The 72,089-nt window shown below is 41.8% G+C and overlaps 2 protein-coding genes and 2 non-coding genes across 5 annotated transcripts; 2 read left to right on the forward strand and 2 right to left on the reverse strand.

Annotated features, from left to right (window-relative positions):
* The first annotated feature begins 202 nt into the window (after nucleotides 1–202).
* On the forward strand, nucleotides 203–10,463 carry mblac2 (metallo-beta-lactamase domain containing 2). The gene is made up of 2 exons (XM_052020534.1): nucleotides 203–761; nucleotides 6,246–10,463. Exons 1-2 carry the CDS (start codon nucleotides 296–298, stop codon nucleotides 6,635–6,637), a joined length of 858 nt encoding a protein of 285 aa, XP_051876494.1. The 5' UTR covers nucleotides 203–295; the 3' UTR covers nucleotides 6,638–10,463.
* Nucleotides 10,464–14,246: 3,783 nt separating this feature from the next.
* On the forward strand, nucleotides 14,247–27,480 carry cetn3 (centrin 3). Of its 2 annotated transcripts, none has more exons than XM_052019729.1 (5): nucleotides 14,247–14,301; nucleotides 17,761–17,896; nucleotides 19,884–19,998; nucleotides 25,379–25,570; nucleotides 27,101–27,480. In XM_052019729.1, exons 1-5 carry the CDS (start codon nucleotides 14,285–14,287, stop codon nucleotides 27,142–27,144), a joined length of 504 nt encoding a protein of 167 aa, XP_051875689.1. In that variant the 5' UTR covers nucleotides 14,247–14,284; the 3' UTR covers nucleotides 27,145–27,480. The 2 variants fall into 2 exon arrangements, with proteins under 2 accessions (XP_051875689.1, XP_051875690.1); XM_052019730.1 differs by having other exon boundaries at nucleotides 14,250–14,301; nucleotides 17,761–17,830.
* Nucleotides 27,481–50,694: 23,214 nt separating this feature from the next.
* Nucleotides 50,695–50,776, reverse strand: trnan-guu (transfer RNA asparagine (anticodon GUU)). The gene has a single exon. It is a non-coding gene; the product is annotated as a tRNA-Asn (tRNA).
* A 16,070-nt stretch (nucleotides 50,777–66,846) lies between these two features.
* Nucleotides 66,847–66,919, reverse strand: trnav-cac (transfer RNA valine (anticodon CAC)). Its single transcript has one exon. It is a non-coding gene; the product is annotated as a tRNA-Val (tRNA).
* Between the last annotated feature and the right edge of the window lie 5,170 nt (nucleotides 66,920–72,089).

A 72,089-nucleotide genomic window follows, 5' to 3' on the forward strand; every position in this document is an offset into this window, starting at 1 on the left:
CGGAGCCGTGACGGGCAGAGAGCGTTGATTGGTGAAGCCGCGACAGCCAGGGAGAGCCGATTGGCGGAGCCACGACGGGAACCGAGCGCCGATTGGCGAAGCTGGCTGTCAGTCAGAGAGCCGTGGGTAGCGAGCGCCGATTGGCGGAGCCGCGAAGTGCAGAGAGCGCCGATTGGCGGAGCCGCGAAGTGCAGAGAGCGCCGATTGGCGGAGCCGCGACGGGCAGCGAGCGCCGATTGGCGGAGCCGGCTGTCGGTCAGCGGCCCGCGGTTGTCCGGGCGGCGGGAGGTGGACCATGTCGTGGGACTCGGCGGCTGTGGAGATGGACGGGGGCAGCGGCGGCGGGGACTGGTTCTGGCACCGTGAGGTGTCCGACGGCCTCTACCTGATCCGTGAGCGGTTTTTCGAGGCGGGCAAGCGGGCCAACATGTGGCTGGTGCAGGGCTCGCAGCGGGACCTGGTGGTGGACGGCGGCCTGGGCCTGAGCAGCCTGCCGGCCTTCCTGCGCGCCCGCGGCCTGGTCGGCGCCAAGCCGCTGCTGGCCGTCGCCACCCACGTCCACTTCGACCACTCGGGCGGCCTGCACCACTTCGAGCGGGTGGCCGTGCACCGGGCCGAGGCCGGCGCCCTGATGCGGGGCGACAACTACGAGGCCGTCACCTGGCTGTCGGACGCCGAGATTTCCAGGGCCCCTCGGGCGGGCTGGAAGGCAGACACGTACCGGGTGAAGGCGGTGCAGCCCTCCCGGGTCCTGGACGAGGGTAAATGTCTCCATCGCAATGTCTGCCCACCTTTGCTCTTCGTCTCCCATTTCAGTCCCTGCTTGGGCTCGTTCTACGCAAGATCATTGGGGGCTTTTAAAGAGAAGTTAGTTTTTAAAGAGATTTCCAACAGTTTTTGAACGTTGCTCAACTTGGGGGACACTTAGAAGCATTTGATGTCCTTGGGTGGCAGTGTAGCTAAGCTAATTGTCAAATGTTTTTTTTCTGCTGTTTTATGGGCAGAGTTTCCTCCAGGTTTAAGGCAATCTGCACAGTGCATACTTTCCAGCTAGGTCAGTGGCAAGTATGGGTTGGTTGTTGCCCGCAGAAACCTTTGATTTTTGTTGGTTCCCTATCACAAACTCAGTTCTGCCTCACCGCTGTCTTAAGGTAAACTTAACTTTGACGAAGGCATGTTAATTGACCTTGATTTGATTGCCTGACTTGTAACCTCTCCATCACAATGTTTGCCTATCTTTGCTCTTTATCTCCCATTTCAGTCCCTGCTTGGGCTCGTTCTACGCAAGATCATTGGGGGCTTTTAAAGAGAAGTTAGTTAAATTTTTGAAAGGGAATTGAGGGCTATGGGGAACTGGCACAGAAGAAGAGATGAAATGAAGCAGATCAGCTATAATCACGTTGAATGGTGGAGGCAGGCTTTGGGGTCTGGGTGACTGGCCTATTGCTGTTCTTGTGTTACCTCAACTTCTCTGATCCCTGGCATTCATCTCAATACTTCAATTTTAAAATGATCAGCCTTATTTCCAGTCATTTCCATGGCCTTTCCTCACCCTATCCTGTGATATCTTTGAGTTTTGGAACTGCACTCCTCTAATTCCCACTTCTTGTGTATCCCTGATTTTTCTTTTTCTCAATTTCAGCTGTGGCTTTAGCACAAGTTCAGGAATACCCTTCCCAAATGTATTCATCATCTGGTATGGAGCCCAGGAAGGAAACTAAAGGATTTAAGAGAGAAGGAGATTGGTTTAATAGACAAGATGAGTTTAGAGAACCCGAAGGAAGTCAATTTGAGAAGGATTCTTGTTCAGGTTTGGTGAAGAGGAAGATTCCTGGAGTGGTTTTTATTGGTGGAACATAAAAAGTTTGATCCTGATCTGCCAGTCATTAAGATAAAGTCATAGAGTTATACAGAAGAGTTATACAGTACAGAAACAGGCCCTTCAGCCCAACATGTCCATGTCTTCCTGAACTAGCCTGCATTTAGCCCATATCCACTCCTATCTGTGAACCTGTCCAAAAGTCTTTTAAACATAGTAATTGTGCCTGCCTCTACCACTTCTTCTGGCTGCTTGTTCCACATACCCACAACCCTCTATGTGGGAAAAACTTGCTCCTCAGGTCCCCTTTAAATTTTTCCCCCTCATCTGAAATCTATGCACTCTAGTTTTACATTCCCCTACCCTGGGGAAAGAGACTGTAATGATCCACAATTTTATATAAGGTCACTCCTCAGCCTCCTTTGTTCCAGTCTTGCCTAATAACTCAAGCTATCCAGTCCCGGCAATGTCCTTGTAAATTTTTTCTGCACCCTCCCTAGCTTACTCACATCCTTCCTATAGTATAGTGACAAGAACTGTACGCAATATTTCCAGGTGTGGTCTCACCAACGTCCTATACAGCTGTAACATGACGTCCCAACTCTTGTACTCAGTGCCCCGTCTGATGAAGGTTAGCATGCCATATGCCTTCTTCATCACTTTGTCTACATGTGTTGCTGCCTTGAGGGAACTAGCTACTTGTACCCCAAGGTCCCTCTATTTCTAACACACTCCCAAAGGCTCTGTAATTTACTGTGATCATTTGTGAAGATTATGGCTGATGTTCTACCTTTGCTGCATTTTTTCGAACTATCCCCATATCTCTTGATTTCATTAACATCCAGAAATCTATTGATCTGTGTTTTGAATGAAGTCAGTGACTGAGTCTCCAAAGCTGTTTGGGGCAGAAAATTCCAAAGATTTGCCTCCTTCTGGGTAAAGAAATTTCTCCTCATCTTCTCTTAAATGGCCTACCCCTTAGAGACTGTAAGCCTTGTTCTAGACTCCCCACCCAGAGGAAACAACTTTCCTGCATACAGCCTGTCACCCCTGTTACTTGCGAAAAAAAAAATTTTTGTTTCAAGTTTCATGAAGACTTTCACTCTTCTAAATTCTAGGAAATACTTGGTCTCTCATGGCAAACCTTTTGCTGGAGTCATTCGAGAGAATTTAGTGGTGGAAGAGAAAATTAAGAAATTTATTTAGTCCTTCATAATCTCAGAAAATCCCAAAGTGCTTTTTAGCAATTAAGTGTCATATCACGTAGGAAATGTTGGAGTTAGTTTATGTGCAAGACTCTGATAATGACATGGAAGTCAATTCTTAAGTATTGTTTGAGGGTTAAACAATATTTTAACATTGATTATCATGTCATTTTCACAATCCTCTTAGAATGAGTGCCATGGGATCTTTAAATGTAAATGTGGCTTGGGTATAAGGATTAACTACTCCATCTAGTTATTGACCTTGCTAAGGGACAACAAAGGTTTTGCTAAAGTAGAGAAAAGGTATTCCCATTTGTTGGCGAGGTGTTAACAAGATCATTGCCATAAAAATCAGAGAAAGGTTTGGAGTTTATTTATCTTTTGACATGACTAGCAGTGGCTGTAGAACCAGAATGGATTAAATTTTTAAGGTGGAAGTAGATACATCTTTGAAATGTTACTACCATTGGAAAGGGTATGGGGATAGCTGCCTATTTGGACCAGCTGATACAGGCAACAGGGACTGGATACCTGCCTTGGCTGCTGTAAAAAAAAGTATGCTCAATTCTGTGGGAGGAAATGAAAACTGTAATTGTAAAGCTACTCAGTTTTGATTGCAATTTGCAAACTTTTGATACTTTCAGATCTGTAGAATTTTATTTTAAAAGACTTAAGTTTCTTTGCAAGAAAGTGTATGATAAAGAAAGGGATATTTTCTTAGAAGGTAACAAGACAAGGTAAGAAGGATGTTAGAGCATATGAGATCTGTAGCTTTACAAATACAGAAATGAAATACTAATTATTTTGCATGGATTTATTTATATGGAAAGACTAATGAAGCTGCAGTCTTTTCGAGAAAGGCTTAAAGGAAGACTTACAGTGGCATGCAAAAGCTTGGGCACCCCGGTCAAAATTTCTGTTACTGTGAATAGTTAAGTGAGTAGAAGATGAACTGATCTCCAAAAGTCATAAAGTTAAAAATGAAACATTCTTTTCAACATTTTAAGCAAGATTAGTGTATTATTTTTGTTTTGTACATTTTTAGAGTGAAAAAAGGAAAGGAGGACCATGTAAAAGTTTGGGCACCCCAAGAGATTTGAGTTCTCAGATAACTTTTACCAAGGTCTCAGACCTTCATTAGCTTGTTAGGGCTATGGCTTGTTCACACTCATCGTTAGGAAAGGCTGGGTGATGCAAATTTCAAAGGTTTATAAATACCCCGACTCCTCAGACCTTGTCCCAACAATCAGCAGCCATGGGCTCCTCTAAGCAGCTGCCTAGAACTCTGAAAATTAAAATAAATGGTACTCACAAAGCAGGAGAAGGCTATAAGAAGATAGCAATGTGTTTTCAGGTAGCTGTTTCCTCAGTTCTTAATGTAATTAAGAAATGGCAGTTAACAGGAATGGTTGAGGTCTGGAAGACCAAGAAAACTTTCCGAGAGAACTGCTCGTAGGATTGCTAGAAAGGCAAATCAAAACCCCCATTTGACTGCAAAAGATCTTCAGGAAGATTTAGCAGACGCTGGGGTGGTGGTGTGCTAGAGACACCTGCACAAATATGACCTTCATGGAAGAGTCATCAGAAGAAAACCTTTCCTGCGTCCTCACCACAAAATTCAGCGTCAGAAGATTGCAAAGGAATATCTAAACAAACCTGATGCATTTTGGAAGCAAGTCCTGTGGACTGATGAAGTTAAAATAGAACTTTTTGGCTGCAATGAGCAAAGGTATGTTTGGAGAAAAAAGGGTGCAGAATTTCATGAAAAGAACACCTCTCCAACTGTTAAGCACGGGGGTGGATCGATCATGCTTTGGGCTTGTGTTGCAGCCAGTGGCATGGGGAACATTTCACTGGTAGAGGGGAGAATGAATTCAATTAAATACCAGCAAATTCTGGAAGCAAACATCACACCGTCGGGAAAAAAAAAGCTGAAGGTGAAAAGAGGATGGCTTCTACAACAGGATAACAATCCTAAACACACCTCAAAATCCATAATGGACTACCTCAAGAGGCACAAGCTGAAGGTTTTGCCATGGCCCTCACAGTCCCCCGACCTAAACATCATCGAAAATCTGTGGATAAACCTCAAAAGAGCAGTACATGCAAGATGGCCCAAGAATCTCTCAGAAGTAGAAGCCTTTTGCAAGAAAGAATGGGCGAAAATCCCCCAAACAAGAATTGAAAGACTCTTAGCTGGCTATAGAAAGCATTTACAAGCTGTGATACTTGCCAAACAGGGTGTTACTAGGTACTGACCATGTAGGGTGCCCAAACTTTTGCTTCAGGCCCTTTTCCTTTTTCGTTATTTTGAAACTCTAAAAGATGGAAATAAAAAAGTAATCTTGCTTAAAATAGTAAAGAAATGTGTCATCTTTAACTTTGTCTTTTGGAAATCAGGTCATCTTTTACTCAGCTATTCACATTAACAGAAATTTTGACCAGGGTTGCCCAAACTTTTGCATGCCACTGTATTAGCAATGTTAAAATTAATGAAGAACTTTCATTGTGTAAATAATTTGGAGCTGTTTCCTGTGAGAAAACACTTCACAAACAGAGAACATGGCTAGTCAAAAGAACTAGAGGTAAGATGAGGAGGTTCATGCATTGAGTAGTTATGATTTGGACTACATTAAAATATGATGAAAATAATTTCAATTATAATCTTCAAAAAGGAATGGATAAATATAGTGCAACGTTGATATAATGTGGATATCAGAGGACAATTTTAATACTGCATTATCAATTACCCGCATTATTAGTGAGACTAACATTTACCAGATTTCCATGTTGGGGGGTGGAGGGGTCATGTTAATACTGCTGTATATCCAAAACTGCAATAATGGCAAAGCATGTTATCTTGAAATTGCACTATACTTTAGTAAAATAACCTCCCTATTCTAGAATTTTATATGGTCTACTCCCAAGGCAAAACAAAATTCTACATTTTGCTACCAGGTTTCAACAATATTGTTATTTCACAAAAAATTATGCAAATAGTTATATAAAGCCAACAGAGTTAATGGGGCTTTTTTATGGGGATGATTGGATTACAGTTAATCTGTGTGTGTGTGTGGGTCTATCTCTCTCTCTCTCTATATTATATATATATATATATATGAAAAATATAATATAGCAATTCGAATACTTTCATTTTATATAAAACATGATTAGCAAGGATTACAGAGATTTTCCTGAGACCTTTATGCTTTTCATATTAGGTGATGTTATTAATCTTGGAAACCGTCAGCTCACTGTTCTGCACATGCCTGGTCACTCCAGAGGTTGCATCTGCCTTCATGACCAGGAGAACCACATTCTCTTTAGTGGCGATGTAGTATACAATGGGGCCATGATTGATTGGCTCCCTTACAGTAACGTCAGTGACTACATCCAAACCTGCAATCGCCTAATGACTCTAGTGAACAATAACCTTGTGAAAAAAGTGCTGCCGGGTCATTTTGAGTCCTTTGATGGTGAAAGACTTTACAACTTGGCCTCGAGTTATGTCGCAAATGCTGGGGTGTGCCATAAAATTTCATCATTCGCTGTTCGAGGCATTGCAAGCGTAGTCCTTTGGTTTAAGAATTCTCGTAGACAAGTGGTACGATAAGATCGGTGGCACAAAGCTTAGAAACACTTAAGCTTTCAGATTTAAATAAAATTGCTTTGTAAAGAAGGAGTGTCAAATAAGTGTAAAGAAGTAAGTCAAATAATACTCATTCTTAGGGAGTTAAGGTTAATACTTGCTAATTGGAGGAAGCAGTTTTACAAGCATCCATGTGGAAGAGTATGGTCATATAACAATTCGACAAGTAATTTGGTGAACACATTGTGATTATATAAAGTTACAAAAGAATAGAAATGGAAAATTATATTCAACAAATAGAAAATTCACATTGAGGACTTCGTATTTTATGAAAGACTGCCTTTAAAATTTGATTACTGTAATGACGATTTCAGTGATATCAGTCTTCAATCTGGCTCTTTAATTTTAGAACACTAGATTGATATAACATTTAGTTCCCCATTAAGCATACAATTTAAATTTTGCCTGAGTTTTGCTAGGAAGAGATTTCTGAAAATGGTTTGCTTAAATTAATGCACAATTCTCTCTCCCTCTCTCACCATCTAAACACATGGAATGGGGATGGAAAACCTTTTCATTAATGATGAGAAACAGTTAAAGATGATCTCTTGAAATCTGTGTATGGTGATGGATGAGGAAAATTGTGTTCCTATTTGAATAATCCACATCTTTGTGAATTTCCTAATTGGTCAGGTAACATTTAAAGAATGACCTTAAATGATGAAACACCAATATGGTGCAGCCATTGGAAGCTGGTTCACTTCCCCAACAAAAGTATTTGAGTAAATATTTTAGAAGTAACAATAAGACAAATATTAAAGAGGAAAGCCCACTCTGCTATTTATTCCTACTCCATTTATTGAGCAATTTATTTTCCTTAATATCTTTCTGAATTTGCACTTTTACCATCGTTCCTTTCATGTTTCTTGTCTTTTGATAATTTAGGTGTTTTTCTGTTTTAACCACTGCTTTTGATATGTGAGGCCCCTGTCACTTTTCTTCTTATAATTGAACCTGTATTATCAACTGACAAAAGTTTTCTCCTGTTGATATCTGTGAGCAAATGGACACTAGTAAATAGTGATAGCATGGTGTAACATGAAAATATCTCATAACAGGAATTTCTGTCACAAACCTAGATAGTGTTGAGGGCAAGTAGTGTGCAGATAATGGAATTGTGTTAACCTTATTTATACTTGGATTAGATCTTAGTGCTTTTTTACTTAATGTAAAAACTCATTCAGTAAAACTTACATACTTGCACACTTACAGATGTTTGCTAAGGTCTTCTGGGAGAGTTTATTATGCCCTATTAGTATTATTTAGTTTTGACATGCCTTTCTTTTGATGCAGGGGATATGGTTGAGCAAGGATTAGGGTTAGAGCAGATCATTTGGTATACTAGTCTAAAGGATGCCAAGACCCTGTCTCGCTGAAGGCCAGCCTGGAAAGGCTTGCTGTGGAATGTGACTAGAATATATATAGAGTTTTGAACTGGTCACACCTCTTTTGTGTGCTTCACTGTCCTTTTTCCTTTAGTGATGATCGATCTTACTCCCAAGAATCTCTCACTATTGTCAAATGATAGCATGGAGACTACCCAATAATGGATCTTCATTATAAAATGTCTAAATGGGCTAGTTTGCAGTATATTTTGCATAAGAATAAGTCTTGCAGCCGGTGTCAGAATTAAAGGGAATGGTAGTTTATATAATACAAGCACACCTCAAAAGGAGGGATACAAGGCCGCAATTAATAATTTTGTATCTGACAGAACTTCTTCGTACCACCTGAGTGAGTCTTGTTTTCTTTGTGGGAAGAATCCTTAGTATATGCAAACACATAAACAAAGAACTTAGCTTCTGGGGGATAAAATTTAAATGGAGCTGGGACATTACTTTGGTTGGGAACATTTAGACAAAGTCTAGTTCAGATTCTAAAGTGCCAGGAAATACAACAGGGCCTCCATGCACTTTTTAATTGATGAACATCCAGGTAAGACTCTTTGTAAAGTCTTGCTGAAATAGTATGAAACAGCCTCATCCTGTTTTCCCTGCTTGACTGTGTATACAATATTAGGGTCCAGGAAAGCAAAGCTACACTCACTTATTTATCATTGTAAAGGAGAAGTTTTATGTTGCTCTAGAATGGCACTATAACTAAGTTTGAAATAATGTGTTGCCAACATCTTCACATGCTTTCTAAATACTGTTTTGGTTATACCATGGGAGAGGAACATTGGGTGACGTGTGTTTTGAGATTCTAGTAAAGAATAAGATATGGGAAAGAATTAGATAATGACTTACTTTTGATATTGGGTATGAAAAATGAAACAAATTCCACAAGTTATAGATAGTTTATATCTCCCTTGATTAATTCAGTATTCATATTTACTACAGGTGTTATAATGAAAACAAATATATTGCAAATAAAACATGTTCTGCAGTTTGTATTTGAAATTCTTGCTGAAAGTTTCTTAAACTTAATTATAACCTATTTAAATTTTGAAACTGGAATAAATGGAACACAATTTAAGAGGTCACAGGGTAGTTTATCTATTTCCCAATCATGTGATTGTTTTAATTCAGTCTTTGCTCACTTTTGGGAATAAATCATTTCTCAGTCCATCATATATCCTGTTCATCCATGACATCAGTATTTTAAAGCTGCAACCAAAAGATTGACAGTATTCCTGTAATCAAAACTTGTTTTGATTTGACACACAGCCAGCAATTTAGCTGATGCATTTATGTTCCTTCAAGACAGAAAATAAAGTCCCTCAATTTAAACTAGTTATAACAAAACATGCCAGACATTTACAATAGTTCTGTTAATCAGACCATTAATGAGACATTTACAGGTGCCCAATTTCTAAATTTGTTTCATCTTTTACAACTTATTCTGTTAATTTTGCATCACTATAAATGGTACAGATACTTTCTGGAACTCCTGGTATTTTTACTCACTTTTCCCCCTCTGATTTAAAAAAAAATGTTGTAGTAGGTATATTCCTTGACTGGCATAAAAGAAAAACCTTGGTAAGTAGTTAATGCTGAGAAAATATAAAATGTACGTTAAAAATACATCTATATGTAAAGAAGTTTGGAGATGTTCCCTTTTTTTGTCAATGGATGTTTAGACTTGCTTCTACCAAGACATTAGCCAATTTTGATCTTTTACAAGCAGCAGCTATACGATTATATGTGAATCCCAATGATAAATTGTTGTAAAATCCAGTCAAATAATTATTTGTTGTAACTTGTTTAAATCTCCTTTTCATCTTGTATTTGTCTGCTCCATTGTGCTATCCTTTACTAAGTCAAATAGGCCTGTCATTTGGGATTTTGTTTTTCTGCAGTAAAGATTTGGGAAAAGATATTACTTAAATATTGGGGTTTTTTGAAGCAAAATGCATTTGCAAAATCATAAGGAAGGCACTGGCATAAGGGGCAATTTAAATGATACTGGGCTTCAAAATTTCTCCAGTGACTAAAATAATCAATTTGCTAATATCAATAATCTGTATTGATATTTCACACCCACCAAGGTTCATGGCAGTGGTTGTCTGACAGTGGACTCCCCTTTGCTTGAGAACAGAAGTAAAAGCAGGAACAAAATCACAGCCACTTTTAAACGGAAGGTTGTTAGGGAAAATTTTTTGGCAGGCTTAACAACTAATAGCAGGGGACATTGTTTAAGCTAAGCAAGACAATCCACTGATATGGGGAAATGGAAAATACTTTTGATTTTTGTCACTTTAACATACTGATCAATTCACTTGGGTCAATTGTAATTGTTGTTTTGTATGTTTTATTGTTGTGAAATAAATCATTTTAATGACCTTCCTCTTAATTTCTTGGTCTGCTTTAAAATTGGAGTGACTAGCAGCAATGTACTTGAGAGAATTTCTATGATCCAAAATACATGCACCCTGATTCAATACATTCCTTAGCATTGGTAACGTGAATCCCTCCATGATATCCCTTTCTTCATTCTTTTGTCCAATGCCAAGAGTTCCAGTTCTGACTCTGGTCTCTTATTTTCTTGTTCTGCAATTATTATAGTAGCTCTTCAGCACATTGTTCCAGTGAGAGTCAGAATTCCAGATATTGCTTCAGGTGAAGTCTAGTGAAAGGATAACATATCTTGGGGTTCATCCTATGGTTTACGTTACACTGCTTAACATACCATTTTCTTTTCACACTGGTCAAATAAATGACCTGCAGAATTTTACCTTTACTGACTCCAAGATCCATTTCCCTAATTTTGTCAGTAATTTTCCACTAATCCTATAACCGCTCTCCATAATATGGAACCTTAATATCATAAATTTTAACTTTATCCATCTTAAACTACAACTGCTGTTTCTTCACCAACTTTTCTAAATACTTACAATTCACAAATTTTGAGATTAAGCTACCAATTGCCTCTGTAAAGTGCTGAGTTTATATCATTCAGGGTGGCAGTGGTCCAAGACCACAATATATAAAATGTAGCATTGGTTTCTCCTGGTGGTACTGAGATTTCAGCATAATGAACCAAAAAGCAACTCCTGCTGTTCTACATGGTCAAGTAGTCAGCTGACAGCATCAAAGCTCATTGCTGTGACAATATCAGATGCAGCAGTATAAATTGACCATACAACATCAAAGATTTCTACTTGTGTACCTTTAATATTGTAAAATATTCTAAGGTGTTTCACACGAGTGCTACAATATTTTGATTTGAGCCATCTAAAGAGATTTTTAGGAAAGTTACCAAAAGCTTCCTGAGAGAAAGTCTCCGGGGAATTAAAAAAAAAGGAGACAAGATTTAGAAGGATCAAGATGTAACTCCCTATTAAGATGTAATATCAATCTGAATTGGAGCACAGGGTTGTAGAACTGAATGATGTTACAGAGATGGGGAAGGGCAAGGCCTTGTGAAAAGAGAAAGCAAAACTGGGAAGGACATTTAATCCCAAGTTACTGATGTTCAACTTTATAAAACAGCTAAGGGAAATGGACATGGGGAATTTTAAGATTTAAAAATAAATCAAATGTTGCTCCACTCATTCTGTTGATGAATCAAGTTTGTTTGTGTTAGGTCTACCTCATAGTTTTAAACTTAAACATAAAAGATAATTTTTATTTAATCTTTTTATTTTTATTTAATCTTTATTAGCCACATGTACATCGAAACACACAGTGAAATGCATCTTTGCATAGAATGTTCTGGGGGTAGCCTGTAAGTGTTGCCATGCTTTCGGTGCCAACAAAGCGATATAGCTAGCCAATGCATTGATTCCCCCCACCCCCTTTTTTTTAAGCGATAAAGTGCTATGGTAATTTTTCTGATAAATGTGAATAGTTTAACCCAAAAAGGGAAAACAGAACATGCATACTTCCACATGTAGATGGTTTGACTGTTGACTTTTTTTGCCTATGCATGCTAAGAACCTGATTCAAAGATATTAGAGATAAATAAATCAAGCTATTCCTTCTTACGTAAAACCCCACAAAATTAACATTTGAGACAAAACTACATTTTAGTAACTATAAAAACAGCAACTGTATATATAAAAAAACACTTACAGAAAGGTTACAGCATAGAAGGTGGCTCCAAGTTTTGAACAAAAGTTACTAGACAAGTAATGGAGTAATCCACCTCTTTTACTCTGTTGAAACATGGCAATAATGATACAACTAATTAGCTTGCTAAGCAACTTCAGAGCATCAACAACATGGGCTGGATCTCAAATCATATATTGAACAGAGCAGATAATGATGGCAGATTTACCCCTCTGAAGGAAATTAGTGAACCAGATGGATTTTTACAATAATCTGGTAGTTTTGTTGTCATTATCAAGGCTAGTTTTTCCTGAGTTCCCGTTTATTAACTGAATTTAAATTCCACCGCTGTTATGTTAGAATATGAACTGTGTTCTCTGTATTGTCAGCCCAAATCACTGGATTATTAATCTGGTAATTTAACTACTGCACCATCACAATAAATGCTGGTTTTATAGATCTCATAAAATAAATTAAAAAAAAACACTGCAGTGCATTACATTATTTTGAGACCCCTTTAACCTCTAAGGAGAGCAACCCTGATTTCACTAATTTATCAATGCAAGTGAAATCCCTCATCATGGAATCAGTCTCATAAATCTCTCCAGCACCTTTAAGGTCTAAACATCTTTTTGCAAATGTATACTTGGAACTGGACATAATATTCCTGTTGTGACCAAACAAGTGTCTTATAAAGGTTCATCATGACTTTATAACTAAAGCCAAGGTTTCTGTATTCTTCTAAATGCTTTCTCAAACTGACCTGTCACTTCCAGTGATTTATCCACATATATGCCCACTTCCCGTTGAGAGTGGTGACCTATATATTGACTGTCCTTATTCTTCAACACTGTAACTGCCTTGTGTAATGAATTGACCTGTATGAACGGTGTGCAAGACAAGTTTTTCACTGTACCTCAGTACAAGTGACAATAATAAACCAATACACACTGTCATACACACACTGCTTGGCAGCTCTGCCTCTGACCAAGCTGGCTGACTCCTGGAGAATGTGTCCGCTACACAGGACCTGCAGTAGGTAGTGAGGGAACCCATGTGAGGGATAAGCCTCTATAACTCACCCACGGGCGATACATCCGTCCATGACAGCTTTGGTGGGAGTGACCACGTCTGTGTAGCGCCATGCTCCTGTCTGGGCAGGCACAGTAGTGTAGCGGTTAGCGTAACACTTTACAGCGCCAGTGACCCGGGTTCCATTCCGGACACTGTCTGTAAGGAGTTTGTACGTTCTCCCCGCGTCCGCATGGGTTTCCTCCGGGGGCTCCGGTTTCCTCCCACATTCCAAAGACGTACAGGTTAGGAAGTTGTGGGCGTGTTATGTTGGCGCCGGAAGCGTGACGACACTTGCGGGCTGCCCCCAGAACACTCAATGCAAAAGATCATTTCACTGTGTGTTTCGATGTACATGTGACTAATAAAGAAATCTCTGTTACACCCCCCCATCTCCTCCCAATGTCTTGCCTGAAGATTCTATACTGTGGAATATTGAATTGCCAGCCCTGTCCATCTTTCAGCCACATCTGTATGGCACCAACAATATCATATCCCTTATAATCACTTCCCTCAGTTGCATTGAAGAAGATGCAATGCAGCCCTTGCAATCTTTCCATGTGATTGGGGGCTTAATTCTCCATTCGTCCCCTTCCCCCGAGCTCCATTCCCCTACCAGACCCTACCCGTCAGCTCCACCCCCTCTCTGCATTTCCCCACTGCCAAGGCCAAGAGGTGAGCACAACTGCCACAGGCGCCACCTGAATGCAGCCCGGCCGTTGCCCTGGAGACGGTCGCCCCGCCCTGACAGTTGGGTGAGAAACCGCCGCTCCTCGAACCTCTGCGGACGGCGGCGTTGTTTGATTGACAGCCCAAGCAGCCAATAGCAAACACCGCTCCGATCCGCCGCCGGATAAAAAGCGGCAGATCGGCCAATGGGAGTTGAGGAGGGCTGTATAGTCTGGGAGCGTTATTTGATTGACAGCCCACGCAGCCAATAGAAAGCACAGCTCCATTCCGCCGCCTGATAACAAGGGGCAGATCGGCCAATGGGGGTTGAGGAGGGTTGTGCTGTCTGACTGTTGTTTAGTCGCGGAGGAAGGCCGTCGCCATGAGCGTGTCCCTGAGGTAGGTGCCGTGGGCCATCGGCGCTGAGGTGGCGAGGGAGGGTCCCGTGAAACACCGGACCTTTATCAGGTCTATTCCCCCTCCCCACCCCGCGGTTAGTCTCCCGGCTCTTGAGGCGGCGGACTCCGTGAAGCCGAAGCGACGCACACACGATGCTGGGGGAAGGCGGGCAGCGGCTGTGGAGGGAGATAAACGGTCGGCGTTTCGGGCCGGGACCCGTCATCAGGGCCGGAGGGGGAGAGGGAGCAGCCGGAATAAGGGGGAGAGGGAGGAGTACGGGCTGGCAGGTGAGTCCAGGGCAGAGGGGATGGGGGGATTGGGGGCAGAGAGGGGATAGGGGGCATGGGGGCAGAGAGGGGATAGGGATATGGGGGGGGTATGGGGGCAGAGGTGGGATGGGGGTATGGGGGCAGAGGGGGTATGGGCAGAGGTGGGAAGGGGGGTATGGGGGCAGAGGGGGATGGGGGTATGGGGGCAGAGGAGGGATGGGGGCAGTGGGGGGTATGGGAGCAGAGGTGGGATGGGGGTATGGGGGCAGAGGGGGTATGGGGGCAGAGGTGGGAAGGGGGTATGGGGGCAGAGGGGTGAAAGGGGTATGGGGGCAGAGGTGGGAAGGGGGGTATGGGGGCAGAGGGGGTATGGGGGCAGAGGGGGGATGGGCGTATGGGAGCATGGGGGATGGGGGCAGAGGGGGGATGGGCGTATGGGAGCATGGGGGGATGGGGGCAGAGGGGGGGATGGGGGCTATGGGGAGAGGGGGCATGGGGAAGAATGGGGATGGGGCAGAGGGGGGATTGGAGGCAGGGGGGATAGGGGGCATGGGGGGATAGGGGGCATGGGGGCAGAGGGGGGATAGGGGGTTTGGGAGCAGAGGGAGTTTGGGGGTATGGGGGCAGAGGGGGATAGGGGGCGTGTGGGGGCAGAGGGGGGATGAGTATGATGGCAGAGGGGGGATGGGGGTGAGGGGGGTATGGGGGCAGAGGGCAGCAGGGGGGATGGCGGCAGAGGGGGGATAGGGGGCGTGTGGGGGCAGAGGGGGGATGGGTCTGATGGCAGAGGGGGAATGGGGGTGTATGAGGGCAGAGGGGGGATGGTTATGAGGGCAGAGGTGGATGGGGGTGAGAGGGAGGATGGGGGGTATGGGGGCAGAGGAGGAATGGGGGAGAGAGGGGTGTGCTGAGGGAGAGATGGCGGGACAGCCACCATCATTTGTGTTCATTCACAGAGCCTTGGCAGGGATGGGAGTAGGAACAGACTTCTCAACCCCCTTAACCCTCAACCAAGATCACCTAGTTGTACAGTTCCCATTCACCTTGCACCCCAAAGTGCTTTACGGCCTGCTATTGAGAAATGTGGCAGCTACTCTGCACCGCTTACAGAACGAGCAGATCAATTAAGGGGGAGATACCGACCAGGACCATTGGCTGGTCAAAAAAAAGTGCAAGCCTGTGGGTTTAAAGGAAGAGTGGCAAATTGGCTCAGTGGCAAAAAGTAATGTTTGATGGGTGTCTTTGTGGCTTAAATGGACTACACAGTGAGTGTCACAGTCAAACTGATCTTACTTGCCTATTACACTTTTGTAGTTTGACATTGAACCTTAAACTTTTAGGAAGCATGGTAATAATTGTTGATGCATCAGTATTGCATATTCTGTTTTGCCACAGCTGTTGATGTTAATTTTGGTCAAGGTGCATGCAATTTCAGTACTATACTTCAGCTACAGACATGGTACAGGAGGATTGGAAGACTGCTAATCTGGTACAGTAAAAATCTGATAATCTGGCACACTCAGGACTTTGGTGTTGGATGAGCAGGTTTTCCAGACTATGAGATATCATTCCTATCTATACCCCCAATGCATTTGTAATTCACTTTTTTCTTTTAGATATTACACTGTATTACAATAAATTTTCCAGTGAACCTGATGGTTTAAAGGATCACACCAAACATTGCCTGGTGTCAAACATTGCCTGGTGTGCCAGATGCCAAATCATTGGGATTTCTGAATAGTTAGGCAGCGGATTATCAGAGTTTTACAGTACTAGTTTAAAAGAAAAGTAAATGAACTGCTGACAAGTCAGGCCAAGTTATTGGGCAAATTGGCAGGACAGCAAAAATCAACATTGCAAAGATATCTTAATTAACATGAATATGTTAAGGAAAGATAGAATCTGACCAATTAATTTGAAATTTTCAGGCAGTAATAAGTCAGCAAGGGTAGCAAATTGGATCATAATTAAAATTAATGTACTTGAGATACTCTGGGTTTTATAAGGCATTTGCATGAATGGCAGATTGTTCAAGAATGTAAAATCTCATGGGATTTTGTGGGGGCTGTAATTTAAACACTGTATTTAAAAAAGAACTCAGCTGGTCAGGTAGCATCTGAGGAAAGAAAAAGTCATTTTAAAGTTGCAGTGAGTATGAATGGCTGGATCATTCTAAAGGAATAGTTTACAAGGATGAGGCTGGGGTTGCTGTAGGGATAACCTGTTGAAGAAGTTGTCAGGTTAATAAGGGGAGCAAAAGAGGGAGAAAACACAAATCCTTTGACTTTTCAGTTACTGGATGTGGCCCAGTGAAAGGATGGATCTCTTGTGAGAAATTTAACAACTAGATTAGTATATGTTCTGTTGTTTGGCTTGGGAAGGGGTTTTTAGAGGTGACCTACAATATTTAAGGATGTCAGATGTTTACCAAAAGGTATTGATGGGTTGCTTTCATGAACAGCTGCAGTTTTGTATAATGCTGCTTATGTCAGGAGTCTAGAATTTTTTGGCCCGCCAAAGAATGACAGTGAAGGCCTGTGATAACAATATGTAACTCAGAAGGGAAAAGGAATAGATGACAAATGTTCATGTTAGTTGGTCTTAATTGCTTCATTGATATCCCATTAATTTATTTTTACAGAGATGGTCGCTGTGAAGCTGAGTTCCCCTCCCCTGCACCCCTTTTTATTTGAGCCCAAAAGCTATCACTTTATATTGTTAATAACTCTGTAGCATCATAAATAACTAAAGGGTTGAAGGCAGTTGAGTAGATTAAACCTTTCATTCACCACTTTACTTGGTTCTAGATGTTGCATGTATCTGGGAGCTCTAAATTATTTGGACAAATCCAGCAAAGCACAAGCTAAATTAATAATCTTACTTTATTATTTTTAAATGAATTTGCCTACTCTGCTTAGCATCATCCAAAAATGATTCAAACTAAAATACCACCCATCAAATCTCTAAGTATTAATCTAAAAGAATTTAGAAGATACTGGGATATCAGCACCAATTGTACTTTTAACATAGTTTAAGCATTCTACATTGATTCAACCCATCTCCATGTCCTATGGTCATATAAACAGAAAATGCTGTTGACCCATGCAGAAGATCGGGTAGCATCTAAGGGGAGAGTTTTTAGTCGAGAACCTCTCATGGCAACAATTAATCTTTTATTACCCTGTTTCAGAACGGAGCTTAACTTGGATAAGTCAAAAAGGAAAAAGCGGCGAGAACTGACAGAAGAGCAGAAACGTGAGGTTAAGGAGGCATTTGACTTATTTGATACAGATAAGGATAAAGCAATAGATTATCATGAATTGAAGGTGCATTTTTTATTTGAATCCATTTTTATTGCTAGTTATAAAGTAATGTAGCTGTTTATTAACTCCATCTGTTTGTTTTTATCCATGGTGATAATCATGAGATGATTGACAATTGTGTAGTCTACTGATGTACATGGACACTGGATAAAATAAAAGTCCTGTGGATGCTGAAAATCTGAAATAGGAAATCTGGAAATACTTAGCTCGAGTGACAGAATATGTAGAATAAGAGAACAAAAATACTATTTCAGAATCAGATTTATTGTCACTGATACGTTTTGTGGCAGCAGTACAGTGCAATGACATCTTAAAAAAATAAATAGTGCAAAAAATAAAGGAATAACAAGGTAGTTCATGGACTTCAGAAATCTGATGGTGGAGGGGAAGAAGCTGTTCCTGAATTGTTGAGTTTGGATCTTCGGGCTCCTGTATCTCCTCCCTGATGGTAGTAACAAGAAGAGGGCATGTCCCGGATGGTGAGGGTCCTTGATGATGGATGCTGCCTTGAAGCACAGCCTCTTGAAGATGTCCCTTTTTTTGCATCAGCATTAGATTTCTATTTGCTAACAAGACATTAAAGGGAACCAAACATGGGAAAGGAAGAAAAAACAAAAGGTTGGCTGGAGAAGGCAAAATTTGTATGATAAAAGGGGTTTACAAAGGGGGATGGTAAGTGAAGAAACATGATTGGTCTTGAAGTATACCTGAGTATTGCAGGTTTTGTAATAAGTTTGCTATTCCTTTGTAAACTTGAGGGTATCACTGGCATGACTAGCATTTATTGCCAAGTCCTGGTTGCTCTTGAGGACTTCACCACTTACTGATTTTTAAACTGCTACAGTCAAAGTGGTGAAGGGACTTGCACAGTGCTGTTGAGTACAAAGTTTAATGTACTTCTTGTCCCTGCAAGGATGAAGAAAGATGTATATCTGAAACATGAAGATGTATGAGATGGTGGTGTTCCAATGTGCCTTCTGCACTCGTAATGAATAGAAACTCGGCATATGACATGCTATAAAAGAAGCCTTGTTTAGTTGCTGCTGTTCATCTTGTATGACTGGTTCCAAATCCTATGTTGACTTCATACTTAACAAATGACAAGCGTAAGTTGGGGGGAAAGCCTGACTTATTTAAGAATTGAACGCAAAAGATTTATTAGCACTGACTTGTGCCCTCTTAACAGAATTGAAAGCTTTTTGTTTCAACTCTAGGAAACATTATAACTCTTGATGTTTCTCTGTTAAATGCTGCAGAGCAAATACCTGTTTTGCAACTGGCCTGTTTTCTGAAGGTAGCATTTGTGCCCGGGGTTCCTACATCAATTGCTGCAGGCTGTTTTGGATCCCTTGCATTGCTCGTGGAATAAGAATGGTTTCATCAGTCCAAGATAGATTGCTTTGCTTTTGTTCTGGAGTGATGCCACAGATTCAATTTGGTTGCGACTTCTTTTAATGTCAACAGTTGGAAGGCTTTTGCGTTATCAATTCTCAGTACTATACAAGTGGATATAAGCAGTTTCTTCAATGAATTTCTCTATCGCTCATTTAGGCCATCATAACTATAATGGTACCACATCTCCATTGCCACCTTATCATTCATATTTTTCACTGCTTGTATGTGGATATTCTCTGGTCTACGATGGGACAAATCACACTGCTGTCATTTCTTTCTTTGTCCAATGGTGTTGGCCAAGTTTATTGTTTGTTATTTTATTGCTGGCAATAAAGCAATAATATTTCCCATGTGAAGAGCTGGTTCCATTAAGTGCTTGGAGAAATGTGTGACAATGTTGCCTTTTGACTGAGTACTTTTGAATCTTTTGGTAATCCATAGTAAGCTGTACTTCTGAGATGATATTATTCATCGTGCCTGTTTTGTGCTTTTTGAATAATGGAGAAAATTTAAAAATGAATGTTAGAAATGCAATGCCATGTTTTAGAGTTGTAATATTGGATTGTTTATGAATATTTTTTAACTGCACTATTAGGTTGCAATGAGAGCTCTGGGATTTGATGTAAAGAAGGCCGATGTCTTGAAGATCCTGAAAGATTATGATCGGGATAGCACTGGCAAAATTTCTTTTGAAGACTTCAGTGAAGTTGGTAATTATGCTCCAGTCTGCGCATACAGACATGTTTTAAATTTGTAATCTGTAGAGTTCCCATTTAAACATCGGCAAAGTTACCTTTTTTCCCCCTGAATATGGAACCCAACTTCGTTTTTTTTTCATGTTGTTGCATAGAATTTGAAGCACAGAGAAGTACTATTCAGTTCTACTGATCTATGGTGTTGTTTATCCTCCATTCAAACTTCTTTCACGTGTCTGTCTAACCATACTGACACTTCAGCAACATGTTACCCATACTCATTAGTATTAATCTGGCTTCCCCTCCATCTTTAAATTCATTGGATATGTACTGATGATGGAAACCACTGTTGGTTGGAGTTTAAGATTAAAGTTCTGTGCCTGGAAATTGGGCCAGTTTTGTTTTTATTTGCATATGTTCCTGTATTGAAGCATTTGCACATTCTTTTCTGTTGAAGTACTGCCCATTGGGAAGTTGGACCAGGCATTTTCTGACAAGATTTGCCTTAATGCAGGTTTTATTCTCCTGTCAATTTTTACATGTAATGACATCATTGTGCAATTCAATGATTTAACAAAAGAAATCTAATCAAAAGGCTATCCCTGTACCTGTCCAACTGTCTTTTAAGTCTTTGAAAATTTGTGATGGCAGGCTTCCAAAAAGATTGAGGGGTCTCTAATCTGATAACTGCAACTTCTGGATTCCTTGATCTATGGACTTTATGCTGTTGTTGATATTTGTGGCTTGGGACCACTCAAGCCGCAAGGCTTGATCAGATCACAGCACAGTCAGATCTCCCTGGGAGATTCGTGTGCTGTTATCTCCTCGCACACCAATTTTCTGCCTGAGGTTGCCATATCAAGATCTCTTTAATTGCACAGATCCACTTCCCACAGAGACATTGTTTGAATGATGCAGCAGCTACTGGTTGTGGATTTTAACACCAGAGATGAAATGAGAGCTACTGTCTTGACACCAAGGCAACACTTGACTGTGTGGCATTGAGGTGCCCTGGAAAAATTGAATTCAATGGACATTAAATGGAAAATACTCCGGTAGTTGAAGTCTTACCTTGCACACAGGAAGATGGTGATGGTTGTCAGAGGTCAGTCATCTTGGCCTTGGGACATTACTGCAGGAATTCTGTGGGGCATTGTCCTACGTCCAACTATCCTGAGCTGCTTGGTGATCTTTCTTCCATCAAGAAATAAGAAGGGGTGATCACTTTGATAGCATTATGCTACAGACCTCCCAATAGTCAGTGGGAATTAGAAAACCAGATTTGTATGTAAACTGAAGTAGGGCAAGAAACCAATAGTATTAGTGAGGTATTTTAACTTTCCCAATATTGACTAAGATTGTCTTAGTGTAAGGAGATTAGATAGGGTGGAATTTGTAAAATGCGATCAAAAGGTTTTTTTTTAAAGCAGTTTGTAGAGAGTCCTACTAGGGAAGGGGCTGTACTTGACCTCATCTTCAGGAATGAGGATGGGCAAGTGATAAAAGTGTGTGTGGAGGAATCCTTTGGGGACAGTGACCGTAATCTGGTAAGGTTCAAGGTAGTCATAGAAAAAGAGAAAGTCAGTCCTGGAGTTGGGGTCCTAAAATGAGGGAAGGCAGATTTCAATTGTGTTAGGCAGGACGTGGCAGCTGCAGGAGGTGGAGTACAGCATCAGGTAAGTAGGAGATATTTAAAGGTGAGATACTAAGAGTTCAGAGTCAGAATGTCCCTATAGAGGTAAAAAGCCAAGATGGTAAGATTAGGAAACTTTGGTTAACAAAGTAAACTGAAGGTTTGATCAGGAAAAATAAGGAAGCATATGTTGGGTATAGGCAATTGGTATCAAATGAGCCCTTTGAAGTTTATAGGAATATAGGAGAGAACTTGAGAAAGAAATTAGGAGAGCAAAAAGGGTACATGAAGTAGCTTTAGCAAGCAGGATTAAGGAGAATCCCAAAATTAGCAAGATGGTAGTTGGGGAAAGAGTAGATCCCCTTGGGGACCAACAGGGAAATCTATGTGTGGAGACAGGGGATATGAGTGGGATCCTAAATGAATACTCACCAGGAGAAGGATGTTGAGGAGGTGGATAAGTAGGGGAGGGGTACCCTGATATTATGGAACATGTTTATATCAGGAAGGAGGAAGTGTTAAAGACATTGGCTCTCATTAAAGAAGATAAATTCCCAGGGCCTGACAGGATTCCAGGATGCTATGGGAAATAAAGGAGGAAATTGCTGGGGTTCTGACATTTCTACATCTTCATTAGCCCTGGGTGACATACCAGAAGACTGGATAGCAAATATTCCCATTTTCTAAAAGGGCAGTAAGGATAAGCCAGGAACCAACAGACTGGTGAGCCTGTAGGGAAATTATTGGAAAAAAATTCTAAGCAGCAGGATTTATGTTCATTTGAAAAGGCCGGAATTGATTACGGAGAGTCGGCATGTTTTTGTGCAGGGCAAATTCTGTCTCAAATTTTTTGAGGAGATAACTAAGAAAATTGATGAAGGCAGGCAAGTGGAACTGGTAGATGTGGATTTTAGCAAGGCTTTTAATGAGGTCTCGCACAGTAGGCTGGTCCAGAAGGTTAATGTACGAGACATCCAAGGTGTGTTGGCAAACTGGATCCAAAATTGGAGGCAGAAGGTAGTGGTGGATGGGTGTTTTTCTGACTGGTAGTCTGTAACCAACAGTGTACATGAGGGATTGGTGCTAGGACCTTTGTTGTTTGTCGTGCTTTGAGAATGTAAATAGTCTGATTAGTAAATTTGCTGACAACACAAAAATGGTAGAGTTGTGGACAGCAAAGAAGATTGTCTAAGGATACAGGAAGACGTGGATCAGCTGGAAAGTTGGTTAGCGTGGTGGTAGATGGAATTTATTTCTAACAAATGTGAAGTTATGCTTTTTCAAAAGTTGAATTCTGGCCAGACATAGAGTAAATGGCATGGACCTTGGGAGTGTTGATGGACAGAGAAACATTGGAGTGTAACTTCATAGTTCCCTGAGAATAGGGACATGGATGGATGGGGTAGATGGAGGGATAGGGTAGTGAAGAAGGCATTTGGCATGCTTGCCTTCAAAGGCTGGAGTACAAGTGTTTGGACATCATATTGCAGCTGAATTGGTTAGACCACAATTGAAGCATTGTGTACAGTTCTGGTCGTCACACTACAGGAAGGATATGATAGCGATAGAAAGAGTGCAGAAGAGATTTGCCAGGATGTTGGCTGGAATGAAGGGTTTTAATTACAGGGAGAGGTTGGACAGGTGAGGTTTGCTCTTGCTAGAGTGTAGGTGGCTGAGGGTGAACTTAAGGTTTGTACGGTTATGAGGTGCATAGATAGGGTAGATAGTCACAATCTTTTTCCACAGAGTAGGTGAGTCCAAACTAGAGGGCATGGGTTTAAGGTGAAATGGGAGAAGTTTAAAGGAGATCTGAGGAACATGTTCTTCACCACAGGGTGGTGGCTATCTGGCTAAAGCTGCCAGAGGAAGTGATAGAGGTAGATACAATTATAATGTTTAAAGGGCATTTGGACAAGTTGGGCTCAAGGGCTTGGTTTTCATGCTGCACAGCTCATTGTCCAAGTAGAAATGGAGAAATTTGCTGATGATTACATTTCCGTGCACCGCTCCTCAGCAAATGAAGCAGTCTGTGCTTGTATGCAGCAAGAACCTAGACAATATTTGTGCATGGGCTGATAAATGACATTTAACAGTTCTACTGCAAATGGCAGGCAGTGACCATTCCCAGAAGAGTTTGGCCATCTATCCTTGACTTCCAGTGGCATTACCATCACAGACTCCTTCAACATCAACATCCTGGGGGGAAACAGAGCAGAAACTGAACTGGACCAGACACCTAACACAATGGCTGCAAGAGCAGGCCAGAGGCTGGGTATCTTGTAGTCAGTGACCCACCACCTGAAACTCCCAAGGACTTTCAAGTCAGGAATGTGATGGAGTGCCATCCATATGCAATTTCATTTGCTCTTGAGCAAAGCAGCTTGCTTGATAAGCATCCCATCCACCATTGGCACACATTTGCTCTTGTGTGTACAACATACAAAGTGCACTGCAGCAGTTTGCTCAGGCTACTTTGATTGTACCTCCCTACCTGTGACTTCTACCATCATGACTTCTGCACCATAGGCTCAATGGAACTTCACATGCAGGTTTCCCTTTAGATTTGCGCACTATCCCAGTTTGGGAGAAATATCGCTGATCCTTCATTGTCACTGGATCCTGGAACTCCTTGCCCAGTAGCACCATGAGAATACATCTAAAAAAAGGACTGCAGCGGTTCAAGAAGGTGCCTCATTGCAACCCTTCAAGGACAGTTGAGGATGGGCAATGAATACTGGCCTTGCTAGTGAAGAGCAGATACCAAATGTGAATGAATGAAAAATAAAGGGAGGTAGACTACAATAATGATTTTTGAAAGCACAAATGTCTCAATTTTGCTTGTTTTTGTGACTTTTGATGTGGTGTTAGCTCCAAATAAAAAAAACACTCTCAGCACACTAGAAATGTTAATGTCCTATTTCTAGGTACTGATTAGCAATGGAATGTTCTTTTTTATTCCCTCCAGAGTTGAAGGATATGTAGTGATCTCTAAACTGGGCTGGATGGCACTGAATGTTGATCATGATTAAAAGTAGAATGTGGAGCAGCTGTATTATACAGCATCGAGAACTTGCATTTGTGAAGGATTTTAATGATGTGGGGTGGAGAGAAGCAAAAACATTTTAATTTCACCTAAAGCGAAACTTAAATGGAAAGAGTCATTTGCTACAGGATTTCCAGGCTCTCATGTTCTTTATTCATGGTATTTCTGTGGCTAGTTCAGTTGCGTTTCTGGTTAATTTGGAACCACTGGACATTGGTGTTGGAGAACATGGTGATGGTGATGTCATTAAATATCAAAATTTTCATCATCAGCTCATGCCTCAATGTTTGGGTCTTTCTGTACACAGGCATGGTGTTTCATTTATTGAAGAGTTGTGAAAAGAGTTGAATATTGCATAATCATCAGTGAACATTCCCACTTCTGAACTTACGGAAGGAAGGTTATTGATGAAGCAGAGGTCTGCAGCTGAGTGGTCCTGATGACACCCATAGCAATGTCAATGAACAGGTTATTAGGAATAAGTGCCACTTGATAGCACTATTGACGGCACATTCTGTTATTTTTTTTTCAGCTGTTTACAGTTTACTAAAGCTTGAACTGTAGGTCATGGAACTAATACTGATTAAGTATTTAAACTTTGCAAGTTCACAGCTGCAACTTCTGAAGCTAATTTCATCATCTTTTTAAGGATGGAGTTTGGAAATTGTTTGAAAATTGGTTGCATTTAATATACTATATTTTGCTATTTTACTGGATAGTGACCGATTGGATTTTGGACAGAGATCCAAGGGAAGAAATGCTAAAAGCATTCAAACTGTTTGATGATGATGACTCTGGTAAAATCAATCTGCGTAATTTGCGCCGAGTTGCGAGAGAGCTTGGTGAAAACATGACTGATGAAGAGCTACGTGCAATGATTGATGAATTTGATAAAGATGGAGATGGAGAGAGTAAGTGAATTTTAAGTCATTTTCAGTAATTAAAAAAAAATTGGTTATGGATAACATCACCAATTGAACAAGACTGATTTATGTTAATATTTGCATTGTCCATTTAATCATTTGTATTAGAACATTAAGCCCTCCTGCTAAAGAACAATATTACAATGTTTGAGAATAATGAGATTCATTTTTGACCAATTCGACACCTTCAAATGACTTTTTTTGTTACTCGTTACTAGGGTAGAATATTGACACAGCTAGTGGAGTTGCTACTTCACAGCTCCAACGACCTGGGTTCAAGATGTGTGGATTTACAGGTTAATTGGCCACTGTATATAGTCTCAAGTGTGTGGTGAAACCTGGGAGGGGGAGGAGGAATTGATCAGAATGTGTGGTAAATGGGTAACAGGGAAAATCTAATGGAGGAATACAATTGCTGAGTTGGCATAGACCTGCTGGGCTGCAACAATAGTCTCCTATGCTCTGTGGAAATGCCACAGTCTAAAATCCTTTATGCTATTGCACATTTTAACATTCTGTAACTAGAAGAGAATAGTTCACAGAACTCCAATTGTATATTGTATCCATAAGATTCTTTAACTCTGCTATGCTTTCTGGAGCCACTCAGCTGAGGCTAATTGCTTTTTGTTTTACCGAGGGAACTAGAATGTACTTTAATGAGCAATTGTAATCTCACTGAGAAGTATGTACTCCATATTTCCTTGTTCCTATATTCAATTTCAAATACTTATCAGAGCACTTGCAAACATAGCCTCAACAGCCAATTATGGCAGGGGGAAAAAAATTACAAGTTTTTCATGATCCAAAATGCTCTGCAAGTTGATAATTAGTAGGAAAACATTTAAAGAATGTCTTTCTGCTTATTGCCCTATGGCAATGTTAAATCCTTAAGGTGTCCTTTTTGCATGTTACCTTTTTGTTTAGTTTTTTCCATGTCACGCCCTTAGGTTGCTGCAAATGTCACTCAGATTTTGTTTTTAAACATGTAACAGATGCGTTCAAATTTTTTTAAATATATTGTCTTTGTAGTTGAAATATTAACTAATTTATAATTTGCTTTTACTTTGCATTTTCTTGATGTTTGTCACATCTCTTCTGATTCCAGAAAGATCATGAAACTTTCTTACAATTTTTGGAGGCATTATACACTCTAATGAGATCTTGTATGTACCTGTATGTATAATGTATCTGTATCTTTTAAGGCTGTGGTAAGAGGTACAATTTGAATGTTTTATACTAAAGAAATCTCCTAAAACAAAGCCATGGTGTAGGCAAATCTTTGTGCTCTGTGACTTCATTGTTAATCCTTTATAATGCAAGATAATTACTGGGGCTGCATGGAATCTGAGCAGACATGTGACATCAAGAAAATTCAAATTGAACCAACTAAACATTGCAATTTATGCTCTTTTTGCATACAGACATGGTGCATGAAGTGACTAGTATTTAAAATATTCCTTACTAGTTTAAATAGTTCTTGTTGCAAAATTATTCAAATATAGTATATTTTGTTTTTAGTAAACCAGGAAGAATTCATTGCTATTATGACTGGAGACATCTAACCTTTTTACGGGGGGAGAAAAACTGACTGGAACATTGAACAACTCTTGACGTCCTAGTTTTAGTTGTCCCTGTCCAAGTATTGCATAAGAGAGGAAAAAGCACATTCAGTATCTTCATATGAAACCAAATACACTTGTATTGAATCTTGCTTTTGAATGAAAGAACTCTGAATTGTTTTGTATATTTGTTATTAGTTTGTATTTATAAATTATTTAGATCAAATAAAATAACTTTTACTCATTGGTAATAGCATAAACATGTTACACTAGATGCATTCCTATTAATATTTTGATACATTTTTGTTGTAAGTAGTCTTAATAAAAATTTATAATTCATATGTCAAAGTTTTATTTTTTAAATTTTGTAGTCTTAAAGTGAGGGGAGTTTGGGGGGGAAAATGGAGCATTCTGTTGTGTGTGAAATATTGTCTGTCAAAACCTATTTGGAAGTGAGGCTTTTAACTTTTTAATTCTCACTCAATAATGTACCTGAATCCATCAATGAACAGACTTTGTTTTCATTAGGAGAGTAAAATTACCAAATTAGTGCCCACTAAGAAATGAACTGAGACCACTTCAATTCGTCTTGCAGCATTAGTCCTGACGTGCAAGGATATTTAACCAATCTTTTGTCATAGAAGCAGCTTTGGAGCTGGAAAAATTTAAGGCAAAAAAAATGTTATGGTGACATAGATATTAGGATGCCTAAGACATGCTTAGTTCAAATGTTGTCTTGCATCTAAATAGCAGTTATCCTTCATCCAAGCTAAATGGCATTACTCAAATACATTTAGGTTGTCTATACATGCTGATTTCCATGGAGTTACAAAACCTGCAAATACACAATTTCAGATTTTGATGTCACTAGTAAAGATACCATTTAATGCCTAGCTCTTGTTGCCCTTGAAGGCAAGTTATTGCCTTGAGCCATTAGTTTGTATGGTGAAAACCATTCTGCAGTACCTTTTGGAAATTGCAGGATCTCAACCTGGAGATAAAGTGAAAATCAATGTACGAAATCTAAAGAAGGCAGCTTGGTATTTCTGTGTTCTTCGTGGTAGAGATTATGGGGTTTTTCATTGCACATTTAAACCTTGATGTCGCTTCCTATGGATAGTGTACATAAGCTGCTTTGCAATGGTTGCCTATGTCAAAGGTGGTAAATTGAGTGCTGATTTGTATTCAGCTTTTATTTGGCTTTTAGACTGAATTATACAACTCACCCATTCATTTACAGCTTGGGAGTATGTTATATTTTTCTGGTTCATTTGAAAATGATAAAATCTGCCTTTTTAAAGATCCCTTTCAGAACTTGAAACTGTCTCCCTATAATAATTCATGTAGATTACATCCATTACATGCAGGCACGGTAGTGTAGCAGTTAGCGTAATGCTATTACAGCACCAGCAACCCGGGTTCAATTCCAGCTGCTGTCTGTTTGTACGTTCTCCCCATGTCTGCGTGGGTTTCCTCCGGGTGCACCGGTTTCCTCCCACATTCCAAAGACGTATGGGTTAGAAGTTGTGGGCATGCTATGTTGGTGCCAGAAGCGTGGCAACACTTGTGGCATTTCACTGTTTCGATGTGACTAATAAAGAAATCTTATGCCCATTCCGCAGAAAATCTTTAATGTGATTGGCAAGTGAACTCTAATGTACTTGCCATTGTGGATAGTGACATGCTTGACCAAATGTTCACAAGCGAGGCAGACCTTTTGTCTCTACCTGGTGTTTATGTTCTATTGTAGACTAACAGGGTTTACAGTGTGTCATGTAATCAAAGAGTCTTTGAGTTCATTGTGTGTGTTTTGATACTAGAAGCTTTCATGGTGTCCAGAGTCCATTTAAAACCTGGGGTCACTCCGTGTCAATGCTTTCATTCAGCCACTGCCACTTGGTGGGGAAGGGAAACAGAGGCTGTTGGAGTCTCAGATGTTGGCTGAAAGGCATGATTCTGTGAAGTTGCAATGCAGGAGCACATCTAAACAATGGGAGGATTTTTTTTGGACACCAAATGAACCATCTGATTGGTTCAAAGATTAGTAGTCCTGCACCATGCCATGAATAATGGTGGACAACTAAATAGCAGTGGCAATAGAGAGAGCAGTAGCATTTGAGTGCAAAAGAGAATGCTAAATAATTTGTGGTCTTTGCCTATAATGTCCAAGAGGATGATCCATCTTGACCATCTGAATTTGCCATCAGTAATCATTAACAAAGTAATGCAAGCTGTGAATTATACTAACTAGTGACATTTATTCACCAAGATTCTGTCAGGACCATTCAGTTGCAGACCATAACAATGTTGGTTCATATGTGGACAGATGTCTAAATTCAATTCTTGATGTGGGGTGGGACCGTCCTCGGGCTTTCTAATGCCAGTCAAAATGCAGGTAAACACTCCAGTGGCTTGATTTGTATCAACTACAAAACAAAAACATTGTAAGTGCTGGAGGTCAGTCACTTCAGCCCAATAACGTTGACCCAAAAGAACCTCTGAAACAATGTTCAGCTGGTTCATTGATTTTCCTTTCCTCTATCAATCAGGTTTCAGTGGGGATATTGCTAATGATTGTATTGTGTTCAGTTTTATTTGTTTTCCTACAGAAATTGAAGCAATGCAACATTGCATGTAGCAAGACCTGGGCCATGTTCATGCCAAGCTCCCAACATCTTTCTAGCATGGTGGGCTGCACACCTAACTGGCACATCCTGTGCATTTGACATTTTGGTTAGTGATTTGCTGCCTTGTAATTATAGCTCTGTTACATTCAATCCAATCTGATATCTGCTTGTTTCTACCTATAGTGGCTTTGCAAGGGGCAACTGTGGTGACAGGAGGACCTTGACTTTTCTTCCTTCAGATTGGAACCCTGTAGACTGAACACAAGCACTCTATCAAGCGGTCTGCCTCTATCAATATAGAGGAGACCACTTGTGACCACTGAAGGCACTGCATTGGGTGGGGTAAAAATTCAAGTGAACCAGCACTTCACCTGGAAGGTGAAGAGTCCCTGATGATGGGATTGAAAGGGATAGATTGAGTGACTACTTTGCAGAATACCTGTTTTCAGTGTGCTCGGAAACTGTTGCCTGCCATTTCAATTCTCCAACTTAGAACATAGAACAGTACAGCACAATGCAGGCCCTTTGGCCCACAATGTTGTGCCGATCTTTAACCTCGCCTAAGACTATCTAACCCCTTCCTCCCACGTATCCCTCTATTCCTCCATATGCTTATCTAGTAATCTCTTGAATTTGACCAATGTGCCTGCATCCACCACTGCCCCAGGCAGTGCATTCCATGCCCCAACCACTCTGGGTAAAAAAAACCTCCCTCTGATATCTCCCTTGAACTTCCCAGCCATTACTTTAAAGCCATGCCCTCTTGTATTGAGCATTGGTGCCCTGGGAAGGAACATGTTCACATCCTGGCCTATTCATGACCTCCTGCACTAGTGAAGCTAGAAGAACGATGCCTCATCTTTTGTTAGCATGTTGCAGCCTTCTGGATTCTGTAAAATCTTACAATTTTGGCCACCTTGGGATGCATCCTGTTCCCCCACCCACCTGGTTCTACTTGCCCATCATCCTCCCTCATCAGATTCCACCTATCATGTGACAGACTTGTTTTTGCAGTTACATATTTGCATGGTAAATTTAAATTTCAGTTAATGGTGATTCACAGAAAGTTGATGGTGAAGATCAGACAATGAGAGTTCCATTGACTGTCAGAAGAACACAATTAGAAATGAGTGTGGGCCATGGGGCCCAGATTACGTTGAACTTGATTCTCTTAATGTACAGGAAATTATTACGCTCTGTCTTGAATATGTTTATTAACTGAGAATCCATTAGGCTAGAAAATTTCAAAGATTCACAAGCTGTTTAAGGTTTCCAAGATTTAAGATCCAAACATGGCATTTGGAAGTGAATTGGATAAGTTCTTGAATGAAAAAAATCTGCTAGGCTTTGGGGAGAGGGTAGGGGAGTGGGAGTAGCTGGGACTGATCCTGCAAGCAGTTGGCATGGTCTCAGTGGACTGAATGGCTTTCTGTGTCATATTCTTTGTGTAACTGTGATTATAATGAGTTAAGAAATTCCTCCTCAACCCCAGTTCTTTATCATGACTATGACCTCCATTCTAGACACTACAGCTGGTAAAAAACAGCTTAAGGTCTACTGAGTAAAAATTACAGAACTACCTCCAGTTCTTTTTAACTTCAGGCAATATAGGCAATCTCCTCTCACAGGACAGCTTCTTATCTCGGTACTCAGTTGAGTGAATTTTTGTTGCACGCCCCTAAGGCAATTATGTCTTTCATAGACAAAGAGACTACAATTCTGATCGATGTTCTAGATGTGAATTCAACAAAAGTTTGGTATAGTTTCAACAAGACCTCAAGTCTTAAACAACGGCTTTTACTTATGCAGCACCTTTCACATAACAAAACATTCTTAAGCACTTCAGAGTATTAACAAAAATTAAGCTGAATTTGGAGATTTGAGAGACTTTGTGCTAACTGTTTTATCATAGATTGATCTTAAGAAGCACCCTTAAGGAGGAAATATTGTTAGAAAGGCAATGGGATTCAGGGAGGACTGCCAATATAGTAATGATTTAATTTGGGGTTGATCAGAGTGCCTCAACTTCATCCCACAGCAGACCCTTTGCTCCAATTCTGCCACCATACCAGATCAAGAAGAAATTGAAAGGCCAAGTGAAAAACAACAAGGCCTCAGAAGCAAACGGCATCCCCGCTGAAGTCCTAAAATTTGGTGGAACAAAACTTTTAGTCTTAAATTAACGTCCTCACATCACATATCAGGGCAGCCCACCACAGGGAAAGACATTGCCAGGATGCTCCTCAGCCACCCCATCCAAAAACCTGAAAGGCTACTCCTCAAAACACATCCATCTTGAGGCACAATGGACATGATCTTCAACCACTTCATTCATAAACAGCATCAATGACTCTGAGGGAAAAGAGTATATGAAAACCATGACATCAAACCCGGCATAAAGTTCATGGTCTAGCACATAGAAGTGATCCTCTCCCTCTTATATGTTTCTGTGACATGTTCTTCCTGCAGCTGACCCTTCAAAATACTGTAGAGGTACTGCCAACACTGCTCCCCACAAAATCTTCCAAGTTCATTGGCAGGATTAGTAAACCAAATGGTCTTTTTTTTGACCTCTCTGAATTTTTGAATCCATTCAGTTGAGGACGACTCTGGAGTATCTTCAGATCTATCTGCCCTCAGAAATGTGTGTCTGTCCTACAACTGCTACACAATGGTACGCTTCTTGTGATTTTTAACTCATGTGTTCACCCTTTCCATCCCTTCTCTTCCTCTCGTTACCCAGGCTCGTACCCTCCTCCTCCCCCCACCTGGTTCCCACATATCGATCCACCTCGGTTTCTTCTCCCTTGGCGCACCTTTCTTATCCTCTCCCTGCCCCCACCTGGTTCCATCTACCCAGCATCCATCCCCCTTATCTGGTTCTACCTATCGCCTACCAACCTCTATCTCACCCCTCCCTCTGACTTCCATATACTGGCCCTCTACCACTCAGTCCTGATGCAGGGTCTCGATGTGAACGTCAGCCATCCCTTTGCCTTCACAGATGCTGCTTGACCTGATTTCTTCCAGCAGTTTGTTTCTGTCTCATCACTGTGTAGCATATTTTCTCAGTCTTTCTCGCCACAATGCTGCACCTTACATCCAACAAACTTCGTATTGGTATGGAGCTGATCCACAGGACTGATGAAAACTGTTTTACCTAATTGGCCCCACTGCAAAACCAACATTACGCCACTCACAGTCATCAAGCAGTAATTACAGAAGATGCCTTGAATGAGCAGTCTTAGAGGCCAAACACTGAGTTATCACTGACTCATTCAGTGAAGCAAATGAGTGAATGGGTCTTATGCTAAACATCCACAAAACAAAGGTCCTCTACAAGCCTGCCCCACTGTACAATGCCGCCTCCCAACAACAGACATCCACAAGATCCTTTAAAACTTGGACCACTTTCCATATTTCGGGAACCACTTCTCAATGAGGGCAGATGTCGATGAAGAAATTTACTGCCTCCTTCAACGTGCCAGCACCGTCTTTGACCCTCTGAGATAAAGGGTGTTTGCAGGTCAAGACATCAAACCCAGCACAAAGCTCATGGTCTAACATACTGGAGTGATCCCCACCCTCCTGTATATTTCTGTGACATGGTCTACCTACGGCTGATACCTCAAAACACTGGAGAGGGACTCCCAATACTGTCCCTGAAAAATCCTCCAAGTTCATTGGCAAGATTAGTGAACCAAATTCAATGTGCTCCTTCAGGCCAACGCAATCAGCATTGAGGCCCTAAATAAGTTCAGCTGGCTCTGATGGGCAGGCCATTTTGGTGACACCAGATTCCCAAAACAAGCACTCGACCCCAAACTTTCATGGCAAGAATTTACCAGGATAAAGGAAGTGTCTGAACAATGCTTTCAAAACCTCCTTGAGAAAGTACAACTTCCTCATCGACCCCTGGGAAGCCCATGACCACTCAAAATGGAGAAGGAACATTGGGGATGGCATTGAGAACCTCGAGTCCCTTCGTTAGGAATATATAGAAGCCCAGCATCCATACCTCCAACCACCTATCCCACCAAGGACTTTCGGCCCCCTCTGTGCTAAAGTCTGCAGGTCTCATGTTGGCCTCATCGCTCACTCTTTATTCCACAGAACTGGAATAAAAGCAAGTCTGTCTAAGAAAAAAGTATCAGAGGAATGTGGACACCCCAGAATGTCTTTGGGCTGAAGGACATTGCAGCAATAAGAAGACGCAATACCAAGAAGGGTATTTGAAAACAAGAATGAGAATTTTAAAATTGACGTGTTATTTATGCTGGGAATCAGGGTAGGACAACAGATACAGGGCCAATAATCCATCCTCCTTGTACCTGTTTACTTGCTGTCTCTAGGTGTTACCTCTTTGTGACGACTGTGCAGGGACACACAAATTCCTCTGAATTCCAGCAATGACTAGTTCACATTTTAAAAAAATACTTTGCTGTTATATTCCTTCTTCCAAACTGGATAACTTCACACTACTCCACATTATTTCCTTTTCAGAAATAATCATTTCCGTGTCAGTCTCCAAATCCCTAAAGAAAGTTAGCTACATCAGCACTCTAGTCTCCTTTAAATAAATTCCAAACACTTGAAAATGTTTGACACAAGAAATTCCGCAAATGCTGGAATCTGGAGCAATACACAAAAAGTGCTGGAGGAATTCAGCAGGTCAGGCAGCATCCATGGAGGGAAATAAAGTCCTGATGAAGGATCTTGGCCCGAAACGTCAACTGTCTATTTCCTTCCATGGATGCTGCCTGACCAGTTGAGTTCCTCCAGTGCTTTTTGTGTATTGATTTAAATATGTTTATCACATTTTACTTTTTATTCACCACTTGATGGCACTATTTCTCCTTATTATGGATGTCTTAGCACTCAATACTGTTGAATAATTAAAGCAGTTAAGTCTATTTTCATTATTTGTATTCAAGAGAGCAAAATTTGACAATGTATCAATTTATTGTATTACAATCTTTCTCTAACATTGTCTAGTAGTATGTCACAATCTAATTGCTTAAATTCATCAACACAAATCACAATTTAAGAGCTTATAATTTAACAATCAAAATCAGAATTAAAACCATCCGGAGACCATTAAACATAATATCAAATCAATAATTATCAATCAACAAACTCTACCAAACAAGCAAAATCACAACCAATCAAATCACCCTGCCTAGTTTTGGGGATGAAGGTTGATGCATATATGACTCTTGTTGATTATGGCAGTAATTTTCAACACACAGTAAAATGCTTATATTTAGCCCTCTGTAAATGTAGCACTGTATTTATTGTGTGTGTGTGTGTGAAAGGAAAGCATGGTGATGAAGAGACATTGAATTAAGTAACTGTAGAAATCTACTATCAAAGGCAGTGGGTCTACATGGAAACTGATCACAGCAGCAGGTGTCCTGCAGGGATGCATGTCAAAACCTTTGTTCTATACCATTCATGTTAATAACACGTGAACCATAGGAGATGCTAAGTTATTACCAACAGTTCTTGGTATTGGAAGATGGGCCCCACATTTGGCAAAGAGCATGTACCTTTGAAAAGTTTCTGCAACTTCATGCAAATAAACAGGACCAGTCAGAACAACACTGAAGACTGTGGTAAAAAAAAGGTACTGGGGTTATTTTAATTCATTACCCTGGAAAGGTGTACAGTAGAGAAATCAGAGAGTACAGTAGTAGTCTGCATTCACAGGACCAGGCAAAACAAGAAGAAACATACCATTCTACTAAATCTTGCTTAGGCTCGTTTTGGAACACTGTGTCTATTTCTTTTTCATTTTGGTTGCTATAAGGCTTTGGAGCATATTTGGAGGACTCTGCTGCTGATCAGTTTCCATGTAGCTACACTGCTTTTGATAGTAAATTTCTGCACCGTTTCTTAAATCCATGTTACTTTTTCAACACACTTCCCTCTCCTGCACTCACACGTGCACACACACACACACACACACACACACACACACACACACACACACACACACACACACACACACACACACACACGTACGCACTCACAAAAGATTCACAATTCACATCCCCATTGTTATGCAGGAAGTATAAGGCTCTATATCGTTTAGAAAAAAAGGGACTTGGGAAATTTGATGGAATTCCTTAAAATAATGAAGAGACAAGGTTGAATGCACACTGACAAATTATTTTCATTTAATTGCTTGTTGAAGACCAGGGTTCAGGTGTATAAAGGCAAGGAACAGTGCAGATATTCCATGGATCTTCTTTGCCCTTGGCAGTAATCCTGTGGAGCAGGTATCTAATTTAACTATGGCTGCTGATTCACTGAGTTCCTTCAAGAGGGAGATGGACCCTCTGGATATGGTGGAGGACATTATCATGAAAGAAGTTAGTACCAATTAATATAAATCAGATTTACATGTCCTAACTTATTAAAGGACTGGTTTTGGTCATTTAAAAGGCATGAGAGAGGAATTTTACTGATTTTTTTCCCCAATGGCCTTTTGTATTTTTTCTGTAATTTCTACAAGATTATCTAACATTTCAGAGATGGAGAAGGTGTAGCAGCTACACATTAGGGAGGAAATGGAGAGCCAGTTTTGGGGTCGGGGTTAGTGGAGTGAGGCAGGGGCCTGAAGATTTAGTGAAGTGTTTTACTTACACGCATATCCCCTTGTTTGGTGTTGTAGACGCCAGAACATGTTGTTCCAGGAGTGCTCGGAGATAGACTATCCCTGGGTATCCTGGTTTCAAATTGTCCTTCAACGTTTCAAAAGGAGTTTTGCACAGGGAATGACATCATCAGATGTGGCCCTGTTTAAGATTAAGGTACCGTTATTAGTCACGTGTACATTGAAACACACAGTGAAATGCACCTTTGCATAGAGTGTTCTGGGGGCAGCCCGCAAATGTCACCACATTTCTGGCGCCAACATAGCATGCCCACAACTTCCTAACCCCTACGTCTTTGGAATGTGGGAGGAAACCCACGCAGACACGGGGAGAACGTACAAACTCCTTATAGACAGCAGCCGGAATTGAACCCGGGTCACTGGCGCTGTAATAGCGTTACGCTGACCGCTCCACCACCATACCTGCCCACACGGTAGGGGGAGTTGCCTCAGAGTTACATGGGTAACTCATGATAGGAAATGCTCTGATGAAATTTAATGATTGGCCTGAATTGAATCAAATACAATTTCCCCCAGGGTCATTGTGCTGAGAAAACTGGAGCATGTAATTGAATTTCAAAGCAATGGATTTTTCTAAGTGTGATGATTGAGTATGTAACACTTTTGCAAATCACTCCCATTGCCTGAAGGTTTTAAACAATAGCTCTTTCCCTCACACCATGGCCACTCCCTCCCCTGCACTCTAAGTTCCTCACAAAGTTTGCTTTTAGGCTTGTCACCCTTTTGCTATCAACATGAATTTCAAACACCCTCTTCTCCCTGTTCATGGGCTTTACGGTAATGCAGCAGTTAGCGTAACGCTATTACAGCGCCAGCTACCCTGGTTCAATTCCAGCCGCTGTCTGTAAGGAGTTTGTACGTTCTCCCCATACCTGTGTGGGTTTCCTCCAGGTGCTCTGGTTTCCTCCCACATTCCAAACAAAACGTACGAGTTAGGAAGTTGTGGGCATGCTATTTGGCGCCGGAAGCGTGGCGACACTTGCGGGCTGCCCCCAGAACACGCTACACAAAAAGATGCATTTCACTGTGTGCTTCGATGTACATGTGACTAATAAAGAAATCGTATCTTTATTCACCTTGGCCCCACTCATCCAACAATATTCTCCTCCTCCCCTCCTCCTTCTCTTATCATTGTCACAGATTCGTAGCGTTACATGGCACAGAAACAGGCTCTTTGGTTCAACTTGTCCATGTTGACACAAGGTGCCTATCTATGCTAATCCCATCTGCCTGTATTTGGCCCATGTCCCTCTGAACCTTTCCCATCCGTGTAACTGTCCAAATGTCTTTTAAACATTGTAATTGTACCTGCCTCTACCACCTCTTATGGCAGCTTTTTCCATATACCCACCACCCTCTGTGTGAAAAACTCCCCCCCTCTGATCCCCTTTAAATCTTTCCCCTCTCATCTTAAACCTATATTCTCTAGTTTTAAACTCCCCTACGCTGGTAAAAAGAATGTGACCATTTACCCTATCTACGCCTCTCATGATTCTTAAACTTCGATAAGGTCACCCCTCAGCCTCCTTTGCTCCAGGAGAAACAGTCCCAGCCTGTCCAATCTCTCCTTATAACTCAAGCCCTCTAGTCCAAGCAACACTCCTGTGAATCTGTTTTGCACCCTCTCTAGCTTAATCACATCCTTCCTATGTTGTGGTGACCAGAACTCCACACAGTACTCCAAGTACAGCCTAACCAACGATTTGTACAGTAATGTCCTCTACATTATTTCCTGCTCCTCTCTGTTTCAGGGGTGAAAGATATGGTCAGATAAATTCCACGAGACATAAGAAACAGGAGCAGGAGGAGGCCGTCTGGCCCATCGAGCCCGCTCTGCCATTCAATAAGATCATGGTTGATCTGGCCGTGGACTCAGATCCACCTACCTGCCTTTTCCCCATCACCCTTAATTCCCCTACTATGCAAAAATCTATCTAACTGTGTCTTAAATATATTTAATGAGGTAGCCTCTACTGCTTCCCTGGGCAGAGAATTCCACAGATTCACTACTCTCTGGGAAAAGCAGTTCCTCCTCATCTCCGTCCTAAATCTACTCCCCCTAATCTTGAGGCTATGTCCCCTAGTTCTAGTCTCACCTACCAGCGGAAACAACCTTCCTGCCTCTATCTTATCTTTCCCTTTCATATTTTTATATGTTTCTATAAGATCCCCTCTCATTCTTCTAAATTCCAGCAAGTATAGTTCCAGGCGACTCAATCTCTCCTTATAGGCTAACCCTCTCATCTCTGGACTCAACCTGATGAACCTCCTCTGCACCGCCTCCAGAGCCAGTATATCTTTCCTCAAATAAGGAGACCAGAACTGCATGCAGTACTCCAGGTGCGGCCTCACCAGTACCCTGTACAGTTGCAGCATAACCTCCCTGCTCTTAAATTCAATCTCTCTAGTAATAAAAACCAACATTCCATTTGCCTTCTTGATAACCTGTCGCACCTGCAAACCAACCTTTTGCAATTCATGCACAAGCACTCCCAAAGTCCCTCTGCACAACAGCATGCTGCAATCTTCCACCATTTAACTATCAACCATCACAACCGCACTCCTGAGTTGCTTATGTCTGTTCCTAGGCCCAGCAGCTTGGTGCCTGTTTTATAACTCATATTTTTCCTTTCCTTTTCCTTCGGGGAAAAGAAATCTAGTAGGTATAAAATGGTGAAATGATTGGCCATCACTCCCCCTTTTAAGCCAGGCAGAATAAGTTAAAGATGAGTTCCTCGGTGTGGAATCTTATAACACAGGAGGAAGATGTTGCCCAATGCGATTGTGCCTCTCTAATTTGAGGGACAGGAAAATCTTATCCAGAAAACTTGGCCTACAGCACATTTGGCCAGGGATCAGAAAATGCAGACAGGGAGCGTCTCCTGAAAGGACTGTAGCTAGCCATTATAGTGGAAGTTGTGGTGGGGAGAGAAAGCCTAAATGATACTGTGGCACAGCGGGATCGTTGTCCCTTTGAAGCTGATAAATTGCAGTTCCTGCTGCAGATAGTGTACCAAAGGAGTGACTGCCCTCCAAAAAAAATTGTAGCAGAGATTACTGAACCAGATGATTCCACATAGCTCTCCGCAGCTCTCTCCCTGGCCCCAGACGGAGATCATGGCACTCTGTTGATGGCTGTGTAGAAAGTCCCCTCCCCACTCCCTAACCACTACCTCGCACCACCACTCAGCATGCCTCCACTCCTTACTTCAACATTGCTTTCTATCTTGACTCACTTATGGAGCCACAGCTTTATCCAGCTTACCCTCCTCCACAGCCTGACCCTCATCTCATTGAGCACTCTACAGCCCACCTGAATGATGCCAAAAACGACCAAACCTGAAGACGGTTCCGGTCTCCAGACCATGCTTCCGGACAGGCAGCTTGTCATCCTGCTATTTCGGGTCCAGATTAAAATATATTGTAGCAAAGTTGGTTGACATGTTTCCAATGCAGCTATTGGCGGTGGGCTTGGAACACCAAGTAAGTGCTCGGGCCAACACTACAGGATCATCCTCTGCTCTCGGAGTCTTCTCAGTGGGATCAGCAGATCTGTAGATTGCTGCTTATTAGTATTGTGCCTGTTTCTTGGTTAATAATCACTGATCTGTTTAGGTACATTCTGATGTTTAGGTCTCAACACTGATTCTGTAAAGTTTTTTACTTTCTTAACAATAACTTCAACATGAATACTTTGCTCACATCACATTTGCAATGCTTTCTGTGAGAACATTGCTTTCAGCTAAAATCTTGCAGCCTCAAGATGGGAAACAGGATTGATAGGAAATGCTGGTGTGTATCATGAAACAGCAAGGGGCCTGATGGCTTCAATTCTCAGAAAGGACAGGTAGTTAACTGAAACCAGCAAGGCTGATAATGATGAAAAACACGATGATGCTGGAGGAACTCAGCAGGCCAGGCAGCATCCGTGGAGAAAAGCAGGCGGTCAACATTTCGGGCCAGGACCCTTCTTCAGGACTGAAGATAGGAAAAGGGGAAGCCCAATATATAGGAGGGAAAAGCAGAGCAGTGATAGGTGGACAAAAGAGGGGAGGCGGGGTGGGCACAGGGTGATGATAGGTAGATGCAGGTAAGAGAAAGTAATGGGCAAGTGTGGGGGAGGAGGGGAGAGCAGATCCACCGGGGATGGGTAAAAGGTATTGGTATTGGCTTATTATTGTCGCTTGTACCGGGGTACAGTGAAAAACTTGCATACCGATCGTACAGGCCAATTCATTACACAGTGCAGTTACATTGAGTTAGTACAAAGTGCATTGAGGTAGTACAGGTAAAAACAATAACAGAACAAAGTAAAGTGTCACAGCTACAGAGAAAGTGCAGTGAGGCTAGGAAAAGGAAGAAGAGAAGAAGCATAGTTTGGGGGGGGTGGTTTGTTGGGGGGGGGGGGTGGTGGGGATTACCTAAAGTGGGAAAATTCAATGTTCATGCCGGTAGGCTGCAAGGTTCCAAGACAGAAAATGAGGTGCTGTTCCTTCAGTTTGCGCTTGGAATTCTCCTGGCAGTGGAGGAGGCCGTTTCTCTAGGCTGATAATGAGTGGTATCAACAGATGAGACTGGCTGCGATAAGGAAAAAGGCAGAGAATGCAATCAATAGCTTGGCCAGAATATCCCTCATCAATCAAATCAGACTGCATGCAAATAAAACAGTGAGCAAAATATAAGAATGTCATAAGCCTGCAATGGGACACAATATCAGGCAGTAGGAGTCTTGTTGGTGCCTTACAAAATGCTTGATTTTGAATCAATCTTTTGAATAGCTTCACTTTTCCAGAAGAATCTCACCTCTGGCTTCTTCGCCTGCAAAGTAGTCCGTGGACAAATGTATAAAAATTAGCTCATTACCAGCCAGCACACAGTTGGTGTGGAGACTGCAGGAAATGGATTGATGCTTGCTGGTGCTTAACCCTTTCTCAATTAAATTCCTGAAGCTATCCGCTAGCCATCCCCTGCAGAGAGGAGAGCAGCACTTGTTGCTTAATGCTTTCTCGGTCAAAGCTGGCAGGTAATCACCAGGCATTCACTACTGCAGAGAAGCTGCTACTGATTTCTCAAAACTAAGAATCCAACCAGCTATCCAATTTGAATTAGGTCATGCATTAGCTGTGCTTGAGTCATATATTATCACCTCACACAAGTGAGGTGTAGCTGTGTGGTTTTAATAAAATCTTGGAAATTCCTTCAGCAATTCTCTCCCAATTGCCTCACTAAAATTGGGTAAGTCCTAACACTTCCATTCAGTTGAAACCAATTGCAATGTGAAAGCTTTAACCAGCTAATGAACATGTGAGCAGTCGCTGCCGCCTCACAGCTCCTGGGACCCTGACCTGGAGTGCTACCTGTGTGGAGCTTGCATGTTCTCCCTGTGTCCTTGTGGGTTTCCTACATGTGCTCTGGTTTCCTCCCAGCTGAAAAATATGTACTTGCCAGTTAATTGGCCACTATGCTCTGTCTACACTTCCCACTAGCTCGGTAAAGCAACCAACATAATCAAAGACCCCACCCACCCCGGACATTCTCTCTTCTCCCCTCTCCCATCGAGCAGAAGATACAAAAGCCTGAAAGCCCGTACCACGAGGCTCAAGGACAGTTTCTATCCCGCTGTTATAAGACTGTTGAACAGTTCCCTACTACGATAAAATGGACTCTTGACCTCACAATCTACCTCGTTATGACCTTGCACCTTATTGTCTGCCTGCACTGCACTTTCTCTGTAGCTGTGACACCTTATTCTGCATTCTGTTATTGTTTTACCCTATACTACGTCAATGCACTGTGTAATGAATTGATCTGTATGAATGATATGCAAGACAAGTTTTTCACTGTATCTCGGTACATGTAACAATAATAAACCAATTTACCAATTTACCAAATTGCTCCTTAGTGTAGGTAAGAAGCAAAACAGTCAAAGGGGAGTTGATGGGCACATGAGACAGAAAGGAGAGGTTGCAAGGTCACTGGAAAATAAGGAGAAGGGAAATGGGATTGATGGGGTTTCTCTGCTGGGAGCAGAATGTGGTTTGAAAATTTGAATGGCCTCCTTCTGCATTATAATAAGAAAGTACGAGGCTATTGCCCTGGTAAACACAACAGTCTAAAAATATTATTGCTTTGTGCTTGTTTGACATGTGTAAAAGGGGCTTGTCACATGGGCTCAGGTACTCAGTAAGCACCGGATTATATAACATATTAAAAATATAAAATAACTTTTAGTGAAGTTAGTCTCCCAATATCTAACCTTCACATCATTAACTCAGCCAGCAGCTAATCTAACAGTTATAAGGTAATAAGAAAGATCCCGCAGAGTATTATTTAAAAGGTTCATTGACTCCATGCAGATTAGTTGCTCTTGTCCCTTTAAGCAGCTGATTAATTTAGGAGGTTTTTATTTTGCAAACCTTAATGAATCCCGCCTTCTGGGAACAGGTTTGTCTTATTGTCACATTGATCTCAACTATTTTGGAAATTTTTATATGTCATTCACAGTGGCCCAATGTGTCGATTGAAGGGTAGTAGTGAAGTAAATAAAACGCCCTGCTGGTTGAAGGGTGCAAAGGAGTTTATTTCCATCCCTCCTCCAGGGTCCAAGGTGCCGTAAGCATTGCCTTGTGTGCTCTCTACCACCAGCCTTTATCCATCTCCCTGAATGTTCACCTCTTTTGTGATGGAGAGAAGCACATTATTCAGGGCTGTGCCTGGTTTTCTACAGCTGCCGTGATTCATTCATCTTGAGCTCGTCCTTCATTGCCTCTTATATGCCAACCCGTCCCTCTTATCACAGGCTGACACTGGACAACAGGTGTTATTCTCTCTAGGGATGGTTCATGTCCTGTTTGGGAACTTGGGAACAGCCACAAGATCTGCTTTCCTGCAACTAGAAATAACATCAGGCTTTAAACTAAGTGAGAAAAACATTTCTTTGCTCAGGTGAAGGATTTAATCAGCCTTGTTATTCACCCATTGATGGCAGTGCAGCACAGTTTTTGCTTTAGAAGCGTGGCTGTTGGGGAATTGAGGACAGTATAAGCCTGGTGCATTTTATCATAGGTGCTTTTTCTTAATCGCTGCCTAGTGCCTCTGAGGCTTCACATCCCACGCTGAACTTTGGAAAATGCATCTTCCCCTCTTTACTGGCTTCACTGAATCATCATCAACATAGTTTGAATACTGTTCTCGTGTGAGCTCTTCAGACACTTTACAATTGATAGTTCCCTGAATAGTGAGGCATTTCTGTGCCTCAGAAAATAATTTTGGCTGCAAATAAGAAGGCCTAGAAGTTCTTCTGCATTTGAAAGCATGCACCAAAATGGGGATGGTTCTGTTCAGGGCTGCAGGGGAGTGATTTCCTTGCATGAAATGCATCACACTGGGAATATTGTGATTCCCAGACCTTCTGCAACTTTTGGTACAGGGCCAGCAATTTTGCTGCATGGGCATGTGAGAAGTGTGATTTTTAAAGCAAACTTCCCAGCCTTAGTGGAAGCTCTTAAAGGGGCATGGAGACCATTGCTTTCGGTAGTTGGACTGATCTGGGGCAGTTTTGGCTTTGAGTGGAACTGGATGATCAGATGGGCACAATAAACTTCTAATGTCTGACAGGACATTCAGTTGAAGGTGGACACTGTGGAAATGAGCAAAGAGAGATGTGAGCTGAAAGTCATCTGGAGCAGAATTTCTACTCCAAAGTGCTCTCTGGTTCAGAACTTAGAACTTCAGTCACCCTACTTTGTAGGACTAATGTTGACCATCCAGTTCCCTGTAGAGACTCAGTACAGTTAAATTGGAAGGTTCTTTGGCAAGCTAAGAAACAGCTAAGCTACTATTTGGTCAACCAGTTAATGGTTACATTTATGCAGTAACTGCTCTATTTGTGCACACTCTATGTCATCTTTGTGGTAGTAGAGAAATTCATGTGAATCTCAGTAGGGCACCTGTCCATAGTGAGGTCTATCTGATGTTATTGGGGAGTCTGGACATGGGTCTACACCAGAACTATGCAGCCTGCATGTATTCAATGTTTGGAGTCCTCCCACACAACTATAAATAGCTCTATTTATAAGAATTATTGTTTTATTAATCTTCTTCCAGTTCCACAGATATTACTCAAATTCTTTCGAGTTTGTTACTTACAGGCAAGTTTTATCTTTGCAGTAGGAGTCTGTTATGTAACATCCTGTACAATGTCTCACATTTTAATAGCATTTACCTTTTTTTTAACATTCAGCCCCTGTTGCTTTATTTTTGTTTCTTGTTGGACATTGTGATTTCCTTGAGTGTGAAGAGGAAACTTAAAATTATTAGGAGCAAATTGGGAAAAGCTAACCCGGGTTCGATTCCTGCTGCTGTCTGTAAAGAGTTTGTATGTTCTCCCCGTGTCTGCGTGGGTTTCCTCCAGGTGCTCTGGTTTCCTCCCACATTCCAAAAGACGTACGGGTTGGGAAGTTGTGGGCACGCTATGTTGGCGCCAGAAGCGTGGCAACACTTGCGGGCTGCCCCCAGCACACTCTACGCAAAAGATGTGTTTCAATGTACATGTGACTAATAAAGATATCTTATTTTATCTTATCTAATCTGAATTTATGCAGCAAATAAGCCAGCAAGGAAATTTTACCTACCTATTAACACATTTCAGACTTTCAATAAATGTTCTCTTTATGTACTTGAGGAATACTACATAAATTCCAAATTGCTTGTGATTATGTAACCATCTAGCTACAGAATGCTAAGGAGACATATTAAATGGCAGGGTAGGTGGAGGTGGTTGGTGTTGGGGGTTGGGGCTGGCAAAGGGTTCAGCTAATTCAGGGTTGGGATGGGAAATCCGTGGGCCTAAAGGATAAAAAAGAATGGAATCTAGAAATAGCTGTAGATACATTTCAGCCTCAAAGGGCTGCATAAGTAACATCACACAATCTGATTTCTAGGCCAATATGATTAAAATATTCAAATTGCTATAGCTCACAAGTGTAGATAAGAAAGGGGTAAGTCACTTGTTATAGCTGGCAGACAAAGAGACTTGGGTGTAAGCTGAAAATGGATAGATTGGTTTATTATTGTCACTTGTACCAAAAAACTTATTGTGCATACTGTTCATACAGATCATTTCATTACAACAGTGCATTGAGGTAGTACAAGGTAAAACAATATCAGTTACAGAGAAAGTGCAGGTAGACAATAAGATGCAAGGTCATAACAAGGTAGATTGTGAGGTCAAGAGTCCATTTTATCATTCAAATAGTCTTATAACAGCGGGATAGAAGCTGTCCTTGAGCCTTGTGGTATGTACTTTCAGGTTTTTGCCCAATGGGAGGGGGTAGAAGAGAGAATGTCTGGGGTGGGAGGGGTCTTTAATTATGTTGGCTGCTTTACTGAGGCAGCGGCAAGTGTAGACAGAGTCAATGGAGGGGAGGCTGATTTCCGTGATCTGCTGAGCTGTAGCCACAAGTCTCTGCAGTTTCTTGTGGTCACGGGTAGAGAAGTTGTCATAGCAAGCCATGATAGTTTAAAATGGGATATAAACAGCCAATTACTTATTCAGAAGATGTTTGGCTTTTGGAAAGCATGTTGTTGGGTTAGTAGCTAAAGGTATCTTCCAAGTTAAATTAGACATGGATCCTATAGAGAGAACACATTTTTGATACAAGTTCTATGGCGGCATGTTGATGTCTGGTGGGACCCATAATGTTGGAATTCTTTTCTAGTTTATGTCAATATCCCAGCAATAATAAGCGGGAATGTGGAGAAATGGGGCACTAATATGTGCTAAGGGAGTTTCTGCCCATTTCTGCAATGGATCACTTCAACACTAAACCATTTTGGCATCAATTGAATTTCTGAAGGCCAGTAAAACATTATTACAAACAAAGCAATTGATGAATAACATCAATATTTCATTGATGACATATATGATTTTATGGGTGCTGCCAATATTTATTAGAAGTAATGCCCAGAAGATGAAGGTGTTTGTCAAATCACAAAATCTCCCAATGCCCAATTAAGTATTGCTAGAAACCCAACATAATCTAGTATGAAAATCCTACCTCATGCATCCAGTTACATGCTTACACACTGCCATACTGCCGCAATCAATGACATGTTTGAGATGCACACTAATGTCTCTTTATATGGAAATGGCTTTTATAAGCTGAGTTCTACAACAGCAGTGATTTTCTGACAAACTCCATGACACAGTTAGAGACAAAATAGTCTAATGACCTTAGGAAGTGCCTGGGATCAGCAATGGAATAGAAGGTTGTCCTAAACATCTATAGTTCCAGAAGCATTGCTGCCAGAATAGGAGTCTTTTTCCAGTCTTGAGATTTTCTGTTTCAATACCATGACCTGTTGCAAGTAAAAAAAAAGCAAAATATAGAATACACACCACCCTTTAATCTGTCAAGCAGATTAAAGGCTGTGGCAGGACTGCCTCATCCGTTGTGGCTCTAAATCTACAGCCTGTAATCTTTTTGTCGGTCTACTACTTGAAGTTGTCAGATTGCAAATTTTCTGCATGCCTATTTTTTTTCTTTCTTTTGAGCAGTCCATCCAAGCAGACCTTATAATCTATCATAAACTGTCATAAACTGCTGACTGAAATTCTCCCAATGAGCTTTCAATTGAGATCAAAATCGTGAACGAGCTTGGAGACATTCAGCAGGTCAACCAGCACCTACAGAGAAAGAAACAGAGTTACCTTTCAGAATGATAACCTTTCATCAGATTTGGAAAAAACTCGAGACTAAAACAATGTCTTGAGCCATAGAGAAATAAGGGTGGGGAGGGGAGAACAAAGGGGATTGGGTGAAGCCCAGGAGAGATTGAATAACAACAATGGTGTTCGTGCCAGCAGAAGGGTAGTAAATGAATTAAAATCTTATGCCGTGCCTGTGGGAGGTGTAAATAGGACAAGATGAATGAAATCTGAAAGTCACTGGAACCAATGTGTAGGACAAGGTTCACAGAGGTATTGGTATCGGAATTGTACTGAGGTACAGTGAAAAACTTGTCTTGCATAACGTTCATGCAGGTCCATTCATTACACAGTGTATTGATGTAGTACAGGTAAAGGCAATAACAGAATACAGAGTAAAGTGTCACAGCTACAGAGAAAGTGCATTGCAGGTAGATAATAAGGTGCAAGGTCATAACAAGGTAGATTGTGAGGTCAAGAGTCCATCTCATCGTATAAGGGAACAGTTCAATAGTCTTATCACAGTGGGATAGAAGCTGTCCTTGAGCCTGGTGGGACGTGCCCTCAGGCTCCTGTATCTTCTGCCTGATGGGAGAGGAGAGAAGAGAGAATGACCCGGGTGGGTGGGGTCTTCGATTATGCTGGCTGCTTCACCAAGGCAGCGTGAGGTAAAGACAGAGTCCATGAAGGGGAGGCTGGTTTCCATGACGCGCTGGTCTGTGTCCACAACTCTCTGTAGTTTCTTGCGGTCCAGGGCAGAGCAGTTGTCTTACGAGCTATGATGCATCTGGATAGGATGCTTTCTTTGGTGCATCGATAAAAATTGGTGAATGTCAAAGGGGACGTGCCAAATTTCTTTAGCCTCCTGAGGAAGTAGAGGTGCTGGTGAATTTTCTTGGCCGTGGTGTCCACGTGGTTGGGACATATGCGGAACAGCTCAAATTGTGGAGGATGGACGCTCAGAGGCTGGGCGAGAAAGCATTAAAATAATTGTCTAGATGTAACAAAGGCATGGGTCATGGTTTCAGCAACAGATAAACAGAGGCAAGGGCCTGATTATTGGTGTCAAAGCCTTTCTTCCATCCCTCCTCAGCCTCTGCTACCCGTCTCGTTCATGATTCTTGAGAATAAAGCAGGACCAATCGAGGGTTGCCAGGTGGCAGGCGAGCTAGATTGCAGGACTGATACTCAGTAACCACTTACTGACACTGCACACTCATATCTTCATGCATTGACTTGGCAGGTTATTGATGTGTGCAGAGACTTCAAAGGTAAGATATGACAAGAGGTTTGAGCTATATTCTGCAACCCCGGTTAACCCAGGGGTACTTCAAGTTGTTCAGATGTGCTCCAATCTCAGTGTGTTGTGCTTTGGGTGGTTCTTTATGAAAGGAGGAATAAAAAGATGGCAGGCACGTTAGTGTAGCAGTTAGCGTAACGCTTTACAGTGCCAGCGACCTGGGTTCAATTCCAGCCGCTGTCTGCAAGGATTTTGTACGTTCTCCCCATGTCTGCGTGGGTTTCCTCCAGGTGCTCCGGTTCCCTCCCACATTCCAAAGGCGTACGGGTTAGGAAGTTGTGGGCGTGCTACGTTGGCACCGGAAGCGTGGCGACACTTGCGGGCTGCCCCCAGAACGCTCTACGCAAAAGATGCATTTCACTGTGTGTTTCGATGTACATGTGACTAATAAAGAGATCTTGTTTTATCAAACTCAGACTGACTGCACTGCCTGGGTGGCACCTACAATATGGGGAGGTGTTGCTCTACCTGCTAGAATGACTTTTCACATCCTGGGTCAGCAGAGACAAGATCTGGCACTAGAGAAACAAGGGACCACAGATGCTGGAACATCTGGATGAAAAACACGATGATGCTGGAGGAACTCAGCAGGCCAGGCAGCATCCATGGAGAAAAGCAGGCGGTCAACGATTCAGGTCAGGACCCTTCTTCAGGACTGAAGATAGGAAAAGGGGAGGCCCAATATATAGGAGGGAAAAGCAGAGCAGTGATAGGTGGACAAAAGAGGGGAGGCGGGGTGGGCACAGGGTGGTGATAGGTAGATGCAGGTAAGAGATGGTGATAAGTAGGTGCGGGGGAGGAGGGGAGAGCAGATCCACCAGGGGATGGATCAAAGGTGAGGAGAGAAAAGGAAAAAAAGGGGTTAGAAAAAAGAGAGATAGGCTAGGAAAGAGAAGAAATATGGTTGAGGGGGGTTTGTGGGGAAGGGGTGTGGGGATTACCTAAAGTAGGAGAATTCAATGTTCATGCCAAGACGGAAAATGAGGTGCTGTTCCTCCAGTTTGCGCTTGGAATTCTCCTGGCAGTGGAGGAGGCCGAGGACTGACATATCAGTGACAGTGTGGGAGGGGGAGTTGAAGTGACTGACAACAGGGAGATGCAGATCGTGGTTACGGACAGAATCTGGCACTATGTCATCTGACTAACAGCTTCTGTGTGGCACAGGAGAGACACATGATTAACCTTGGCTTCCACCTTCCTCCAGCTCAGACATAATAGTGTGGAATGAATACAATGTGGCAATGTGTAGTAGAAAGAAGTGAAGACAGTGGATCCGATTGGTGTTCTAAACACATGGAGGTGCCTTATTCTGCACATCATGTGTTGGTGATGGTCATATTTAAACCATAGAATTGACGGGAGGTCATGATGTGTGAGCAAGGGAGTTGATGTATTAGGCAAGCTTGTGACAAAGAGAATAAGAAACATGAGAGAGGGTGAATTAAGACTGGAATCACTGATGATGGTGATTCATCTTGAAGAGAAAGAGAGTAGGCAGGAAGTAAAGGAATAAGTTGAAGAAAGCACCTGACTGTGTTGGATAGAGATGGAAGTTCTCCCCGGCTACCTTCAAGCTGCCTGTGTTGTTCATTGCTTTTGAAATTTCTCTTTGTAAGCTTCTCTGGGAAACTTTCTTACTTCTGCACATTTGGATATTGTTTCATTATTGGGCCAAGTCATGCTGGCTGATCAAACAATTGCATCTCTCTAAGGCTTGGATTGCTGCACACATGCAGTGGAGGTCTGAAACATTGGGAAAGTCAGCTTCCGACCCATCTGACCATCAGCTCTGTTGCTGGACTCATCGTTGGAGCAGTAATTGCTGAAGACAGGATCTGGATACACTTTTCACCTGGTCCTCAGCTGAATGCCATGGGATGCTGATGTACTTGGATGGAGTCGCTGACCTTGTGGAAAAATGCAAATGCATTACTTAAGATCTTTATTAGTCACATGTACATCGAAACACACAGTGAAATGCACCTTTTGCATAGAGTGTTCTGGGGGCAGCCCGCAAATGTCACCACGCTTCTGACGCCAACATAGCATGCTCACAACTTCCTAACACATACGTCTTTGGAATGTGGGAGGAAACCGGAGCACCCGGAGGAAACCCATGCGGACACAGGAAGAACATACAAACTCCTTACAGTCAGCGGTGGGAATAGAACCCAGGTCGCTGGTGCTGTAAAGCGTTACGCTACCCACTACACTACTGTACCTGCCCACATGAAGTTATCAACGAGGATGGGATTCGACCCCATGCGTGCAGAGCACAATGGATTAACAGTCCATCGCCTTAACCACTCGGCCACCTTGTCACATATTTTGCTTCATTTTAATATTTTTAAGTTCTTCATAAGTCTTATAAGATATTTTAATTGTATTTAATGTGTTTCTATAATTCTAATTCTTACATTATATAAATTCATTTAAAGACTTTAAAAAAAAGCCTTTGACAGACTTTGACAGCTACTGAGCTGTCAAGCCATTAGGGTACTTTGTGGGCGGGACTTCACAGTCTGATCCCTGAGACCTTTGTGATTCCCCGCCAGATGCCTGCCAGTTGTGAATAGTCGGCTTGTTCAGTTCCCTGCATCCGGAAAAGTAATTGTGGGTGGCTGGGTCTGTGGGAGTCGAGCCTAGGCAGTGGGTCTGATCTACGACAATCTGGTTTGTGGTTCTGACACATTCATCTGCCTTGCTCTGCACATGATGTCCCACTCTGCTACTGTAAACTTCAGGTGACGTGCACCATTGACAGTGTGAGGCGACAGAGTTGGGCATTGGCTTTTATCAAACAGAATGAGGTTTGCTGCAGGTCATGTGTCATTAACCATGGGCCCCACTCAAGCTCCGTAGATCCCACTTCACAGACTGCAAGTTGCTCTTGTGGTTCAGATTATTTTCTCAGTGACTTTAATAATTTGGATAGTAGAAATAGCATCAGTAACAAGACAAACTCGAAATAAATCCAGTAATTCTATTGGTCAAACCTGCAACCACAACAAAGGTGTAGAGTGTAAAAATTTTAAACATGAGCTTGATTGTCACTCCAGTTGATAGCCCTTAATAATCTGATATGAGTGTTGTATTAGCTTCAGTTGTATTATTCAACGTGCCATCTGCAAAACCTTAATGAGGACGGATGGATGTATTAGCACCTTGCTTGGAAATGTAAAATAAAACTAGAACAAAACTCAATTAGTTATTTCTTAACACGTGAATAAATCCTGAAGCAAAAAAATTATTAATCATCAAACGATTAAATAGATTTAAAATACTTAGTCTTTGACCTGCAAGCAGATCAGCTTTGGAACTTGAGGGTTCAATATCAAATTCATTTACCCACCTGGGCTTAATATCCCTTGATGCTTTTACTTAAAAATGCATCCATCTTCATTCCAGAAAATCCAGCTTCCCCACCTTTTTGATTCTATTAGATGAGATTCATGTGGCCTGCCTGTTTTACGGCACTATAACATTGTCACAGACAGTTTGGGACATTTAATCTGGCACCAATGCTTAACGATTCAAAATGTAAGTAGTTTCAACATGCCTTCTAGCAAATAAACTATTATTTGTTTTGGATTATACTAAGAAAGTTATAAATACATTCATAAAGACATTAAACCTGTTGTGCACCTTGGTTTGCCTGCTAAATGCCTTTACTCTAATTGAAGAGTATATTCTCTTGCTATGGATTCTTCACTGGAAGAAATAATTTTTCTGTAGCTACCCTATCAACTATCTTTAATACTTTAAGCACTTTAATTACATCACTTTCAATTTATAAAACTCAGCAGAATATAAGCTATATTTATGCAACATGTCTTTGTAACTTATCCTTTCAATACTCTGTGAGATGCTGGTAAAACTGAGCTGTATATCCTCCAAAATCAATAGACCTTTCACAAGATGCTGTACACAAAGATACTCCAGACATTGTCCGGACAGTACCTGAACAAGAATACATGCTTGTGATGCATCACTTCCTTACTTCAGCATTGATCCATCATGGATTTCCCAGCTTCTGTTGGGAGGGCTTTAAGCTGGAAAATCTTTATAGACCTGTATCGCAGGTGGAAGTCATATCCCTCCTTAGATAGAACAACACTCTGCACCACTGGTAAATGTATTGCTGCAATGAAGTCATGTGATCAATGCAGCCCAGCATGATGTTTGAAACATAGAAACATAGAAAAACTACAGCACAATTCAGGCCCTTCAGCCCACAAAGCTGTGCCGGACATGTCCCTACCCTAGAAATTACTAGGCTTACCCATAGCCCTCTATTTTACTCAGCTCCGTGTACCTATCTTTAATGTGCCAAGGCTTAAACTCAGTTGAAATGTAAGGGTTGCTGGGGTGTTAATCAGTAAATACAGATGTGTTATGAGGAGCTGAGAGGAAGGACACTCGTTACTTTTCCACTAAAAGGAAGAGGGGATTAGGGGAAGAAATGCCACTGACTGATTTTGTACATTTTAACCGTCACTCAATGGATCGGGGAGTATGTTCTCTGCTTGTCACTTGACCAGGACATATTATGCAGTGGGGGTGGGGGGGGGGAGTTAGAGAGGATGGAAAAAAGTATCCTTCTTATCCAAAGGATAGTTATTGAGCTCTTCTTTTTTATGCTTAAGTGACCCTGCAACACATTTAGAAAACAATCATTTTATAGTTTCCAGAATTTGGTTGTTTTCATAGTGACTTTAGTGCTCTGCAAGAGAGTTTTACTTTCCACTAACACACGGTAGTGTAGCGGTTAGTGTAACGCTTTACAGTGCCAGCGACCCAGGTTCAATTCCCGCCGCTGTCTGTAAGGAGTTTGTACGTTCTCTCCTTGTCCTGGTGGGTTTCCTCCAGGTGCTCTGGTTTCATCCCATATTCCAAATACGTACGGGTTAGGAAGATGTGGGCATGCTATGTTGGTGCTGGAAGCGTGGCAACTCTTGCGGGCTGCTCCCAGAACACTCTACGCAAAGATGCATTTCACTGTGTGTTTTGATGTACGCCCGACTAATAAAGATATCTTATCTTTTCTTATAAGAGCAAATCTAGGCTTTGGACCCATCCAGATTCAGAAGAGAAGCAATGCAAGACACCGCTTGGAGTGTAAATTCAATGAAATGTTAAACCTGATTTACAGAATGAAAATCCGTTTCCCTGAGCACGTTATAAACCCAGTTGATGTTCGTGCATGTTCTAAAAGCATTTTGGAGACCATTTTCTGAACCTTTGCTCCTGAAAAATAGTCACTGTGAGTACAGAGATCATGAGAGTAGTAATGCCAGGTCAAAACTTCCTTTACATTTAACTAACACTTCCAAGGAACACCTTATTCTGCATTCTGTTATTGTTTTCCTTTGTACGTTATAATGAAATGATCTGTACGGCATGCAAAGCAAAAGTTTTTCACTGTTATCTCGGCACAGGTGACAATAATAAACCAATTTACCAACTTAACAATAGGAGGAGCAAGATTGCATTTTCAATCGGATCAGACTTAGAGTTGCCATGGAAATTCTGAGCAATTCTAATAGGTCAATTCCTGTATTTATGGTTTAGAGGCATTCAGAGGCCCTTCATGAATCTGGCATCCACTGTTGAATAGAATGAGTCTGGCAGTAAGGCTAGAAGGGAATGTTTATTACCATGAACAAATTGTTTTCCGGTCCAGAGGTCTTCTGACTGCTCTTCTCCAAAAGCCTTGATATTGGTGGCCAGACCCAACTTTGAAGACTGCTGGGCTCCAGTCTCTTTGTGTTTCTTGGTGTAAAGGTGAAACTTGCTCCCAGGCCACGCCCTGTATCCGGTGGCAGTGTAATCCCCGGAGCTGCAGTACAATTCAGGCAGGGGACCCTCCACTCCAGTGGGGCAAAGGAAATACGCTGCTGCCTTTCGACAATGTACAAACATCTATCAAGATGAGAGCCACAGCAGGGTGTTTCAGGCTGAATTACAAACAGTAAAATGTCTCTTTAACTGGCTGCAAAGAGTAAGCTGACTAAATGACTATATGAGTGCTTCATCCTTTTCCTTTATAAGGAGAATAATAAGGATTTTATAGCACACAGAATGTGCAACTACAGTCCATTATCAGGCATTTATCAATCCTGATGTTCCATTGGGAGTGAAATTTGACTAAGTATCAGTGTCTGCAGAGAAAAATGGGACAGTTGATCCTTAACACTTGGGTATATACAGCATTACCTTTTCATTGACAACATGTGTTTGTCCTGCTGAAGGCAAATTGCCAAATGAAGGTGACACAGGGTGAAGGATAATTGTCAATCTCTCTTGGATCATTGCCCAAGAGATACTGACAAGGTGGCTGAGATAGGTTTGATTCCATACATGGCAATATTTATTTGGATTTAATTGCAGAATAGAGTTGTGCAATGTATCAGCCAATCTTTTTTATGTCAATTATAATCTTTATCATATGCTCAGGAGTTGCCCCATTTTTGTGCGTGCACGCTGACAGTCACAGAGTGAATGTGTGTTTCCTGAACAAAATTCACACCAAGTCATAGAGTCATAGAGCATTACAGCACAGAAACAGGCCCTTTGGCCCTTCTAGTCCATGCTGACCTGGTTTTCTGCCTAGTCCCATCTACCTGCACCTGGACCATAACCCTCCATACCCCTCTCATCCATATACATATCCAGACTTCTCTTAAATGTTACAATTGAACCCGCATCCACCACTTCCACTGGCAGCTCGTTCCACACTTGCACCACCCTCTGAGTGAAGAAGTTCCCCCTCATATTTCCCTTAAATATTTCACCTTTCACCCTAAACCTATGACCTCTAGTTCTAGTCTCACCCAACCTGAGGGGGAAAAGCCTGCATGCATTCACCCTATCTACACCCCTCATAATTTTGTATACTTCTATAAGATCTCCCCTCATTCTCCTGCGCTCCAGAGAATAAAGTCCTAATCTATTCAACCTATCCCTGTAACTCAGGTCCTCAAGTCCCAGCAACATCTGTGTAAATTTTCTCTGCACTCTTTCAAGCTTATTGATATCTTTCCTGTAGGTAGGTGACCAGAACTGCACACAATACTCTAAATTTGGCCTCACCAACGTCTTATACAAATTCAACATAACATCCCGACTCCTGTACTCAATGCCCTGATTTATGAAGGTCAATGTGCCAAAGGTCCTTCAAATGAGAAGCCAATTGAACCCAATCAAAGAAGTTGGATGAACACTCTCTCACAAAATATCTTTAACACCAATTACTTGTTTTTTTCTGTCTATTCTCTTAATTCCTTGGCAAATTTTTTCCATAGAAAGTAGCATTTACTAATGAAAAGGTTTTGGTTTGCTTGTAACACATTGGTTTGCATTATTGTAGCTAATAGTATAATGGAGATTTAAATGTTCTGGAGGAAATATTCAGCAGGTCAAGCAGAACCGTGAATACTTTTCTCTCCACAGATGCTGTCTGACTTGCTAAGTATATCAAGTATTCTCTGTTTTTATTTTAGATATCCAGCATCTGCAGTGTTTTGCTTTTGGTATAATGGAAGTAACGATTTATATTTTTGAAGCGACAATGATGTTAATTCTATTCCACCATTATAAGACTATTGAACAGTCTCCCAGCACGATAAGATGGACCCTTGACCTCACAATCGACTTTGTTATGGACTTGCACCTTATTGTCTACCTGCACTGCACTTTCTCTGTAGGTGTGACACTTTATTCTGCGTTCTGTTATTGTTTTACCTTGTACTACCTCAATGCACTGTGTAATGAATTGATCTGTATGACAAGTGACAATAATAAATCAACTTACCAATTTAGATTTAATAAAAGAATAAGAATAGTGTGGTACAAGAAACCTGATATAAGAACAATAAATGCTGGAAATGTCCAGCAGGTCAGGCAGCAACTGTGACAGAACTGAAACGATAACATTTCCGTTAGATGCTGACTTCTAATGTGGGGTTCGTGATCAAAAATGGCTTTTCTCTTTTATCCAGTAGTTTTCATACTGACATGACTGATGCTTGCTTGATTTCCCTAAATGTAACATCAAAACTTAGATTTTACCTCAAAATGTATATTGCATATCCCGCAGTCCTAAATTGATATTTAGACCAGTCACATATTTAGTCTGCTTGCTTTTATTAGAGACAATTAACAGTTCTCACTGCAGTTTTGTGCCTTGCTTTTGCTGACCTATTGAGCCGTGAGAGACAATTTCACTTTTCATAATAAGCACAGATGCGTTAGATGTGCAGTTTCAAATTATTACTTTTGCAACAAAAAATACCTTCTAAATTCTTTTCAGAATAGGACATTGTTTTTGTACACTGCTAGCAATTCTGAAGGAAAGATAAGTCCTATCAATCCTTTTTTTTTCTGGTGCATATTGAAACAGGAAAGTGGACTGAGGAGAAAGCTAAATAGTTTTCATATTTGATTCCAGCACAGTACAAAGCGCACCTGGTTCAAGGCCTTGCTGGCCTATGTTAAATTTGGCTTATACCCGATAAATGTAGGAGCCAGCAACGATCAAAGGATTCAGCACATACTGTACTTCCGTGGGAGTGTTGACAGAATAAATTTTCTGCACAGCAAGGCTAAGATTGTTAAGCTGTGAGAACCAGAAAGCTCAACATCATAAGAAGATAGAAAGGAGCAAATGTCATTCACTTCATCCGGCTCATTTTATCCAAATCATTGCTGAGGAGCTTCTCAGAACAGTCTTAGATAGGAAAAAATAAATCAAGGGAGGCAATTTCACCTCTTGCCCAGCTGAGAGAAAACATTCAAATTACTTACATACTTCCCTGCAGCTGATACGTTTTGATTTCCATCTGTTTATTTTATTCATTTGCACATAAAAGGCATCACAGTCAAGGCCAATGGTTATGCCCATCCCTTATTGACATTAATAGGGTGCTGGTGAGATGTCTTCTTGACTCACTGTAATCCATGTGGCAAAATTATAGCCACAGTGCATTTGCATTAGGAGTTCCTGGTTTTTAAGCCAATGATGATAAAAGGTGCAACTGCCTCCCGTGGCATTCAGTGGTATTACCATTGTTGAATCCACCATCAGAATTCGTAAGTGGGTTGAACTCACAGATAAAATCAGGACCCTCAAACCGTCCTAAGATCAATATATTACAGTTAAATTCTGGTAAAACCTTGCATAATTTAATATTTTTATAATATCTGGGTTCTATGATGTAAAGCAAAATAAACTAGCACATGAAGATGTGCAAGACAAGTTTGGTATGCAAGACAAGTTTTTCACTGTACCTTGGTACAAGTGACAATAATAAACCAATACCAATAAGAGATAAGATATCTTTATTAGTCACATGTACATTGAAACACACAGTGAAATGCATCTTTCGTGTAGAGTGTTCTGGGGGCAGCCCGCAAGTGTCGCCATGCTTCTGGCGCCAACATAGCATGCCCACAACTTCCTAACCCGTACGTCTTTGAAATGTGGGAGGAAACCGGAGCACCCGGAGGAAACCCACGCAGTCACGGGGAGAACGTACAAACTCCTTGCAGACAGCAGCCGGAATTGAACCCGGGTCGCTGGTGCTGTAAAGTGTTACACTAACCGCTACATTACCATGCCTGTACCAGCATCTAGTGTTCTACATTTTGGTTTAATATTCTCAAGGATTTTATCAGTGTTTATTTTCCAAACACTTAAACTCATAGAAATAAGGGTGAAAAAGAAAGAAAAATACTGGTTGAAAATGGGTTCTAAACACATAACTAATTTTCCTGGTTATTTTTCCCATCTTCTCTTCAATCCTATTCGTGAACCTACCATGTGATAAGAAGACTGGTGGGAGTTCCCTGTTGTATTGGGCTGTCTTCTGTGACTAAGTTTCCAAGATGGAAGACAAGCAGAGTTGCAGTCCACCATGAGCAGACATTTTCCCAAATTCACACGACCCACGCGGCAGTCATCTCACAATTAATGCATCTTATTTCATGGCCAATGTATTGGGACTTTGCTTGGATTCCATAGTGAAATATTTGTTTGGTTCAATTGCGAGAGGAGTTCTGGCATTAAATAATTTAGTTCAATCTTAATTCTGTTCAATCATTTTTGAGATTCAGGCTACACTGTCAAAGTCAGCGGTAATTGCTTATCCCTAATTGCCCTTGAGAAGCCCTTGCCCTTGTCCCTTCTGGAACTATAGAACACAGACCAGTACAGCATAGAACAGGCCCTTCGATCCACAATGTTGGGCCAACATAGCTAATCCCTCCGACCTACAGAATGCCCATATCCCTTCATTTTCCTCTCATTCATGTACCCATACAAACCCCTCTTAAAAGCCCCCAGTGAATTTGCCTCCACCACCCTATCAGGCAACGTATTCCAGGCATCCACCACTCTCTCAGTAAAAAATGTACCCCTCACGTCTCTTCTGAACCTACCCCCTCTCACCTTAAATGCATGCCCTTTGGTATTGGATCGCTCAATAATGGGAAAAAGATATTGCTTGTCCACCCCATCTCTGCCCCTCATAATTTTATACACTTCCAACAGATCACCCCTCAGCCTTGGCCGCTCCAGAGAAAAGAGCCCAAGTTTGTCCAGCCTTTCCTGATAGCACATGCCCTCTAATCCAGGCAGCATCCTAGTAAACCTCCTCTGCACCCTCTCTAAAGCCTCGACATCCTTCCTATAGTGAGGAGACCAGAATTGCACGCAATACTCTAAATGCAGCCTAACCAGAGTTCTATAGAGATGCATCATAACTTCTTGACTCCTATACTCAATACCTTGATGGTATGCAGTACCTATGTGGTACTTCTGGAGAAGATATTTCCATAATGCTGTTGGGTAGGATGTTCTGAGATTTCACCCAGTGATAATGAGGTAACAACAATATATTTTGACTGGTGTGTGATTTAGAGGAAACTTGCTGGTGGTGTTCATCCTATACATCTACTCTCCTATCTTCTTGTTGGTAGCGATCACGAATTTTGGGAGATGCTGTTGGAATAGCTCAGGTTAGTAACAGCGGTCTCTTTTTGTAGATGGTATACTTTCCAGCTAATGTGGAGGGAATGAAGTCTTAAGATGCCGAATGGAGTAAGTCAAGCGGGTTGCTCTGTCCTGGATGGTGGCAAGTTGCTTGAATGCTTTTGGAACTGCACTCATCCAGGCAAAAAAGGACATTTCCATCCATTTCTGATTTGCACTCTGTAGATAGGTAAAAGGCTTTAGTGTCAGAAGTTCAGTTGCAAAATAACCAGTCTATAATCTGATTTTGTAGCCATTGTGTTCAGTAGCTGGTCCAAATCAGTTTCTGGTCAATGGTGAGCCCCAGGAGGTTGGTGATGAGATACTCAGCAATGCCATTGAACATCAAGGGTTGTGAGGTTGTGAGGGTGATTGCCTGGCATTTTTGTTACCTGAATATCATTTCAAATTTATCAGCAGAATGTTGTCTTCATCTTGCAGAAGGCAGATGTTGATTGCTTAATTTGCTGAGGAGTTGTGATTGGTATCAGTGAGCTTGACCCTATGATGGATGGGAGGTCATTGGTGAAGCAGCTGAAGATGGTTGGCTTGGATAGAGCCCTGAGGAACTCCTGCAGTGATGTCCAGTAACGTCTCCAACATTGAAGTCTTTTCCCTTTGATGCCCATTGACTTCAGTCTTACCAAGGTTCCTTGTTGAGGCACTGGGCCAAATATCGCTTCAGAGTCACCCCTATCTAACCTTTGGGACTCAGCGTTATGGTCCACCGTTCCACCACGGCTCTGATGAAGTTGGGGTCTCGTGGTCTTGGCAAAACATAAACTGGTTTATTCAAAGTTCAGGTGTCAAAATGTTATTTTAAATTCACTAAAGTCCACAATTATCTCTGAGATAACTTCTGAAGTTTCTTGTTTTGAGTTTCATAAGCCAAACAATTATATGAGAATAATAAATTGAAATGAAAGGACAGTAAAAGTTAGGATGCTGGGAATTTAAAAAAATGCCTCAAATTTATAAGATAAGATATCTTTATTAGTCACATGTACATTGAAACACACAGTGAAATGCATCTTTTTGCGTAGAGTGTTCTGCGGGCAGCCCGCAAGTGTCACCACGCTTCCGGCACCAACATAGCATGTCCACAACTTCCTAACCCATACGTCTTTGGAATGTGGGAGGAAACCGGAGCACCCGGAGGAAACCCACGCAGACACGGGGAGAACGTACAAACTCCTTACAGACAGTGGCTGGAATTGAACTCAGGTCACTGGCGCTGTAATAGCGTTACGCTAACCGCTACACTACCGTGCCTGCCCATTTATTATTAAAAGCCTGAAAGCTGATAATGTTCGGGTAACAATAACATTCTCACAAACCGCAATATTTGACAAAGACTATGATTCTGTAAAGAAGTTTGACAGAACACCTGGCCCTTGTTGTAAGTATTGTTTTGTAAAATTCCTTAAACCAGCCTTTTGGCAATGGGTTGAACAACCACAGTTCAGCTGCTCCTGATATTGTATCTTATGCTGTTAATTACTCTTCATTGTGTCTATTTTTTTAAATTAAACTTATGGAGATTATTTGCATATGCATGCACATTTGAACCACACATGGGTCCTCTGATGGCAATGCATTTCTAATGTTGGAAAATCCTTTTGAACCCTTTGATAGCGTGGGGCTTATTTTCTTACAGGTCTATTACAATGTAAAAAAAGTTATGTGCTTTAGAAAATTCATAAATTTATAGAAAAAACTAGATTAAGGCAAATATTTCATAATTTCACCATGTTTATTTTACTGTATCATTACAGATAAAAATATTTCATGTGGGTTTTGGTGGTGCGGTGATGCAGCTAACAGAGCCGCTGCCAAATAGCACTGGAGACCCAGGTTCAATCTGTTCTTGGGTGCTGTCTGTGTGAAGTTTGCACATTCTCCCTGTGACTGTGTGGATTTCCTCCTGTAGGTCTCGTTTGCTCCCGCATCCTAAAGACGTGCAGGATGGTAGGCTGAATGGGTGCTGTAAATTGCTCCTAGTGTGCAGGTGTGTGGTAGAATCTGAAAGAAGTTGATTGTCTTCCTGCAATGCACTTCCCTGTAGCTGTGACACTTTATTCTGTATTCTGTTATTGTTTTTACCCTGTACTACCTCAATGCACTCTATACTACCCCAATGCACTGTGTAAAGAATTGATCTGTACAAATAGTTTGCAAGACAAGTTTTTCACTGTACCTCGGTACAAGTGACAATAATAAACCAATACCAATACCAAGAATACGGGGAAAATTTAAAAAATGGAGATTAAGGTAGGATTAGTGTAAATGGGTGGTTGATGGTAAGCACAGACTCATGGGCCGAATGTGCTGTAGCTCTCTGTGACTATGACTCTATGAAATCTGTTAGTTCAATTAATCTTTAAGATTAGGCTCATTTTGCACTTATGGTGGTGCCTCGTCTAAACCCATTTCCCATGCATTCAAATTTAGACCTAATATTGGATTTGTGCAGGTCAAATATGGGGCAGAAAACCTCCTCCTAGTTTCCACTGCCCTCCTCCCTCAGACAGGGTACAGCAGTGATGCAATGGTTAAGTTACCAGACTGCCAATCACAAACCTGGATTAACAGTGCTGAGACCCAACTTCACATTTCACATTGGCAACGATGGAATTAAACTTGACTCATAATTTGGAAACTAGTCTTAGTTGTGAAAACCCATCTGGTTCACTGGTACCCTAAAGGGAAGGAAATCTGCTGTTTTTATCCAGTCTGACCTATAAGTGTCTCCAGTTCCACTCCAAGTGGTTCACTCTTAAATCCTCTCTGAAATAGTCTAACAAGTCACTGAGTTTTATCACTTACTGCTATATCCAAATAGACAAAAAATAACATTGGAAGGCCTGTCTGGCATTAACTTAGGCACTGAATATGGATATGGAAAGTTGTTTCCAGCATAGTTTCATACTACAAAGTGCTCCTTACAAACGTGGCTGTACAGCTTGATAGGGTGGTAAAGAAGGCGTATGGCTTTCTTGCTTTTATTAGTCTAGGCATTGAGTTCAAGAGTCAGGAAGTTATGTTGCAGCTTCACAAAACTCTGGTTAGGCCACATCTGGAGCATTGCATTCAGTTCTGGCCGCCCCATTACAGGAAGGATGTGGAGACTTTGGAAAGGGTGCAGAAGAGGTTCACCAGGATGCTGCCTGGATTATGCGCTGTAAAGAGAGGTTGGACACACTTGGGTTGTTTTCTCTGGAGTGGCAGAGGCTGAGGGGAAACCGGATGGAAGTTTATGAGGTTATGAGAGGCACAGAGTAGACAGCCAGTATCTTTTTCCCAGGGTTGAAATGTCTAGTACTAGAGGGCATGCATTGTGCAGGCAGAAGGGTTTAGTTTAGTTAGACATTTAATTCCTAGTTTAATTAATTCGGAACAAAATTGTGGGTCATCATTCCATTCACATCTCTGCTGGTCCAGCTGTGTACACTTGACATTGAGTGGCGTTACTATCGCTGATTCCCCAACGTCAACAACCAGAAACTCAACTGAACCAGCCACATGAATATGGTGGCTGCATGAAAAGGGCAGAGGTTGTGTATCCTGTGGTGAGTGGCTCACCTCCTGACATCCCAAGGCTTTCCTCATTTTACAGTTCATATGACATGGAGAAAACCAATCAACTCATCAAGTCTACGCCAGCTCTCAGAGTAATCTCATTTATTCCGTTCTCCCACATTTCCCTCTCAACTATTCCCTCTCAAATACCTGTCAGCTTCCCCCAATTCTTCATCACCCATGGACATTAGGGGTAGTTTATAGTACTCAATTAACCCACCAACCAGCACGCATTTGGCACGTGGAAGGAAACTAGAGTACCCAGAGGAAACCTAAACGGTCACAGTGAGAAGGTGTAAGCTACACACAGGCATCTACCCTTCCACAATCTGTAAGGCACAAGTCAGGAGCTTAGTGGAATTATCTTCAGTTGTATGGATAATTAGGCTTCAACAACAATTGAGAAGCTTGACACCCATCAGATTAAGGGAACCTGGTTGATTGTCACCCCGTCCATCACCCTAACTTTTCATTTCCTCTGCCTTTGGTGCAACACACTGCATTACACACCTAGGCTGCTCAGACTGCAATTGCTAAACCCACAACCTCTATCACCAAGGAGGACAAAGACCAGTTAGACAGGAAAACCATCACCCACAGATGCCCCTGCAAGCATCACGCCATTCTAACCCGGAAATATATCACCGTTTTTTCATCGTCGTTGGCTGGGCCTCAATTTGGGAGTTCCCTGCCCGACGGAATTGTCGGCTCACAATGGAGACACAAGAAAGGCTACAGATGCTGGAATCTGGAACAACACACGAAGGAGCTGGAGGAACTCAGCAGGTCAGGCAGCATCTGTGGCTGGAAATGAAGAGTTAACATTTTGGGTTGACACCCATTTTCTGGAATTGTGGGCTACCTTTACTTGAGGGAATGCAGTGGTTCAACAAGGTGACTTATCTTCTCAAGGGCAAACAGGGATAGGCAATAAATGCTGGCTTTGCTAGGGTCATAATCAAAGACCCCACCCACCCGGGTCATTCTCTCTTCTCTCCTCTTCCATCAGGTAGAAGATACAGGAGCCTGAGGGCACGTACCACCAGGCTCAAGGACAGCTTCTATCCCACTGTGATAAGACTATTGAACAGTTCCCTTATATGATGAGATGGACTCTGACCTCTCGATCTACCTTGTTGTTACCTTGCACCTTATTGCACTGCACTTTCTCTGTAGCTGTGACACTTTACTCTGTACTGTTACTGTTTTTACCTGTACTACCTCAATGCACTCTATACTAACTCAATGTAACTGCACTGTGTAATGAATTGACCTGTACGATCGGTATGCAAGACAAGTTTTTCACTGTACCTCAGTACAAGTGACAATAATAAACCAGTACCAATACCAATAGTGATGACCAACCCCCCAAAAATTAACAAATAATAAAGTTGTAAACATGTACTACTGTTTCAGATGTGCCATTTTTAAGATGAGACATTAAATCGTTGTGTATACTTCCTCATGTAGATATAAATTATCTGATTTTACAGTTTTGAAAAAGAGCAAGTTTCCATTGGTGTTCTGACTGATATATATCCACCAACCAACATTACTTAAGTAAATTATCTGATCATAATCACTTTGCCATTTGTGGAACTTGCTGCGTGGAAATTTGTGGCTCCCCTTCTAAACTTTTCCACTTCAGTAGTACTTAATTGACTTATGGACTTCAAAGCACTGTAGGAAGTCCTGAGGCTTTGAAAGTTGCTACATAAATGCAAGTTTAACCTTTTAACGAGAGACTTTTTGATGGCCACACAGATTCCCTTTTGTGATACTGCTAAAATTAGACAAATAGTGTGAACGCTTTTGTAATACCATAGCATCCAACGTTCCGCTCCATAGAGAAGGAAACCAGCTGTGCTGTTTAATGGTTGGTTTATCGTGTACTACTTACTTTTACTTTTAATAGAATCCAGATTATTAAATCCACAGCAACCATTGTGTGATTTGAATGTGCGTGTCTGAATGATTAGTCCAGACCACTGCATTACTAGTCCAGCAACTGCTGCATTACTTGCACACCCTCATCTAGCTGCTGTTAGTTGGTATTGGTATTGGTTTATTATTGTCACTTGTACCGAGGTACAGTGAAAAACTTGTCTTGAATACCGTTCATACAGAACAATTCATTACACAGTGAGATATCTTTATTAGTCACATGTACATCAAAACACATAGTGAAATGCATCTTCGGCGTGGAGTGTTCTGGGGGCAGCCCGCAAGTGTCGCCATGCTTCTGGCGCCAACATAGCGTGCCCACAACTTCCTAACCCGTACGCCTTTGGAATGTGGGAGGAAACCGGAGCACCCAGAGGAAAACAATGCATTGAGGTAGTACAAGGTAAAAACAATAACAGAGTACAGATTGAAGTGTCACAGCTACAGGGAAGTGCACTGCTGGTGGACAATAAGGTGCAAGGTCAAAACAAGGTAGATTGTGAGGTCAAGAGTCCATCTTATCATAAGTTGGAAGTTTACTCCCTTCAACAATGAATGTTTTATTGTTCTCCCTACTACTGTTACTTGCCTTAGTCAGTAGCAGCACTAATGATTCAACAGACCCTACACTGGTGACGAGTTAACTGTTAGAAGGAGAAGGGGGATAGCGATCCAGTGCAAACCCCTGAGAAAACGAAGTTCTCTACATAAAGCAGTGATGATGGCAGGCAATGGACGTGGTGAGTGTGTTGTTGAACTCCAGGACTATGAATGGAGTCAACCATTTTTTCTGGATGTAGAATGAATAAAAATGTTCTTCAGGGTGAACAATATCTTTGAGGTGCAGGGAGAGTGCAGACTAGGTAATATGGCCATGATTGAGAAGACAAAGACGGTGTTGTTGCTGGTGGGAGGAACCACAGACATGTGAAATGTAGGGAGTCAACTAGCATCACAAACTGCAGATGAAGTCTCATACGAGGACTTAATGACAATGCAGAAAGGACATTTTAATCCAGTGCTCTCAGAGATTTTCAAAGGCTGCACGTTTGACATGCAACCAGGGACCAGAGAAACCAGCTGATGAACACGCAGTCAGGCTGAAATCACTTGCAAGACAGGTGTACTCTCCAGATCAGGTAGCATTGAGCAAAGTGGTGACTGAGAGAATTCAGGTGAAACTCTTTGACATGTTAGATTTAACATTTGAAGGAGATTGCAAAGAACTGCCAGTATGGAGAAGATGCTTCAAAATGTGAGGCCATTTGCTTCAGGGGACCAGTCTAAGGTGCAGTCAAAAACAAGCCCACAGAAATGCTAATGGCAGCATGGTCTTCTTCCCAGCTGGACATGGGGGTCTGTCGGAAACCAGTAGGTCACGTGAGTGTAAAAGGCAGAAGGTCAGCAAGTTACAGGAGTGCAAAAAGCAGGAGTTCTTGGCATAGATTTTAAAGGAGCCACTCTGCCTCAGAATGCCATTCTAAAATCTCCCGGTGCAATAACTGTATCTTGCAAGAGGATGCAGGTCCCTGAAGATAAGATATCTTTATTAGTCACATGTACGTTGAAACACACAGTGAAATGCACCTTTTGCGTAGAGTGTTCTGGGGGCAGCCCGCAATTGTCGCCACGCTTCCGGCGCCAGCATAGCACGCCCACAACTTCCTAACCTGTATGTCTTTGGAATGTGGGAGGAAACTGGAGCACCTGAAGGAAACCCACGCAGACACGGGGAGAACATACAACCTCCTTACAGACAACGGCCGGAATTGAACCCGGGCCGCTGGCGCTGTAATAGTGTTATACTAAACACTACACTACCGTCCCTGCCCTAAATCATGTTCCTGCCCAGGATCGAACTGGGGACCTTTCACGTGTGAGGCAAACGTGATAACCGCTACATTACAGAAACCACATCACACTACAGAAACTCTGAGAAAAGCAGGATGACAAAGGTGTGATGCAGTCCTGCTGGGGTACTGTATATGTGATACAACTGGATAATGTAGAACTGGAACTGAGGATGTTGAATGACATTCATTAAGCTGCCATTGATAGTGCAGTAAGTCAGCCTGTCATGAGCCTGCATATGCGTCTGAAATATCTCAATCATTTTCAATTCAGGCTGAAGATCTTGTGAGGGATTTCACTTTTACTAATGTCATTCCAGGGCACTGGAGCTAGAATGTGACAAGACCAAGTGAAAACAGTCATGTTGGATTTGGGAGCCTTGAAAACAATTCAGGAAGGAAAGCCAAAGGAGATGCCTTTGTGTAGAAAAGTGGAAAGATCCATCCTACAAGAAGTCAGAGTGGTAATTTGGATGCAAGACGGGTAGAAAGCTAAGAAACAAACAAGCAGACATTGTCCGTAAATATACCAAATATAATGTATAATTGTAACTACTGTAGTGGTTGATCAGAGTTAGTAACCCTGTGTTGGGTCTTATATGAACAGTTTGGTGTGAAGAATAAGTCATACAATGTATTCATAGTTATGAAGATAATTATGTTGGAACAATTGCAGAACAAGATGTGAAACCAGATATAAACAAATCCTACATGGTTAAGTGAGTCACTGGAATTACTTGTATCTAGAGTGGATACTTCAGAAAGGTTAAGTACAGCTCATCATGAAAAGTTTTGTAGATGAGAAGACTAAGAGACTGAGAGAGTTTATAATTGGTCAATTTTATAACAAGTGTCTATGTCTCTGTAGATAATTATATGATTTCAGTTTTGCAAAAAACGAACAGAATTAATGTTTGTATTTATGGTTTGTATGGGTTTACTTAATGGGAAGCAATTTAGTGCACTTAATTATATCTTTAAGAACCGAGTGTACCATGCAGTATAACTTCTGATACAGTATTGTACTGGACACTGCCATTAGATGAAAGTTCACATCCTTCAAAAAGGATGTCGTTTTGATAGCTGTACCTCTGTTATTTGCTATCGTAAGTGCCTACCGATTACAGACACTGCAGTACCACTTTAAGAAGTTGTATATGATTCACTGTTCTTTCTACTTTTGATACAACATTTAAGTGTAGGAGCACCGTGTGATGTTCTCCCAAAAGGAGCCATCAATATTTTCATATTTTCTTATGACCTTGGAGGCTATTCGGCCCATCATGCTGGCTCTCGAAGCAATCCCCTCAATCCCATTCATCCAGTTGTTCACTGTAACATGTCTTCCTGGCTGACTTGCCTACCCACTGCCCCCACGCCCCCCCGTCCCGTCTCTCACTGACACACACACTCACACACACACACTCACACACTCACACACACACTCACACACACACACTCACACACTCACACACACAGACACACACACACACTCACACACTCACACACACACACACTCACCCACACACACTCACACACTCACACACACACTCACCCACACAGACACACTCACACACACACACACACACACACACACTCACACACAGACACAGACATGCACACACACACTCACACACACACACACTCACACACACACACACTCACACACACACACACACTCACACACACACATACTCACACACACACACTCACACACCCACACACACACTCACACACACACACACTCACACACACACACATACTCTCACACACACACACTCACAGACACAGACACGCACACACACACACACACACACACACACACATACACACACACACACGCTCTCAAATTGTAAATGACCCTGATAACCAGCATGTTTTTGGGATATGGGAGGATACTGAGAAACCATTGGAATAGCAGCTGGGAGAAACTGCAAACTCCGATGTGAGGAATCTCTTCAGCTGCACAGCTCACAGATGGATGTGCTGGTAGACTCAGGCCATGCAACATGGAAACAAGCCCCTTGGTCCTCACCAGCCATCGCACCCACCCATTCTAATCCCATTTACTCACGTTAAGCAACTAGCTTCCTATGCCTTGGTGACTCAAGTGCTTGTCCAGATACTTCATCAATGTCCAGAGATTATCTGCCTCCCCCACCTCCTCAGGCAGCGAATTACAGATTCCAACCACCTTCTGTTTATAAGAACCCTTCCCCCCCCCCCATCGCCCCCCACCCAACATTCCGTCTCAACCTCTTACCTTCCACTTTAAACTTACATCCTCTTTTCTTGAACACCCCCATCACGGAAAGAAGATTCGTACCGTCTACCCTATCTCCCTCGTACTTTTGTCTCCTTCTTTCAGATCCCCCCTCTGCCTCCTCCGCTACAGGGAAAACAAGCCCGGCCTATCCAATCTCTTCTTATAATAGAAATGGAATTGGAATTGGTATATTATTGTCACTTGTACCGAGGTACAGTGAAAAACTTGTCTTGCATACTGATCGTATAGGTCAATTACACAGTACATTGAGGTAGTACAAAGTAAATCAATAACAGAATGCAGAATAAAGTGTAACAGCTACAGAGGAAGTGCAGTGCAGGTAGACAATAAGGCGCAAGGTCATAACGAGGTAGATTGTGAGGTCAAGAGTCCACCTTATCGTACTAGGGAACCGTTCAACAGTCTTATAACAGCGGGATAGAAGCTGTCCTTGAGCCTGGTGGTACGTGTTTTCAGGCTTTTGTATCTTCTGCCCGTTGGGAGGGGGGAGAAGAGAGAATGTCCGGAGTGGATGGGGTCTTTGATTATGTTGGCTGCTTTACCGAGGCAGCGAGAAGTGTAGACAGAGTCCACGGAGGGGAGGCTGGTTTCCGTGATGTGCTGAGCTGTGTCCACAACTCTCTGCAGTAATCCAAAAATAATTCAATCTAAGCTACATCCTGGTGAACCTCCTCTCTAGCACATGCATGTACTGATGAAATAGTAAACCAGAACTGCATAGAAGTGCAGGAAGACAACCAAAGGTAGCCAAGGTAAGTCAGGAACATTATTTCCACAAGGACCTGCCATTGCTTAAGGTTGGTGAGACAGTTGGATGTTGCCCAGAATCTGACCATTTCCATCCATGGTGAAAGCAATCCAAATGCTGGAAACCTTAAATAAAATTAGAAAATGCTGGAAATGCTTTGCAGGTCAGGCAACGTATGGGGAATGAGAAACAGAGTTAATGTTTCAGATTGAATACCTTTTGTCTGACCTGGAACACTAACTCTGTTTCTCCTTGCACAAGTGCTGTTTGACCTGTTGAGTGTTTTCAATGTTTTTGGACTTTGTTCGTTAACTTAAATTACCAGTTGTTCTCCAGTAACTAAAGAGTAAATAAAAGAAGAGACAAAGAGAGAAGCCTGAACCAGAGGTATTTTATGGACAAGACGGATTGTGAGGAATATGTAACAGGGGCAGCTGAACATATGATCTATACCTCTTTCAAGTCAGTCACTTGGGCCCCTTGAGCTTGCTCCACAATTTAATGCTGATCTGCTTGTAACCTCAACTTGGTATCCCACTTGGTAACCTTCGTTCCCTTGCTCATCAAATATCCTTAAAATATTCAAGTCTCCACTTTGAATGTCCTTTGAGAAAGACTCATGGCCTTCTGAGTGAACAATGTTCATCTCATCTCTGCTTTAACTGCCAACTCCTTATTTTTAAGCAGTCCCGTAGTTAAAGGTTCTCCTGCAAGAAGAAGCATGCTCTCCACATCAAAAACCCTTAGGATCTTACAGGCTCTCAAGTCCTCTCTCACTCTTCTAAACTCCTGTGTTACAAACCTAACCTGTCCAACCTTTCAAATATAGCCTTTAGGAAAACTAGTGGCTTGATTTGAACTATTGTTGTTAGAGATATGGTACACATAAAATACATATAGCTCCTAATTCAGCATACTAGTTGCAAGGAAGAGAAAAAAAAACTCCACTATTGATAATACTTTTTAATTCAGTGGTTTTCCAGCAGTCATGTTATCTTCACGTATGTTTAACATTATAGATTTGCAATATGGTGCAAGGAATTTTTGTGGCAAATGCTGAGTTTAATCATTGGTGTTTAATCATCATGTAACTGCCTCCAGTGTCTCCCTTCTGGCCTAAGGATTAGGTGGTCAGTGCCACATATAGTATGTCTTGTCATCATTACCTCCAACAGCCTTGTAAATTTTAGTTTCCAAATATTGTTAATGGCATTCTCTGCTCACTTTTCTGCCCAGATAGCTGGGTCACCAAGACCTGGGCCAAACTTCAGGAGCATTTATTTCATATTTTCGTGAAAGAATTTATTGAGTACAAAGACAACTGTGGGCCCAAAGGTCCATAAGCCAACAGCTTGGCTGCAATTACTAAAATGTAAAAATTTCCACATCAAAACAAATCCAGAGAACTGCTTAATGACCTAAGAATATTGGCAAGGATGTAAGATGTAGGTCTCCAAATATTGTTCATGGCATTTTGTGGAGAACTTGTTCACCAGATTGTTGTTAGAGATTCTCCTTACAGGGATTAAGCATCTAGGTTTCAATTTATCATAATACTTAGTGATAAATACTGATGCCTTTCTCTCAGGATCCAGGGTGAAGTTTCTAAACATAACGTTGCCACAAAACTGGTGTGCTCATGTCAGGAGATGAAACTGTTGACATGAAAAACCAAACTGCTTGAGGAACTCAGTGGGTCAGGCAGCATCTATGGAGAGAAATGGACAGTAAATGTCTCGGGTTGAGAACCTTCATCTGCTTCTGAAATGGAGGTGTTGGTTTTGAAAGTACTGATTTTGATCCTCACTACAAACAAGTCTGGTGAGAGGACACTGGCATGCTTGTAGAGGTGAATGGTAGCTGGGAGTTAGGGGAGAGCTGGAGGTGGGGTGGGTGAGTTGGCGCAATAGGGGGAGAAGGTGGGGCATGGAGTTACTTCTGACCACCTGTCATATGTGTGGGGGGAGGTTTTAACATTGTTTTTAACACTCAGGAGTAGGGACTCCAGATAATAACTGCAGGACAGCAGTGGGAAACTCAGTGCCTCAAAAATCTCATCTTCAGTTAGGAATTGTCCAAGGAGAGTAGATAACAGACAAATGTACAGATCGGTGTTTTATATATTTTGACGATTCAATCTATTTCTTGTTTTAATTCATTATAGTTCATCATTCACTTTCTTGTGAATCATTTTCCA

This window comes from Pristis pectinata, chromosome 7 (genome assembly GCF_009764475.1).
Source record: "Pristis pectinata isolate sPriPec2 chromosome 7, sPriPec2.1.pri, whole genome shotgun sequence".
NCBI classification, from domain to species: domain Eukaryota; kingdom Metazoa; phylum Chordata; class Chondrichthyes; order Rhinopristiformes; family Pristidae; genus Pristis; species Pristis pectinata.

What these genes read in the sequence shown, in the direction of transcription:
- mblac2 (XM_052020534.1), top strand. Translation starts at nt 296, where the DNA reads ATGTCGTGGGACTCGGCGGCTGTGGAGATGGACGGGGGCAGCGGCGGC. An exon ending in CTCCCGGGTCCTGGACGAGG is followed by an intron (nt 762 to 6,245) that starts GTAAATGTCTCC and finishes TTTTCATATTAG; the next exon opens with GTGATGTTATTAATCTTGGA.
- cetn3 (XM_052019729.1), top strand. An exon ending in TGAAGACTTCAGTGAAGTTG is followed by an intron (nt 19,999 to 25,378) that starts GTAATTATGCTC and finishes TTTACTGGATAG; the next exon opens with TGACCGATTGGATTTTGGAC. An exon ending in TAAAGATGGAGATGGAGAGA is followed by an intron (nt 25,571 to 27,100) that starts GTAAGTGAATTT and finishes TTTTGTTTTTAG; the next exon opens with TAAACCAGGAAGAATTCATT.